General features: G+C 45.0%; 5 protein-coding genes and 1 long non-coding RNA gene across 7 annotated transcripts; 2 read left to right on the forward strand and 4 right to left on the reverse strand.

Moving 5' to 3' along the window:
- The first annotated feature begins 7091 nt into the window (after window positions 1-7091).
- Window positions 7092-19569, forward strand: LOC135521892 (atrophin-1-like). The gene is given in 9 exon segments (XM_064947683.1): window positions 7092-7191; window positions 7688-7807; window positions 7913-10078; window positions 10081-10718; window positions 14010-14226; window positions 14335-15808; window positions 15995-16138; window positions 18361-18541; window positions 18812-19569. Coding segments are annotated over 9 exon segments (5073 nt in total). The 5' UTR covers window position 7092; the 3' UTR covers window positions 18846-19569.
- Window positions 19570-23407: 3838 nt separating this feature from the next.
- LOC135521938 (uncharacterized) lies at window positions 23408-28187 on the reverse strand. Of its 2 annotated transcripts, none has more exons than XR_010452625.1 (6): window positions 27945-28187; window positions 26742-26970; window positions 25518-26505; window positions 24532-24698; window positions 24177-24284; window positions 23408-24086 (listed from the first exon to the last, which is right to left on the reverse strand). It is a non-coding gene; the product is annotated as an uncharacterized LOC135521938 (long non-coding RNA). The 2 variants fall into 2 exon arrangements; XR_010452626.1 differs by having other exon boundaries at window positions 26742-27004.
- Window positions 28188-30390: 2203 nt separating this feature from the next.
- On the reverse strand, window positions 30391-32897 carry LOC135521913 (zinc finger protein 135-like). Its single transcript, XM_064947722.1, has 2 exons — window positions 32242-32897; window positions 30391-32084 (listed from the first exon to the last, which is right to left on the reverse strand). The coding sequence occupies exons 1-2, from the start codon at window positions 32435-32437 to the stop codon at window positions 30937-30939; spliced, it is 1344 nt and encodes a 447-aa protein (XP_064803794.1). The 5' UTR covers window positions 32438-32897; the 3' UTR covers window positions 30391-30936.
- Window positions 32898-36523: 3626 nt separating this feature from the next.
- LOC135521918 (zinc finger protein ZFP2-like) lies at window positions 36524-40939 on the reverse strand. The gene is made up of 2 exons (XM_064947731.1): window positions 40572-40939; window positions 36524-38110 (listed from the first exon to the last, which is right to left on the reverse strand). Exons 1-2 carry the CDS (start codon window positions 40762-40764, stop codon window positions 37053-37055), a joined length of 1251 nt encoding a protein of 416 aa, XP_064803803.1. The 5' UTR covers window positions 40765-40939; the 3' UTR covers window positions 36524-37052.
- A 397-nt stretch (window positions 40940-41336) lies between these two features.
- LOC135521912 (zinc finger protein OZF-like) lies at window positions 41337-43651 on the reverse strand. The gene is made up of 2 exons (XM_064947721.1): window positions 43346-43651; window positions 41337-43141 (listed from the first exon to the last, which is right to left on the reverse strand). Exons 1-2 carry the CDS (start codon window positions 43515-43517, stop codon window positions 41946-41948), a joined length of 1368 nt encoding a protein of 455 aa, XP_064803793.1. The 5' UTR covers window positions 43518-43651; the 3' UTR covers window positions 41337-41945.
- A 4787-nt stretch (window positions 43652-48438) lies between these two features.
- Window positions 48439-61512, forward strand: LOC135521920 (DNA-binding death effector domain-containing protein 2-like). Its single transcript, XM_064947735.1, is given in 7 exon segments — window positions 48439-48520; window positions 49203-49726; window positions 49891-50019; window positions 50145-50291; window positions 58981-59178; window positions 59181-59367; window positions 59806-61512. Coding segments are annotated over 6 exon segments (1155 nt in total). The 5' UTR covers window positions 48439-48520; window positions 49203-49239; the 3' UTR covers window positions 59813-61512.
- Window positions 61513-71325: the final 9813 nt, after the last annotated feature.

Below are 71325 nucleotides of genomic sequence, written 5' to 3' on the forward strand. Positions count from 1 at the left end.
CCCGAGCTGCCAAGGTAAAAAATCTGTCATTCTTCCCCTGAACTAAGGCAGTTAACCCACTGTTCCTAGGCCGTCATTGAAAATAATAATTTGTTGTTAACTGACTAGTCTAGTTAAATAAAAAAAATGCATTGGGCTGCCACATTTACCCATTCTTAATTAAATAGATGATTTTGTTCGTATATCTTGCATCCTCCTAAATAAGCCCCTGGCGTGGCTGACACGTGTAATGCGCACTGTATGCAGTGACAAGCTGCATCATATTAACAATGTATCAGCTGTAGCTACACTGTTATATAAATTGTTGCAGGTATATCAATTGCATGTTCTAAATGTAGCAGCAGAGGGAGCGCGAGACGTGGCCTTTTTATGTGAAGGTAAAAGGCGCGCACGCGCAGCAGAGCGCTCCTAAACACGGTTACTATGGTTACTACACAATAGGAGACGGGACAGGGCGCTGTGCAAATGGGGAGAAGAAAAAACGAAAGGAGAGAGTAGGGAGGTGGTTTGCAGAACCGCTTGACTGGACACACTGTAGCTAGCTCCCCCGACACTGTGCAGAGTAAAAGAGAAAGGTAGACGGAGAGAGGGAGAGAGAGGTGGAAGGAGAAGAAACGGGGTAGGCCTCGGTCTAGGTTTTAGGGGAAAGGGTTATACACTCAAAGAAGAACTCCGTTCTAGGCATGAATAGAATGGATACAAAACTTTGAGACTGCACTATTATCTAGGCTATTATGGCATTATTCAGTTCGATGCTGTTTGACTACACGTTGGGCTGCATGCTGTAGCCATGTGCCCATCAATACAATGATGGGGAGAAGTTATAGAACAAAGGGAGAGAAGGTAAGATTCTGTAACTTGAGAGTTATTGTGTGTATAAAGGATCCATGCAAAGTAGCCTGTAGTGGGCTAATGCACAGTGATCCTACATTGGAGTGGGGGAAGATAAAACTGAAAAAGGGACTTCTCGCCTTCCCTCCCCTCTTCTGAGTGTTGGCCCTCTGCGCCTCTTCCTTCTCCCTGCCTCCCTTTCTTCTCGCTCCCCCATTCCTTAAGAATATGCAAATCACGCCCTCCTCGCCCTCTCTTTCTCTCTCCCTCGAAGTGCATCCCTTGCTCGCCCTCAGTAGATTTTGTGACTGTACCGACGGCAAAAAGTGCAAGTCGTCTTGACGGAGGAAGGGGGAGAAAGAGAAGGGGGAGAAGGGGTGGGGAAGAGGCAAACGTACGCATCAATTCATACAGTCTACAGCGGCACCCCGTTTTTTCCTGCAACGATTTGGGAAGGAGAGAGAACATTCTGCATTATTTGCGGAACCGTTGCAATATGATCCAGCAGCCTCTGTTTATAGGTGCGCGTGCTGCTCCTATGTGTGTATGTCAACGTACAGTATAAACCGAGAGAGACGGTTAAAGAAAGGGAGAGTGAAAGGGGACACGCATCGCTGGATATCATAGGTAAGGAGAAGGGAAAATGGATGCTTATATATTTTTGCTATTCTTGTTGGCCACGTTTGTGTCTCCCCCCCTTTCTTTGTGCGTTAAACAATCATGCGTTATGTGTAATTCATGCCCGGGTAAAATGTGTGTTAGGTTACAACGCACAACAGACGCACTCACATTCCAACGAGAAAAGGCGTCTCGGTGAGTCGGTAAAGAATGCCTTTCGCCATTCTATTCCGAATTATTTTTTCAAGACATGGAGAAAAAAAAATAGTACCCTATGGGAGAAACACAACAGGCATAGATAGACACAGGACCCATTCTATTCTGCATTATCAGTGTTAGCCAATATGTACTATTGCACATAGCGTCTACGTCGTTGGTGTAGTCTATTCCGATGTAGCTCGCTTGTTGTACAGGATAGCAGAGCCGGTCGCATCTGCATGTGTATCAATAACAGTAGCGGGAGAAGAAAGAAAGAGAACCGTTGCGGTGCCTGCTTCTCGGTGCCTGCGTGTCGGTGTCTGTCGGTGATGTGAGCTGTGTAACTGCTTACTTACACGGGCTAAAGACATGCTGCGATGCATCACATATTTAATTTGAATGATTTCATGTGTGTGAGAGCGATAAACAGTTCATGTGCACATATGTGTGTGTGTCTGTGTTTGACCATTGCTGTACATTGTGTGATTATTATAAGCTATGGTAAATGCTGTGTTTGCTTTTAGTGTTGATGGACCACAGCCAGGTTGATGGACCACAACCAGCAAATGAATCCATGAATAGTAGCAGCCAGCCACCTGTGACTAAGATATACAGTGACTGTAAACGGTATCTATGTGTCATTAGGATCCATATCTGCTTTACATTGGGCCCATAGGCCTACACTTCCCAAATATTGATTCCGTAGTACAAGTGATGGCTCAATGTTTATCATTGAGTGTGTGGAATTGTGAATTCTCTAACTACTGCAATATAGTAGACAACATGTCTATGGGAAAAGTCACTATAGCACTATGCACATTGCACGTGTAAAGGAGGGGGTTCTGTGAACCAAGATAGCTTGATGACTGATGAGTAGCCTAGTCTGAGACGTGGACTTGTGTTAGCTCTCCGGGCTAATGCGTAGGCTTTAGCTCAGCAGGATAACAGAGTCTTGTGGCACTTAGTCCAGGTTCAAAGCCAGTCGGTCCCACACGCTCACCTGATGTTGAATTCATGCCAACTGACTATACACTATGTGTGTCTGTGTGTGAATCTGTAACTAACAGCTGTAACTGTTTGTATACAGTGTGTGAGTGTATGAATAAGTCAACATATGCAGTATGCACTAATCATTCATATATGTAGTAATGGTGCCACCATCAGATTTACTGTACCTGTGATAATTCAAACACACACACTGAATCTGTGTATTTACTGCTCGATGGGTTGAACACAAGGACCTCCATTATCAGTGCTAACTACCTGGCTAAATATATCCCTTTATATCACCCAGTGTGCCACTGTTCTATTTATATCCTCATTCAGTACACATGAGCTTGACTGGGTGAATGGGTGAATGAGTTGGACATGTAAAACCTGTGTCATATTTCATAGTCTACTACCCTAATGAATGAAGGGGTGAATGAGTTGGACATGTAAAACCTGTGTCATATTTCATAGTCTACTATCCTAATGAATGAAGGGGTGAATGAGTTGGACATGTAAAACCTGTGTCATATTTCATAGTCTACTACCCTAATGAATGAAGGGGTGAATGAGTTGGACATGTAAAACCTGTGTCATATTTCATAGTCTACTATCCTAATGAATGAAGGGGTGAATGAGTTGGACATGTAAAACCTGTGTCATATTTCATAGTCTACTACCCTAATGAATGAAGGGGTGAATGAGTTGGACATGTACAACCCGTGTCATATTTCATAGTCTACTACCCTAATGAATGAAGGGGTGAATGAGTTGGACATGTAAAACCTGTGTCATATTTCATAGTCTACTACCCTAATGAATGAAGGGGTGAACGAGTTGGACATCTAAAACCTGTGTCATATTTCATAGTCTACTACCCTAATGAATGAAGGGGTGAATGAGTTGGACATGTAAAACCTGTATCATATTTCATAGTCTACTACCCTAATGAATGAAGGGGTGAATGAGTTGGACATGTACAACCCGTGTCATATTTCATAGTCTACTACCCTAATGAATGAAGGGGTGAACGAGTTGGACATGTAAAACCTGTGTCATATTTCATAGTCTACTACCCTAAAGAATGAAGGGGTGAATGAGTTGGACATATATGTTGCATGTCATGGTCAATTACCTGTATCTATTAGTGATGGGGGGAAGATCAGTTACATATTGGGATATTATTTTTGATGATATACCGTATCGCATCGTTTTGACAATATTGCAATATTATTTTCCCATGACTGATCAAAACTCGCTTTCTCATGATCTGTTCTCTGAGCAATATTTTTGGAACATCGAATCGCAATAAAACAACAGTGTCAATGCGCAAAACATAGAATCGTGAGAATCGCAATACACATCGTATCAGCACATAAGTATCATGGGAATATCGTATCGTGAGGTCCCTGGTAATTCCCAGCCCTAGAATCTATGAATGACTGAATTATCAGACTGTTAACCCCATGTAGGTTTGGGTCTGGGGCTGGGCTCCTGTAGGGTAGGAAAGGGGTGGCAGGTAGCCTAGTGGTTTGAGCATTGAACCTAGAAGGTTGCAAGATCAAGTCCCAGAGCTGACAAGGTAAAAATCTGTCATTCTGCCCCTGAACAAGGCAGTTAACCCACCGTTCCTAGGTTGTCATTGTAAATAAGAATTTGTTCTTAACTGACTTGCCTAGTTAAATAAAGGTGAAATAAATGAGCTAATGTGGTTCTAATAGCCCCGCTGGTTACCTGAGGCTCAGTATCAAATAGAGATGTGGCTATAACAGTTTAAACACTTTCTGACCCAGGCTGAACTCAAACACACATACCATTTCTTTGGGAAGGTTCTGTACAGTATCCAAGTATAAATGTTCATCAGCATTAGGGAATAATCTGTGCACACAATATTTTCTTCCAAATGTGTTTATTGTGATACACGACAGTATCCCTAAATCTGTGTACAGATGACATGTTCTTAAAGGAAAACCACACAAAACTATATTTTGGTATTTTTTTCATTAGTCCATTGTTGCAGTATGAATCAAAATGCACCATACTGGCTGTATTTCTGTTTTTTAAAGATATATATCTTGAAAACTTGATTTCTGACATGCAACATTTTTGGGACTATATCAACAATGGACTAATGAAACAAATACCAAAATATATTTTTGGGGTGGAGTTTTCCTTTAACCGTGATTCTTCTGAATGAACTGAACTGCGGTGTATTACTCATCTATGCATCCATTCAGTATTGAAGTGTGATATGAGTCAGATATCGGTTTTCCTGTAGCATCGCTGTGTTGAGGATCCTTGACTTGTACATGCACTCAAAGCCATGCCAGGTTAATCAGTCCACCATTGCAATGAATTGCCTATAACCGTAGTTGTAATGTTATTGTTATGGTTCAATATTGATTGTTCAATATTTATCCTTCAATATGTGTACAGCATTTGTTATTATGATTGATGGTGCACTGTAACGTGTCCTGTAAAATAACGTGTTGTTTTATTATTGTTGTATTATTGTATTTGATTTGTATGGGGTTTTCTGATGCTACCTACTTCAATGGGACTGGCCTGGTTAGGTAGACAATTCATCATTGTGGTGTTTTTTCCAGGTTGTAGAAGCTCAGATGGTGGTGAGGTGATTTTCAGTCCTCCAGAGAAAGACAAGGACACCACTTCATTCACTGCTATGGCCTGTGGGGAGGGATGGACATCATAAAGGAGTAACGATGAAAACTCGAACTCACAAAGAATCGGTATGAACTGTTTCAATGGCTTCCTTCATCTCTACCTTGTTCCCCTGTGTAGCTGAGTGTGCATGTGTGGGTCAGATTGCAGATGTGTTTATTGTTAATATGTTGTATTATATTGCACAGAGATGGATTGTGATGTTACATTTGACATCATTTAAGATGAATAAGACTTTTGAAGTTAAGATATTCCGTGTGTGTATTCTGTGTGTATATTCTGTGTGTATATTCTGTGTGTATTCTTTGTGTATATTCTGTGTGTGGACATTGATGTCATAATTATTCCTCTCTCTGTTCTCTTCTCTCCTCCTCGTTCATGCCACCTTCTACCCTCCCAATTCCTCTTCTCTTCTCTCCTTTCCCTCCTCATGCTCTTACCTCCCCCACCCATTACTGATCCTCTCTCCTTTCCCTCCTCATGCTCTTACCTCCCCCACCCATTACTGATCCTCTCTCCTTTCCCTCCTCATGCTCTTACCTCCCCCACCCATTACTGATCCTCTCTCCTTTCCCTCCTCATGCTCTTACCTCCCCCACCCATTACTGATCCTCTCTCCTTTCCCTCCTCATGCTCTTCCCTCCCCCACCCATTACTGATCCTCTCTCCATTCCCTCCTCATGCTCTTACCTCCCCCACCCATTACTGATCCTCTCTCCTTTCCCTCCTCATGCTCTTACCTCCCCCACCCATTACTGATCCTCTCTCCTTTCCCTCCTCATGCTCTTACCTCCCCCACCCATTACTGATCCTCTCTCCTTTCCCTCCTCATGCTCTTCCCTCCCCCACCCATTACTGATCCTCTCTCCTTTCCCTCCTCATTCTCTTCCCTCCCCCACCCATTACTGATCCTCTCTCCTTTCCCTCCTCATGCTCTTACCTCCCCCACCCATTACTGATCTTCTCTCCTTTCTCCTTCATTCCTACCCCCTCTATATTTCATTATCCTTCGTTCCACCTTACCCTTCCTGATCCCCTTTCCCCTCCTTTCTGCCCTCTCCATCCCTCACTTTTTATTTCCCCCTCTCCCCTCCTCCTCCTTGGTTTTGTCCTCTACTGTTCTCTTTATTTATTGTTTTGACCCCTTTACGTCCCTCTACCCCCCAACCCCCCTTTACCTCCCTCTACCCCCTTTACCTCCCTCTACCCCCTTTACCTCCCTCAACCCCCCTTTACCTCCCTCTACCCCCTTTACCTCCCTCAACCCGCCTTTACCTCCCTCGACCACCCTTTACCTCCCTCTACCCCCTTTACCTCCCTCAACCTCCCTCGATCCCCCTTTACCTCCCTCTACCCCCTTTACCTCCCTCGACCCCCTTTACCTCCCTCTACCCCCTTTACCTCCCTCGACCCCCCTTTACCTCCCTCAACCCCCTTTACCTCCCTCGACCCCCCTTTACCTCTCTCTACCCCCTTTAACTCCCTCTACCCCCTTTACCTCCCTCTACCCCCTTTACCTCCCTCAACCCCCTTTACCTCCCTCTACCCCCTTTACCTCCCTCAACCCCCTTTACCTCCCTCTACCCCTCTTTACCCACTTCTACCCACTCTACCCCCATTACCCACCTCTACCCCCCTTTAATCACCCTCTACCTCCCTCTACCCTCCTTTACCCCCCTCATACCCCATTTCCCCTTCTCTCTCTTCGTTTGTTCCTCCTCTCTCCTTTTCTCCTCCTCCTTCTTGCCCCTTCCACCCCTGGCGGTTCAGATGCCAATGCGCAGTGGGCGGAGGCGGGGGGGAAGCAACGAGGAGAGGAGGGGTAGACGCCCGCATCCCAGCCCTTCTCGTGCAGAACGAAACGACAGGCAGACGGTGAGAACCTATCATGTTTTATGTCTGGTCTTTTCCATGTTCTCTCTAAGAAACTCTTGTAATGTTGTCCCTCTGTGTCTCTAGTAATGGCAGTCTCTCTCCTTATGGCTTTGTTTGTCATGTAGTCTTTCCATCTAGATTTGTCTATAGTAAAGTGTGTGTGTGTGTGTGTGTGTGTGTGTGTGTGTGTGTGTGTGTGTGTGTGTGTGTGTGTGTGTGTGTGTGTGTGTGTGTGTGTGTGTGTGTGTGTGTGTGTGTGAGTGAGAGAAGAGGCTGTCAGTCATTAGATATTGATCTACATGTAAGCCTTAATGAAGCCGTGTGTCTGTATGCCTGTATGAGTGCCTGTATGAGTCATCACCACCATGGTTGCCTTATACATACAATTGTAGTGCCAAAGTGGTGTGTTTTATACTGCTTTACCTGCAGTGTCATATCTTTGAGTTTGTCTTTCTTACTTTAAAAAATGATATACATGGCATATTCTGTATCGTAGCAAAGAGCTGCTGGCGAGGAATTGGCTGTCAGCCGCTTCAATCACAGATCGCAAGGCCATGATTCGTCAGAGAGTGAAGGGGAGGAACTTGTGCCTCCACCAAAGAGGCAGAAAGTCCAGGTTAGTGTAACGTGATGTTGAACTGCACCACTAGGTTGAATTAGGATGTTTTAATGTCAACATTTAATTAATATATATATCCTCATATTCACCTTATGTCATCAGGATTCTTCCTCTGTCTCCAACCCACCGACTTCAACTCATTCAACTGACAGTACTCCCCCCACTATACCGCCCCCACCCTCGGCTCCCAGACAGTCACGTGACAGTGACAACGAAGATGGTCAATCCCAGGGCAGCAGGAGCTCAGTTGTAGGGAGCTTGGCCAATAGTCTGAGCAGTGGGCGGGACATCGACCAGGACAATCGATCTTCCTCTCCGAGTCTCTCTGCCTCGCCTCCAGCCAGTTTAGACTCTGACTCTGATGGTCCAGACTCACCAAAGCAAGGAGAGGGGGAACGGGAGAAAAGGAAAGAGGGAGGAGTGGGGAAGACAGGAGGAGAGGAAAGGAGAGCAGCCAGAGAGGGGAGAGGGGATGAGTCTTGCGGGGATGGAGAAAGGAAGGATGGAGGAATAGAGGACAGCCCTTCTCTGAAGCTGCCATCCTCCTCCATCTCTTCCTCTGCTCCTGTTCCCTCTCTCCGCGGAGCAGGGGATTCAGCCAATGACAGCAATAGTGGCAGGAAGTCCTATTTCTCACAGGACTCCAAGCTGGTAAGCAAGATGGAGTATGGACCGGCCAGCGCTGACACTGTGCACAGTGGCAATCGAATGAACTCCAAAGCTAAAGCTCAGTGCGTGACCAAGGCAACTGTCGCCGGGGGAGACTATCCCCACGGCAACCCCAACATTCCACACCCCCCTCCACCACCCCTTCCTCCTCCACCAGCGCTGAAACCCTTAGAACCAGGGGGGCAGAACCTGCCCTCAGAAGTCAAGGTAGAGAGAGAGAAAATGGAGAAAGGTGAGAAACTGATGGACAACAAGACGGCTCCTCCCTCTCTGTTACCCCAAACCAGCCCATTACCCCCCTCCCAGCCCCCGCCCCACCCCCACCACTACAGCCCCACCGGATGGCAGGGAGGCACCGCAACCGGTTGCCAGGGGAGCTGGGGCTACACCCGTTACTCTGGTAACCACCACACTCACCAGCCGCAGCACCAACCCCCAGTGCAGCAGCAGCAACTGCCATCCGTCTACAACCCTCCTTCCTCCCGTCATTCGTCCTCCTCCCACCCCCCTTACCTCCCCCACCCCCACAAGGAGTACCTCCCCAGGTACGCTTCCGGGGGAGGGGAAAGGGAGAGGGGGGCGGCCGGCGAGAGGGATAGGGGGGGAGTGAGGGTGGAGTATGGGGGGAGGGAGATAGGTAGGGATTTCTCGTCTGGTAGTGGTAGTAACAGCAGCACTTCTAGTGGGATGGGGGGTCCTAATGGGGTCCAAGGGAGGGAGTTTGGGGGTCAGAACCGGGAGTACCCAGGCCTGGGACCTCAGGGCTCTGGGAGAGACCCCCCAATGGGTCCTGGGGGAAGAGAATTTGGACCGGGGGGGTTCAGAGAAAGAGAGAGGGATAGAGAGAGGGAGAGGGAGGGAGAGAGGGATGTAGGAGGAAGGGAGTTTCCTTTACTGAATCGTAATGAGAATCAGAACAGAGAGTTTGGACCCACCGGTGCTGGGGGAGGAAGGGGGCACCCCAGAGACAAAGAGGGGGGGCGGTGGGGCGAGTTTGGGGGCCAGATGAGAGAGGTGGGCGGTAATGGTAACCCCAATAATAACCCCCTCCCACTAGGAAACCCCCCAAGCTCAACCAGTGGGTTACCTGCAGCCCCCATGCTAAACCGCGATCCCCCTTCCTCACCCCAAAACAACCCCAGCCACCCTACCCTACCCCCCCACCCACATCCTCAAAGCGCCTCCAAACGAGACTACCCCCCATCGATGGACCAGGGACAGACAAGGCACAGTTCCCCCTCTGGACCAGAACACTTCCACAGAGAGTACCCTCCTGGGGCCAAGGACTATCCCCCTGGTGGCCCACCCTCCACCGGCCCGGCCCGTGAGTACCCCAGCCCTCCCGGAATGACTCCAAACCTGGGCCGAGACTACCCAGGTGGACCTCAGATCCCCCACCTGCCCCACCCCCACTTTCCAGCCCAGCAGCCCAGAGACAGGGACCGAGAGAGGGACACCAACCAGCGAGAGTCGTCTCTGTACCAAAACCGTGGTGGTCCCCCCCAACCCCCGTCCCTTTCTCCCTCCTCTGCCTCCTCAACTCCTCATGGACACCCTCCGAATGCTCCTTACCCTCCTCCGCCACCTCCTCCCCCTCTCCCCACTCTCCAAACTTCCCTCGCTCAGCCCCAACCCCCTCCGGCCTGGGACCCAATCACGTTCGTCCGGCAAATTACACTTCCTCCAATCAGACTCCTGCAACACCCCTCTCTCCTTTACTAAACCCCTCGACCAATCAGATGGGAGGGTTTCCTTCCTACCCGCCAGGCTCCTCCTCCGGGGCCAACATGTCACTTCCTGGTTCAGGTGTGTCACCTGGCTGTCGGCCCTCACCCTTCCACAGCACTTTGAACAGCCACGCCCCCTTCAGCGGCCCCTACCACTCCAATGGGAACAGTGGGAACAACCTGGTCCCGACTAACAGCAATAGTAACAGTAGCAGTGGCAGCAGCCATACCAACTCTCTCTCTCAGTCCCTCTCACCTCAAAACGCCTCAAAAGGACCCCCACCTCTTAGTAACCCCGGCAACAACAATGGCACTTCAGCCCCTGGCTGTAGCTCCTCACTTCCTAGAGATGGGCATTCTGATTCGTCCACAGGTCCACCTCCCCCACCTGTCATCAAGGAGGAGCCAATAGAGGAGAAGGAGGAGAGTGAAAGCCCACCTCCTGTTTTGAGAAGCCCCTCCCCTGAGCCCAAGCCGGTGGACATTCCGATCCACGCCAGCCAATCAGCACGGTGAGATGGGATAGGCGTCATAGCAACAGAAGGGCTCCATCATATGTCACTCTAACAAGTTCTAACAACTGATTTATGTGGTTTTATCTCTGTTTTTGTCACTGGTACTTATCATAATATGTCAGCTATTATTTCTAGATAAAGGGGCTGAGAAATGTATTCCTGTCACAGAAGAGGTTTTGTAGACAGGCCTACAGTATATCAAAGACAACAACACCCATCACAGAAGAGGTTTTGTAGACAGGCCTACAGTATATCAAAGACAACAACACCCATCACAGAAGAGGTTTTGTAGACAGGCCTACAGTATATCAAAGACAACAACACCCATCACAGAAGAGGTTTTGTAGACAGGCCTACAGTATGTCAAAGACAACAACACCCATCACAGAAGAGGTTTTGTAGACAGGCCTACAGTATATCAAAGACAACAACACCCATCACAGAAGAGGTTTTGTAGACAGGCCTACAGTATGTCAAAGACAACAACACCCATCACAGAAGAGGTTTTGTAGACAGGCCTACAGTATATCAAAGACAACAACACCCATCACAGAAGAGGTTTTGTAGACAGGCCTACAGTATATCAAAGACAACAACACCCATCACAGAAGAGGTTTTGTAGACAGGCCTACAGTATGTCAAAGACAACAACACCCATCACAGAAGAGGTTTTGTAGACAGGCCTACAGTATATCAAAGACAACAACACCCATCACAGAAGAGGTTTTGTAGACAGGCCTACAGTATGTCAAAGACAACAACACCCATCACAGAAGAGGTTTTGTAGACAGGCCTACAGTATGTCAAAGACAACAACACCCATCACAGAAGAGGTTTTGTAGACAGGCCTACAGTATGTCAAAGACAACAACACCCATCACAGAAGAGGTTTTGTAGACAGGCCTACAGTATGTCAAAGACAACAACACCCATCACAGAAGAGGTTTTGTAGACAGGCCTACAGTATGTCAAAGACAACAACACCCATCACAGAAGAGGTTTTGTAGACAGGCCTACAGTATGTCAAAGACAACAACACCCATCACAGAAGAGGTTTTGTAGACAGGCCTACAGTATGTCAAAGACAACAACACCCATCACAGAAGAGGTTTTGTAGACAGGCCTACAGTATGTCAAAGACAACAACACCCATCACAGAAGAGGTTTTGTAGACAGGCCTACAGTATGTCAAAGACAACAACACCCATCACAGAAGAGGTTTTGTAGACAGGCCTACAGTATGTCAAAGACAACAACACCCATCACAGAAGAGGTTTTGTAGACAGGCCTACAGTATGTCAAAGACAACAACACCCATCACAGAAGAGGTTTTGTAGACAGGCCTACAGTATATCAAAGACAACAACACCCATCACAGAAGAGGTTTTGTAGACAGGCCTACAGTATATCAAAGACAACAACACCCATCACAGAAGAGGTTTTGTAGACAGGCCTACAGTATATCAAAGACAACAACACCCATCACAGAAGAGGTTTTGTAGACAGGCCTACAGTATGTCAAAGACAACAACACCCATCACAGAAGAGGTTTTGTAGACAGGCCTACAGTATATCAAAGACAACAACACCCATCACAGAAGAGGTTTTGTAGACAGGCCTACAGTATGTCAAAGACAACAACACCCATCACAGAAGAGGTTTTGTAGACAGGCCTACAGTATGTCAAAGACAACAACACCCATCACAGAAGAGGTTTTGTAGACAGGCCTACAGTATGTCAAAGACAACAACACCCATCACAGAAGAGGTTTTGTAGACAGGCCTACAGTATGTCAAAGACAACAACACCCATCACAGAAGAGGTTTTGTAGACAGGCCTACAGTATGTCAAAGACAACAACACCCATCACAGAAGAGGTTTTGTAGACAGGCCTACAGTATGTCAAAGACAACAACACCCATCACAGAAGAGGTTTTGTAGACAGGCCTACAGTATGTCAAAGACAACAACACCCATCACAGAAGAGGTTTTGTAGACAGGCCTACAGTATGTCAAAGACAACAACACCCATCACAGAAGAGGTTTTGTAGACAGGCCTACAGTATGTCAAAGACAACAACACCCATCACAGAAGAGGTTTTGTAGACAGGCCTACAGTATGTCAAAGACAACAACACCCATCACAGAAGAGGTTTTGTAGACAGGCCTACAGTATGTCAAAGACAACAACACCCATCACAGAAGAGGTTTTGTAGACAGGCCTACAGTATGTCAAAGACAACAACACCCATCACAGAAGAGGTTTTGTAGACAGGCCTACAGTATGTCAAAGACAACAACACCCATCACAGAAGAGGTTTTGTAGATAGGCCTACAGTATATCAAAGACAACAACACCCATCACAGAAGAGGTTTTGTAGATAGGCCTACAGTATATCAAAGACAACAACACCCATCACAGAAGAGGTTTTGTAGACAGGCCTACAGTATATCAAAGACAACAACACCCATCACAGAAGAGGTTTTGTCGATCAGTAAAGGGGGATTCCTAGTACAACTGAATGCCTTCAACTGAAATGTGTCTTCTGCATTTAACCCAACACCTCTGAATCAGAGAGGTGCAGGGGGCTGCCTTAATCAACATCTACGTCTTGAGCGTCCGGGGAACAGTGGGTTAACTGCGTTGCTCAGGGGCAGAACAACAGATTATTACCTTGTCAGCTCAGGGATTCGAGACAGCAACCTTTTAGTTACTAGCCCAACACTCTAACCACTAGGCTAGCTGCCACCAGTATATCAAAGACAACAACACCCATCACAGAAGAGGTTTTAGTTACTAGCCCAACACTTTAACCACTAGGCTAGCTGCCACCAGTATATCAAAGACAACAACACCCATCACAGAAGAGGTTTTAGTTACTAGCCCAACACTTTAACCACTAGGCTAGCTGCCACCAGTATATCAAAGACAACAACACCCATCACAGAAGAGGTTTTAGTTACTAGCCCAACACTCTAACCACTAGGCTACCTGCCACCAGTATATCAAAGACAACAACACCCATCACAGAAGAGGTTTTAGTTACTAGCCCAACACTCTAACCACTAGGCTACCTGCCACCAGTATATCAACGATAACAACACCCATCACAGAAGAGGTTTTAGTTACTAGCCCAACACTCTTAACCACTAGGCTACCTGCCACCAGTATATCAAAGACAACAACACCCATCACAGAAGACATTGCCAGATAATAAAGATTGTATCATCATATGGGAACAGAATCTGGTGCACAAATTGGTTATATTTTGCTGATGTGGTTCTAGGTTCCACAGGGTTCTAGATCGGGGCAGTGGAAACTCCTGCGCCCGCAGCGACGTTCTCTTTGTCCCTCTGGACGGCTCCAAACTGTGGAAGAAGAGGAACGAGGTGATCGAGAGAGCCCGGAGAGAGGTGGAGCAGAGGGCCAGAGACCTGAGGGAGAAAGAGCGGGAACGAGAGAGGGAGAGAGAGAGGGAGCGGGACCTGGAGAGGCATCTACAAGTGAGTATATTGAGGCAGGGAGGGGGAGGCGATGAGCGAGGGAGAGGGATACAATGCTCAATTTCCTTCTCCTTTTTGTCTCTTTAAATGCTCCCTCTTTCCCTGCAGCAACAGAAGGACAATAACAATGCAAATATACAACGCCAGGGATCCTCTCTCTTCTTCCCCTCCTCTTCCTCCATCCTCCTCGACCCTAACTCCTCTTCTTCAAACCCTGGGTCTCACCCTCAACCTCACCCCCAGCAGCACCACTCCCACCCTCACCCCCACGCTCACCTCCACCCCTCCCACCTCCACCCCTCCCTCTCTCAACACATCCCACACTCCCTCCTCATGCAGTCAATGGGGGGTTCAACGGTGGTTGGCCCACAGGGTGCTCTGGGGATTGGGTTAGGAGGGCCGTACCTGGGCCCTGACACCCCGGCACTGCGGACCCTGAGCGAGTACGCCCGGCCCCACGCCATGTCCCCCCTCGGGGCAAGTCGCCAACACCAACACCCGCATGTCCACCATCATGGCCACCCTCATGGGCACCCCCATGTCCACCCCTCCTTCTTCCTCCCCCAGTTCCAGAACCATGCTCTGGCCCACCCACATCACATGCCTGCTGATGCAGCCACAGCGGCAGCTATCTTGGGTTTCCTCTATGGGGGCAGTATGGAGGGAGGGCCAGGGGGGCATGGAGGAGGACATGGGGGGATGGGGGGTGCAGGGTTAGGGGGGATGGGGTTTCCCCATGCAGTGGCAGCCCACCGTGAGCGCATGAAGCCGGGGTTTGAGTTTAAGAGTGAGGACAGGGTGTACCAGCCGGGCTCCTTGGGAGATCCTACGGCTCTCGCCCTCGCCCACTCCCACTCGCATGCCCACGCACACGCTCATGCACATGCTCACTCCCTACTGCTGGGGGGAGGGGGTGGAGGTGAGGTGTCCATTTACGGCACCCCCCCTCCCCAGGCTCCTCCACCCCCACCACCGCCCCTCCAGAACCCAGCGTTAGCCCCAGTGAGTCGCCTCCCTAACCCTCCTCCCGCCCCTCAGTCCCTCTCCAACCCTCCCCCCTTCTCCCTGCTTCCTCCCTCGCTCCCCTCTCACCCTGCACCTGCACCAGCCCCTCCACCCCCGGCCCCTGCAGCTGCACCTCTGCCTGCTCCTCCTCCACCCTCCTCCAACCCTGTTTCATCCCTCCATCACCCCGCACCGCACTCCTTTCCCAGCTCCCTCCCCCCATCTCACCCCCCACCTGCCCCTGCCCCGGTGACCGCCCCTCCTGAGACCTACCCCGCTCCAACTCGCTCCCCCACCACCTCTGAGAGAGAGAGGAGTGGAGAGAGGGAGAGAGAAAGAGAGCGAGACAGAGCGGGGCTGCCAGCCGGTGGAGAGAGGGGACGAGAGAGGGAGAGGGAGCGAGAAAGAGAAAGAGAAAGAGGGGGAAGCAATGGAAGTGGAGGAAGTGGTGGAAGTGGAGGAGGAGGAACAGGAGGAGGAGAGATTCCGGGGCGTCTTCAGATGTTGAACGTCACGCCTCATCATCACCAGCACTCACACATCCACTCCCACCTGCACCTGCACCAGCAAGACACAGGTACCCACTGCTGCTCACAGTTGTGATCTTGTACTATGATCTACACACTACTATTTAGTGCTCTTTTGAGCTGGACCTGAGAAAGCGCTTCCTGTCTGATACAGATGTTGATGTTAACATGGTTGTTGATGCTGTGACTCTTATTAAATATCTCCTTGTGTTTCCTGTTACATCATTGGCCCCTAGCGGCGGGCGGGGTGCACCCCCTGATGGACCCGTTGGCGTCGGGGTCTCCCCTGGCCCGCCTGCCCTACCCAGGGGCAGCGCTGGGCACCCCCATCCTGGCACACCCCCTCACTGAAAGCGAGGTGCTACGACAACAGCTCTTTGGTGAGGAAAGGCTGTTTTTTTCAGTCTGTTTGTTTATTTCTCTGTCTACCTGCCTGTCTATGTTGTATCATGAATATGATACCTACTGTACCTATCTTTCTGTCACTATCTACCTTACCTGTCTCTCCTCTTCTCCACTCCTCCTCTCACCTGTCTCTCCTCTTCTCCACTCCTCCTCTCACCTGTCTCTCATCTTCTCCACTCCTCCTCTCACCTGTCTTTCCTCTTCTCCACTCCTCCTCTCACCTGTCTCTCCACTTCTCCACTCCTCCTCACCTGTCTCTCATCTTCTCCACTCCTCCTCTCACCTGTCTTTCCTCTTCTCCACTCCTCCTCTCACCTGTCTCTCCTCTTCTCCACTCCTCCTCTCACCTGTCTCTCATCTTCTACACTCCTCTCACCTGTCTCTCCTCTTCTCCACTCCTCCTCTCACCTGTCTCTCCTCTTCTCCACTCCTCCTCTCACCTGTCTCCCCCTTCTCCACTCCTCCTCTCACCTGTCTCTCCTCTTCTCCACCCCTCCTCTCACCTGGCTCTTCTCCACTCCTGCTCTCACCTGTCTCTTCTCCACTCCTCCTCTCACCTGTCTCTTCTCCACTCCTCCTCTCACCTGTCTCTTCTCCACTCCTCTCACCTGTCTCTCCCTTCTCCACTCCTCCTCTCACCTGTCTCTCCTCTTCTCCACTCCTCCTCTCACCTGTCTCTCCCTTCTCCACTCCTCCTCTCACCTGTCTCTCCTCTTCTCCACTCCTCGTCTCACCTGTCTCTCCTCTCACCTGTATCTCCCTTCTCCACTCCTCCTCTCACCTGTCTCTCCTCTTCTCCACTCCTCTCATCTGTCTCTCCCTTCTCCACTCCTCCTCTCACCTGTCTCTCCTCTTCTCCACTCCTCTCACCTCTCTCCCTTCTCCACTCCTCCTCTCACCTGTCTCTTCTCCACTCCTCTCACCTGTCTCTCCCTTCTCCACTCCTCCTCTCACATGTCTCTCCTCTTCTCCACTCCTCCTCTCACCTGTCTCTCCCTTCTCCACTCCTCCTCTCACCTGTCTCTCCTCCTCTCCACTCCTCCTCTCACCTGTCTCTCCCTTCTCCACTCCTCCTCTCACCTGTCTCTCCTCTTCTCCACTCCTTCTTTCACCTGTCTCTCCTCTTCTCCACTCCTCCTCTCACCTGTCTCTACTCTTCTTCACTCCTCCTCTCACCTGTCTCTCCCTTCTCCACTCCTCCTCTCACCTGTCTCTCCTCTTCTCCACTCCTCTCACCTGTCTCTCCTCTTCTCCACTCCTCCTCTCACCTGTCTCTCCCTTCTCCACTCCTCCTCTCACCTGTCTCTCCTCTTCTCCACTCCTCCTCTCACCTGTCTCTCCTCTTCTACACTCCTCCTCTCACCTGTCTCTCCTCTTCTCCACTCTTCCTCTCACCTGTCTCTCCTCTTCTCCACTCCTCCTCTCACCTGTTTCTCCTCTTCTCCACTACGCCTCCTCTCACCTGTCTCTCCTCTTCTCCACTCCTCCTCTCACCTGTCTCTCCCTTCTCCACTCCTCCTCTCACCTGTTTCTCCTTTCTCCACTCCTCCTCTCACCTGCCTCTTCTCCACTCCTCCTCTCATCTGTCTCTTCTCCACTCCTCCTCTCACCTGTCTCTCCTCTTCTCCACTCCTCTCACCTGTCTCTCCCTTCTCCACTCCTCCTCTCACCTGTCTCTCCTCTTCTCCACTCCTCCTCTCACCTGTCTCTCCTCTTCTCCACTCCTCCTCTCACCTGTCTCTCATCTTCTACACTCCTCTCACCTGTCTCTCCTCTTCTCCACTCCTCCTCTCACCTTTCTCTCCTCTTCTCCACTCCTCCTCTCACCTGTCTCTCCTCTTCTCCACTCCTTCTCTCACCTGTCTCTCCTCTTCTGCACTCCTCCTCTCACCTGTCTCTACTCTTCTCCACTCCTCCTCTCACCTGTCTCTCCCTTCTCCACTCCTCCTCTCACCTGTCTCTCCTCTTCTCTTCTCCACTCCTCCTCTCACCTGTCTCTCTTCTTCTCCACTCCTCCTCTCACCTGTCTCTCCTCTTCTCCACTCCTCTTCTCACCTGTCTCTCCCTTCTCCACTCCTCTTCTCACCTGTCTCTCCCTTCTCCACTCCTCCTCTCACCTGTCTCTCCCTTCTCCACTCCTCCTCTCACCTGTCTCTCCTCTTCTCCCTTTCCTCTTCCCTTTTCCTTCCCCCTCCAGGAGCTCCGTTCCGTGAGCTGCCCCAGCCCTCCTCTCTGACAGGTTCCATGTCAGCGGCCCACCAGCTCCAGGCCATGCAGCAGGCCCAGAGCGCAGAGCTGCAGATCCAGAGACTGGCCCTGGAACAGCAGTGGATCCACCACCACCACCATCACTCCCTCACCCAGGACGAGTACTACAGGTAGCCTACTAATGGGACCAGGGGAGCTGGGTGGGGTGTGGGGAGACTGTGTCTGGTGTGTGTGTGTGTGTGTGTGTGTGTGTGTGTGTGTGTGTGTGTGTGTGTGTGTGTGTGTGTGTGTGTGTGTGTGTGTGTGTGTGTGTTTGTTTGTTTGTTTGTTTGTTTGTGTGTGAGTGTGAGAGAGAGTACACGTGTGTGTGCGCGTGTGTGTGTGTGTGTGTGTGCATCATCCCTGACCCTGTCTCATACAGTCTCTTCTCTCTTCCTCAGCCACTTAAAGAAGGAAAGCGACAAGACCCTGTAAGGGAGGAAAAAGAGAGGGGGAACAAGCCCACGGAAGACAAACCCAAAGGAGGAAGAAAGGAGAGAAATATCTGCAAAGGAAGAAGAAAACAACAAAACAGAAGCACTAAGAACAATGAAGGAAGCATCAAACCGTAGGAACCTGAGGAGAAATGAAGTGATTGTCGAAACCAGATGAAAAAGGGAGAGAGGGATGAGAGGAGTGAAAACGTTGCTCACAGTCTGTGTTGTCTGTACTATACCATCGCCCCAGACTCTGGGCGCATCACAGCGTATGTTGTTCAACTCCAGTTTTGTATTGTGCCCTGTACAGTATACTAGGTGGGAGCAGCAATATAATGCAGTACAGTCTGGTGTAAATGACCTTATGCCAGGAAGAATGTGTACATGAGGCTCTCTGTTATGTCATTGCATGTAGCTAGGCGCTTATTCTGAACTGGTTGAACTCCTGGTTCTGTTTTTAGTAATTCCTCTCCTTCCTAACGGACGGGTGGTGTATGAGTGTGCATGAGACCAGCGATTAACAAGTGTCATATTATGTTAACGATTAGTTATATTGTTATTATTATTGTCTGTTTGTTGATAATTCTATAATTCTATATACATATTATTTGTATTGTTATTTTATTACATTTTCATGGTATGGCGGTTTCTTTAGTTTTTTATTGTGAAACGAGATGCAAATGAAGGAAAAAGATAAACTACATCATTTTTTTTGGAAAATATATGGGTCTCTGATGTGATTGTATACAGTATGTTCTATCTCTCTCTCTCTCTCTCTCTCTCTCTACACACAGACACTATCATTTCTGTCTTGGTTTTTATATAAAACACACTTAAAGCCTACAGTAACAGTCAAAGGTTTGGACACAGCTAGTCATTCAAGGGTTTTTCTTTATTTGTACTAGTTTCTACATTGTAGAAATAATAGTGAAAACATCAAAACTATGAAATAACACATGAAATCATGTAGTAATGAAAAAAGTGTTCAACAAATCAAATTTATATTTTATATTTGAGATTCTTCAAAGTAGCTACTCTTTGCCTTGATGACAGCTTTGCACACTCATGGCATTCTCTCAACCAGCTTCATGAGGTAGTCAACTGGAATGCATTTCAATTAACAGGTGTGCCTTGTTAAAAGTTAATTTGTGGAATTTCTTTCCTTAATGCGTTTGAGCCAATCAGTTGTGTTGTGACAAGGTACGGGTGATATACAGCAGATAGCCCTATTTGGTAAAAGACCAAGTCCATATTATGGCCAAAACAGCTCAAATACGCAAAGAGAAACAGTCTATCATTACTTTAAGACATGAATGTCAGTCAATCCGAAAAATGTCAAGACCTTTGAAAGTTTCTTCAAATTCAGTCGTAAAAACCATGAAGTGCTATGATGAAACTGGCTCTCCTGGGGACCGTCACAGGAAAGGAAGATCCAGGGATATCTGTGCTGCAGAGGATAAGTTCATTAGAGTTATCTGCATCTCAGATTGCAGCCCAAATAAATGCTTCACAGAGTTCAAGTAAAAGACACATCTCAACATCAACTGTTCAGAGGAGACTGCATGAATCAGGCCTTCATGGTTGAAATGCTGCAAAGAAACCACTACTACAGGACACCAATAAGAAGAAAATACTTGCTTGGGCCAAGAAACACGAGCAATTGACACTAGACCAATGGAAATCTCTCCTTTGGTCTGATGAGTCCATATTTGAGATTTTTGGTTCTAACCGATGTGTCTTGTGAGACGCAGAGTAGGTGAATGGATGATCTCCAAATGTGTGGTTTCCACCGTGAAGCATGGAGGAGGAGGTGTGATGGTGCTTTTCTGGTGACACTGTGTTTTATTTAGAATTCAAGGCACACTTAACCAGCATGGCTACCACAGCATTCTGCAGCGATACACCATCCCATCTGGTTTTCGCTTAGTGGGACTATCATTAGTTTTTCAACAGGACAATGACCCAAAACACACCTCCAGGCTGTGTAAGAGCTATTTGACCAAGAAGGAGAGTGACGGAGTGCTGCATCAGATGCCCTGGCCTCCACAATCACCCAACCTCAACCCAATTGAGATGGTTAGGGATGAGTTGGACCGCAGAGTGAAGGAAAAGCAGCCAACAATTGCTCAGCATATGTGGTTAACTCCTTCAAGACTGTTGGCAAAGCATTCCAGATGAAGCTGGTTGAGAGAATGCCAAGAGTGTGCAAAGCTATCATGAAGGCAAAGGGTGGCTGCTTTGTAGAAATCTAAAATATATTTAGATTTTTTAAACATTTTTTTTGTTACTACGTGATTCCATTTCACAGTTTTGATGTCTTCACTATTATTCTACAATGTAGAAAATATTAAAAAATAAAGAAAAACCCTTGAATGAGTAGGTTTCCAAACTTTTGACTGGTACTGTATATCAAATTCCTTTCTTCTCCCTCACCCAACTGTCTCACTCCCTTTCTCTCCCTTCTCCTCTCTCCTTCCCTTTCCCTCCCTCCTTCTCAACCTCTCCTTGCCTTCTCCTCTCTCCTTCCCCCTTCCCCTCTCATCTTCCCTCGCCCCCTCTCTCTCCCCTCTCCTCTCTCCTTCCCCTCTCCCTCTCTTCTTCCCCTCTCCCTCCCCTCCTTCCCTTTCCTCCCTCTCTCTGGGCGAGTGTAGCTAATAGGAGACATATGTATGGGATGAGTGTGAGACATGAAAGTTGTGTAGCACCAGTGAGCACCATCCCTGTACAGCCAACATTCCAGACCACACTGTAAAAGAAAGAAGGAAACTGATAGGAGGAGCTGGAATCTTATGATTTACCGATGCCGTTAGAAGCTCAAGGCTGAATGTGTTCTAGGCTAAATGTGACAAATGCCTCTGTGCTGTTTAGAATAAATGCTCCTATAGTTTGTATTAATAATATTTCAACCACAAAGAGGCAACTTCATCCTCTTCATACTGTACATGTGATGGTGTGACCTACAATTCCCTCTTTATACCAAGTGAAGTTAAAACCATCCAGTATCTACATGGTAATTGCATATGCAGCTGGACAGTGTGTTAACATGCTACGGTCTGACTATTCACATAAAACTATTTTACATTGATCTCTATTTACAGATAGGAACTGACAGGGTGGGTCTTTGCCTTATAGTCTGTTTATAGTGCTGTATAGTCAACCATGTTACCATTCAGAACATCTACTGTACTCTGCATTAACCATAGGAATAACATGCATTCAACAAGAGTTCATTAGTAGTAAAGAAGTAAACAGAGGTATATTAGTGTCACAAGTGCTATGAGCCTTCTCCTGCCCTCATGTTGAGCTGAGATATTCCATGGTAAGTTGGTTGTGTGGCGTTTAAAGTCACCTTAGATAAGTATGTCGGCAGCATTCTGTATTGTAGCATCTACAGGACGATCCTGACATTCCATTCTGATGACATCACATCAGGGAGATATTCTTAGAGCCATCCTTCACCAGGGTGAGTGAGAAGGACAATGTCAAAGATGTAGAAATAGGTTGCATAGAATAAATAGATGTAATTTACATGGCCTGTCCATCATTGCAGCTTGGCTAACACAGAGAAGTTTCACCAATCAAATTATTACAGTGTAATTACCATTTTATCATGTAATTTCTAAGTAAATGGACATTTCTGTACCAGGCTTCCTTCGGCGTTCAATCAGGCAAGACTTTCTGTCAATGGTGCTGTTTGTTCTACCGGTAAGTGAACTACTTCTGTGATCACAGAGCCATGGACTGACTGACAGGCTGCCTTGATTATATACTAATTGGAGTCACAGGCATTTCAATGTTTCTTGTTTTTGCCAATCTGGTGAAGTATTCTGTGTCAGTCAAAGGGGGAGGGCTCAGGCTGCATGACAATGAAATCTAATAACTACTCCCATAGTCATAGGAAAACACACATATAAACCCTCCCTCATTAACTCATTCATCTACTCACTCATCCATTCACAAGCTGAGAAATATGCTGACATGGTGCTCCATGTAATTAAGAACAGACTCACTTGCACGTGCGCACACACAAAAACACACACACACAGAGACCTTTGTGTCTGAGAGAACCGTGAAGGCGACCAACACTACCTCCCAGACTAGCAACAGACACACATACCAGCGACAGGCAGACCAATGAGACAGACAGACAAACCAGTGAGCTGTGTTGACAGAGAAACCGTCTCACAGATACCAGTGTTTGCATCAAGTTGACATGGAGCTGTGCCGGCAATGTGGAGAAACCTCAGCTGGACAGGAGTCAGACATCATCTCTGAACAGTCCACTACCTAAAGGACATCGCGCCAACTTGACACAACTGTGGGACACATTGGAGTCAACATCGGCCATCATACCTGTGAAACGCTTTGACATCTTGTAGAGTCCATGCCTGACGAATTGAGGCTGTTCTGAGTGCAAAAGGGGGTGCAACACGATAATGTACACTCAGCATATATTCAGTGTGTTACAACAGTTAAGACATAGCCTTGTGTCTTGGTGAACATTTAGAATTCAGATAGAAGGCCAGGATCACGCAACACTGCCAGAGAAGATAGACAATAGCAGGTAAAGACACTTTAATAAACATTTTATCAACATGTATTTTGTGCCAGTCGGAATGTCTGCAAAGGTGAAATCTTCTAGAAAACATTTGGGGGTTTTCTGCAGCTGTATAACAAAGGTAGAGAACTGGGTCGCAGATTGACCATGTATGTGGCAAGTTAATGTGTTGACTGACCTGTGTCTTCTTTTCACATAAAAGGGTTATAAGTGAATTGAAATACAATATCAAATCCCATTACCTGCACAAAAAAAACATACAAAAATATAAAAGCAAACCAAACAAAAATAACCATTGTTTTCAAACCACTCGCTCGGCATATAGGTCACTCAAAGTAAAATTCCATCTCATCACTACAGAATTATGCCAACAGTTCATATTTCAGCGCTAGCCGCTTGGGCTTTAGTTTTCCATCGTCGAGGTTCAGGAAGACTTTCTGCATGAACTCACGACTGCCCAGGGCTTTGGGGTAGATCAGATGGAGGGAGTAGAGTAGCCCAAAAACAACCACGAGAGCGTCTGGCCAGGAGCGGGAGTTAGTCATGACGATCTTATCCTCAAGGACAATGGATAGATGGGCCAGTCTGATGGGTATACCACCCACCACCTCATTGTGCTATAGCCCACCACTGAGAGAATGGAAACTCCCTCCAGAATACCAGGGCTGCTGAGTTCTCCCACTTTAATGACAGAGGAAAAAACTAAATTTAAAAAACACAACACAAAAGAATGCGTTGATAATGGTACAGGCTGTAAAACCAGGTGGCTACCTCGACGATTTTGAAGACGTCAGAACTATCCTCTCGTAACAACAAAGGGAGACCAGCCAGGACTGCAGAATGGGCCACGGTGATGTTATTTTCTCCCTGTGAAGTGAACTAAAGAGAGCACATTTCACAATGTCATTTAGCATTTAAATAATCCAGCAAGTTGCGCTCGTCAACCCCAATATAGGAGTAATCGAATCTGGTTCCAGTCACAGCCAATAGCTGAAGCACATGCCCATGTAGTACATGGGTGGATTAGATTAGTTGATCAAGTGAACCAGGTGTCACTGCTTGGTTGAAACAAGAGTCTGCAGCCACACCAAGATTGTCCATCCCTGATCAAGTGAATCCCACTCACCTGCTCATTGTATACTCTCAGGATGCTTGAGAATTTCCTCCATGGGTGGTAGACTTCCCCTCCTTCTCCCTGAACAGGGTCAGCAGGAGGGGCGTGTGGTGGTCCAAGGCAGAGTAGAACATCTGCTGCAGGCTCTGGTTGGTGATTCTCTGAAACTCAGCATGTACCTAAAGGAAAAGACAAAGCACACAGAACACACCAATTTATGTCAGTCAGGCAAGTTGAGCCTGCCCTGAGAATGTTGTTACTGATAACCATGACTTGTGAGTACAACCAGAAGCCCATGTGACATGCATCAAAAAGGTCTGAACTGCAAACAATCTCCAGCCTATGAGGCTCTGTCACTTGGGGACGCTATTAAATTGAAGATTGTCCAAGTCATCCTATGAAGAATGTTGTGTTTTTGATCCCTTGTTATTTTCAGCACGGTTTCATGTCTCAGATATGCACAATTGCCCTCTCTCAGAGCAAACTCAACCTCCATCTAGAAAGTGGGTATGACAAATACTGCTGGGCGTCCTGTAACTCGGTGGCTGAGAGTCCGGTTAAATCGAGGTCTGTATCACGTGGTGTTCGCAAAACTTTCCCCGTAGCCCTAGAAGGCAAGCCTTCAATGGTCTCTAAGTTGAAGAGCTCATTGTTGAAATCAGCTTGAGTATGATGCTTGTAGCATCATACTTAAGGCTGTATTCACTGACAAAGGTGCTTCAACAAAGTACTGAGTAAAGGGTCCGAATATTTATGTAAATAAGTTATACAATATAAAAATGAATTGCAAACATTTCTAAAAATAACTGTTTTTGCTTTGTCATTATGGGGTATTGTGTGTAGACTGAGGGGAGAAACTATTTAATAAATTTTAGAATAAGGCTGTAATTTAACAATTACAATGTGGAGGGGTCTGAATACTTTCCAAATGCACTGCATAACCACTGACCAATGCTATGGCTTGGTGCTATGTGTTGAGAGCATGTCAGTGAACCCACCTTCAGAAGGGGATACTTGGTCAGGGTCTTTGGGATCAGACTTCAGCCTTTCAATGTATTCTTCAACCTCACTGATCCAGTGTGTATCCTCTTCCTGTTTACAATGTGCCACTGTGGGACCCAGCAAGTCTCAGTTTTCTTTTGTCATCTCGTGGACCATCTCCAGTCTCTGTTTCTCCAGGCTGGCCTCGTCTTCTCCTTGAGGGAAGTTGGGCAGGAAGTTCACCTCTGCCCGGCGCGCTTGTTTAATGTTGCTCCGAGCTGCTCATTGTCAGGACGATGCTTGCTCCTCCTCCCCCCGTTCACAGCAACCTCTGGGAACCCAACACGGCATAACTTCTGCCTGTAGTTTCCCATTTTGAATTTCAGGATGTTCTTCCAGCCATCACAGCCTGTTTTTGAGCCAGGCTCTTTCAAACACGGGTGCTTGGTTACAAGGGTCTCAGCTGCCTTGGCAAACTGCCTGTCACTTGGGTACGCTTTGGAATTGAAGATTGTCCAAGCCATCCTATGAAGAATGTTGTGTTTTTGATCCCTTGTTATTTTCAGCACCGTTTCATGTCTCAGATATACACAATTGCCCTCTCTCAGAGCAAACTCAACCTCCATCTAGAAAGTGGGTATGACAAATACCTCAGGCCATCTTCCTAACCGCTCTGGTGGGGCATCCCGCAACTCGGTGGCTGAGAATCCGGTTAAACCGAGGTCTGTATCACGTCGTATTCGCAAAACTTTCCCTGTAGCCCTAGGAGAAGGCAAGTCTTCAATGGTCTCTAAGTTGAAGAGCTCATTGTTGAAATCAGGGTCTTCATAAAGAAGACTGAAATCAAACTGCAGATGCAGTTTCTCCTTGAGCGTTGATATCAGCTCATTCAGTGAGTCAGGTTGAGAGGGCAGAATCACTTTCTCTATTCTGTTGTCGTTGAGAATGACTTTCAGTTTGATGGCTTCATTTACTGACCCTTCTGTCTCCATTTGGAATGTGAATCTGCTGAACAGAAAGGACACAGCGTCAACAGAACTTAAAGCCACAGACTGTACGATTTCCCTATAATTTCCACGAATAAAATGCCCCTTGATTTCAAAGAGTATTACCTAAAATACAACTAACAACAACCGCACAACTGTGTTACAATAAATTGTTTGCTGAAAGGGATAGCTATATGCTCACTGACCAATGTTATGGCTTGGTGATATGTGTTGAGAGCTTGTCAGTGAACCCACCTTCAGAAGTGGATACTTGGTCTGGATATTCTTTGGAATCAGACTCCAGCTTTTGAATGTGTTCTTCAACCTCACTGATCCAGTGGGTATCCTCTTCCTCTTTACACTGTGGGCTCTGGGTCCTCCTGTCTTAGACAGAGGCCCCACTCTTGAGTATATGACTGCTGCTGCTCAGGGGCAACCTGCACCAAAGTGATAGTAGCTTCAGCCTGCTGCTGGCAGTCGGACTCTGGAGGGAAGGAGAAACAGTTGCACATGTAGATCTGTTAAAGTTGGAATATGTTTTGGTAAAACTGCCACATCTGTTTGGAATATTACAACAAAGATGTCACTTCAAACAATGCTTTCTTCCCTCATTGCATACGTGATAGAACAACTAACTACTACTATTTTTGTTGTATTACTTTGCTCAGCCTGGTCTCAGACTAGACGTAACATAGTAAAAGTACGTCCTGGATGTTCAAATAAGTATGATATGTTACGTTTGGTATGGTTACATAAGACAGAAGGTTACTTTAAGGCCAAAATGAAAGGAGGGTGGTTGGTCAGGGTGGATGGATGGGTGTATAATGGAAACGTCTATTAACCCAAAGGTAGCGTGTAGCAACTTGTCAACTACTTACTACATTGCAACTACTTAGCTAACCCCTCCCCTAACCTTAACTCTTAATCCTAACACCTATCCTAGCTAACGTTAGCCACCTAGCTAACTTTAGCCAAAACAAATTGGAATTCGTAACGTTTTGGAAATTCATAACATATTGTACATTTAGCAAATGTATAACATCAAACCAATTGTAATTAGTAACATACACAAAATGGATGATGGACATCCACAAATTAATACATACGTAACAAATACTAAATGGAAAGCTTCGGAATTAAGTACAGAATAATATGGAACGTTGATACCAGGTTGCGTTGCTGGATGCTCGTCTCCTCCTTTTCAAAAACAAAACTGGGAACAAATGCAGTGGCGCTGTTTCACACGTTGAAGATCTCAGCTCTAAGGCCAGTTCCCCGGACTTCACTGTACATTTAGGTATTGTAACCAGCACTTTCAATGAAGACTCACCATTGACAAACATTTTTGATCTGGGTAGAAAGCTTGCTAACGTTACTAGATAGACACCCGTGTAGCTACCCTTCCCATTTTGTATGTGGTTAGACGCTACAAACAATTGACTGAATGAAGCTACATACCTGCTTTGTGCAACATCAACAGCCCACAAAGACGTTCGTTCTTCACTTTTGTATGGAAAATGTCTAGCTGGTACTCTGTTATCGTTTTTTCAAAGACCCCAAATATCTCTTCAGCAGCCGCTGTTAATTTCTGGTTGAGAAATTCTCTCTTCAACTCTCTTTTTGACAGTTTTTATTGTTTATTTTCTTCCATGCAAAATTAGCATACACTTCTGCAGAATATAAACCCCATAAGCGCATGCCCATCTGTGTAGGGCATCACAAATGATTGACTATTGCCCTCTGCTGGAGTGGAATGAGACAGTTTTCTTCTATGATATCATGACGGTCCGCGAAAACAACCGTTTAAAGTGCATGTCGCCACCTACTGTGCTGGAGAATGCGATCAATCATGGTCTGCCTAATTCTGTACTACCAAGCAAATTCAATTCAATAAAACAATAAATCCCTACTAACTTCTACCCCCTCATAAAACTGCTACGCCACCACAACCCATTAAACTTGATCTATATCATGCTGATGTAACAGTATAGACTTTACGTCTGTCCCCTCACCCCGACCTGGGCGCGAACCAGGGACGCTCTGCACACGTCAACACTCGAAGCATCGTTACCCATCGCTCCACAAAAGCTGCTGCCCTTGCAGAGCAAGGGGAACCACTACTTCAAGGTCTCAAAGCAAGTGACGTCACCGATTGAAACGCCACTAGCGCGCACCACCACTAACTAGCTAGCCATTTCACATCGGCTACACTGAAACAATCCACCCCTAAGATTATTCAGCTATGTCTATGTCTACAACCATTTCAACAGTAACATCTGTTACTCCCAATAACAACTTTTGCCACATCCACAATAACCTTCAACTTGGCATTTCTGCTTTCCACAACCTGAGTCGTGTTGATAACCTTACCAATGAAAGCTACAAAGTTAACTTCATTCACTATCAAAGTGTCCTTTGACCCAGCACATTCATAAGCACAAGATTTCTGAACAGGTCTCGAAACCATGCCAGGTCCAGTAGAAGCACCAGGACATTAGGGCCACTTAGTGCAGTAAGCTCCGACACGGAAGCTCCACCACGGAAGCTCCATCATTCCACACTGTAGTTCCACTAATCTGTCTTACAGCCTCTGCATATGATACATCATGACTGATTCTATACCTCTGAGCCTCTCTCTGCACCTGGGATCTACCATATGCTGCACTATGCCCCCCCCCCCCCCCCAATTACCTTCACATTGCTCTCACAATCACTGTAACCATGTTCCCCACATATTTTCTGTCCTTTACCCTGAGCACCTACATGCCCCATTCTTCTGCATTTAAAACACAGCAATTTATATGGGACAAATTCTCTGACATTGAAACTGATGAGTCCTTTCTGTACTTGTCTAGGTAAAAACTTCTCAAAAGTCAGCAGCACTGATAAGCTTTCACTTCTTTGACCCTCTTTCCTACCGATCAACCTTTTTGCCCTCAATCACTCTGCATCCTGTCACATTTCTGTAATATCATCTATGGACATAGAAATTGGGACCGCAGTGATGACTCCCCTCAACCTTGGCACCAGGGACATTACTTTTAATATTCTTCCCATTAAGCTTTCCATCAGGCTACAACAAAATATGAACAATCTACCATTTCCAATGAACTGGGCTAATCTGACTTCACCCATCTCTTTCTGTACTGCATTGGTTAGTTGGATAGGGTGTAAATGAGGCCCTGTGGTATCATCAAACACAATCACCACTTTCCACTCCCACTCTTGTTTCTTACCTTGGCCCTCTTTATGCTTTCTTTACTCGACCAACCACTGCTTTCAGTGTCAGCTCTATTCTCCCTGTCTTTCCACTACTGACTATTCCTTGACCCGCATCCTCCCACTCTAGACCATCAGAACTGACACCCATTCTGTTCGCATTCCAGCACAGCTGTTCCTTCTCCAAACTTTTCTCCATTTCGTCCTCACTACTTGCCTCCTTTTCGGCTGTCAGACTTCCAAACTTCTCACGCATCAGCAACTCATTCACCCAGTTCTGACTCCACACAGTTCTCCAGGCACGAAGTCATTCAAACAAACCTCAAATCTTGTGCATCACAACACAACCTCCAAGCGAGCGCTTCCTCCTCCAGCTGACCGAACTCCTCTTGGGACGTCCCTACCCCATGGAGCTTCTCTTCGTGCAACAGGGTCTGTGTCCACACCAGTATAACTCACTAAATTATTAGTGTGTAGATGCTGCCATTTGATAGACAGCTCAGAGATATTTCCACTGCCTTTACAGAGAATTAAAAGGGCTTTTATTTAAAGATTGGAGCCTGTGTCCTTTTCCTAACACTTGTATTGATTTCATCAGATAATGGTTGCATGGTTGGTTCCCAACATGATCCCACAATGCATCCAGAGAAGAGAGAAGCTAAAAAAAAAAGACACTTTCAATGAACACATTATCAGCCATTTATTCTGTAATACTTTATGGATGTCTGGGAATGTACAATATCTGGGTTGGTTGAAAGAAGAAGCTCTCATTTCAGGTGGTATATTTAGTTCCCATTGAACATAGCGTAACTGTATCATACCAATTCTCAATACATGTAAATACACATGAAATGAAATATATATTTTTCCCTTGGTGCATTTTGGCATTAGGCTCAGAGGTAAGTATGTAATTTGGTGTATGGAAGATCTTGCCACACTAAACACAAGGGAACAAACATTCTGAATACTAGGCTGTTTGCAACATCAGGGCAGATGTATTGTGACATATTACCATATATGAACAAGACATATTACTCTAAAGACCAATGCAAGGTTTATATACAGACAGAGAACAGTGGATCACACCATGTCCTCTGTGTCATCCTATAACTAATGAGCAGGGACTCCTGTTGCCCAGAAATCCACTAACTGCTCTCTGTTAGAACATGATAATAATCAGAGAGCAGTGTCCCGAGGAGGGCTATGTCCTGATTCTCCTCTCACATGTCTCTCAGTCTGCTGTCTGATTCTCTACCCCCACACAGGGAACAGTCATGTGTTCTCCTCTTTGTAAACCCTCTTCATGTGGCTCCGTATGGCCTGTATCCATTGTGGCATTGGCCATGTTCAAGACACCTATATGTTTGTGAGCTGTGTGATGCTTCTTTAACATACTTGATGTGGTAAAGCATTTTCTACATACAGGACACATGAATGGCTTCTCCCCTGTGTGAGTCCTCATGTGCACTATCAGAGATGTATTCTGGCTGAAACATTTGCCACAATCCTGGCATTGATGTGGTTTCTCCCCTGTGTGGCTCCTCATATGTAAGTTTAGGTGTCCACGCTGAGTAAATCCTTTGCCACAATCATGACAGTGAAACGGCTTCTCCCCTGTATGACTCCTCAAATGCCTTTTCAGGAAAGTATCCCAAGCAAAATATTTACCACAAATATGACAACACTTTGCTCCGATGTGAGTTTGTAGGTGATCTATCATACTTTCTGTGGACTGACAGAATTTTCCACACACACCACAAAGATGTTCTTTATCCTGTGTGTGCGTTTGCACATGATTTAATAAAGACGCCATGGAGTCAAATTGCTTTCCACATACCTTACAACTAGGAGCAGCATCCCAGCTTACACTGGGTCTCGAGTGTGATTTTAGATGGTTCAATTTCCTGTCCTTAACACTATGAGAACTTTGTCCTTTTACTGTCTTTGTTCTCTTTGATTTGAGTGGCTTTAACATTAGACCTGACAGAGGTCCTCCACACTCCATCCTGTCAATGTGTCCTCTGTTTTCACTCTGAGCTGCAGAACACTCTCTATCTACAGCAGAGAAGGGCTGAGACTCTCTGGTTGGTTCTGATACACCATAGTCTTCTACATAAGGTTCTGTTTTGATCTGTTCAGTTGAGGTGCTAGGTAGAGAGTATCTCTCTTCAAGTGAGGACTGAGTTGGGTCCTGATAATAGTCACTTGATACACAGCCGTAAGAATTTATAAACTCATTGAAATGATTCTCCTCCTCCTGACTGGTCCTTGGTTCATTCTGTTCATCTTTCATCCGTGTGGGTTCTGGGTCCTTGTGCCCCAGACTGGGGTTCCACTCCTGCTGCTCATCAGACACGGTGACAGTGAGCTGTTGGGGGTCTGGAGATAATGGGGGGGAAAACTCAAAAGCTGACTTGAGACGTAGCTTACAATCATTATATTTTGACAGAACTTGGTTTTGTATGTACTCTACAACATTAATTAAATTGAAAGCTAATCGTAATTCATATGAAATTAACGTTATTAAAACAAACACCTGCTCGTCTGTGTAACTTGATCTGTGGCTTAAAACGAATATCCAGCATGCTCCGTAGACGCCTGTTCTCCTCCTTTGTGTGAGAAACCTCTTCCTGGTACTCTGCTATCGTTTCTTCAACAACACCAAATATCTCTTCAGCTGCCGCTATTAATTTCTGGTTGAGAAACACTCTCAAGTACTCCATTTTAGACATTTTTTGAGAAGAAAAGCTGTCTCGCTAGCCAAGTTAGCCAGCGAGCTACCAACGTAAACAAAGTCAACAAGACAAAGAGCGCTGTGAGTCTTTGTGCGTGCACGGTATAATACATTTTGCATTGTCGCCCCCTACTGGAGCGGCAGGCACAGGTCGTCGCAATCCTGCAGGTGACGCCGGCTGTGCTGCTTTTGAGAAGAGGGCTGATTATTAATAGGCAAAATGAATGAATCTCTAATCCCTTTTCATACTAATCATTGATCAGATTGAATAAGTATTTCCCAAATCTATTCTTGGAGGTCCTCCAGTGTGTGCATTTCTATTAAAGCCCAGCACATAGACCTACATGTAATAGACTGCAGAGCTTGTGGTGCTACAGCACTACTGGTGCAAATCTGAAGTTTAGATCAATCATTGCCTCCCTACATCACAAAAGTACACAAAAAATTAAATACACCGTAATGTTATCACTAATTCAACATTCTCATATCTGCAATTAATTCAAGGAAGAGAAGAGGAGTGATGTACAGTGCCTTCAGAAAGTATTCATAACCCTTGACTTATTCCACATTGTGTTGTTAGTCTGAATTCAAAATGTATCTAAAAAAAAAAATCTCACCCATCTACACACAGTACCTCATAATGACAAAGTGAAAATATGTTTTTAGAAATACATAAATATCTAATTTAAATAAGTATTCACACCACTGAGTCAATACTTTGTAGAAGCACCTTTGGAGGTGATTACAACTTTGAGTTGTCTTGGGTATGTCTGTATCAGCTTTGCACATCTGAGAGAGCGCATCTGAGACATCTAAGGGAGCGGCGATGAACAGCAATCTTCAAGTCTTTCCACAGATTTTCAATGGGAATCAAGTTTGGGCTTTGGCTGGGTGACTCAATAACTTTTATTGTTCTGAAGCCATTCCAATGTTGCTTTTGCTGTATGCTTAGGTTCACTGTCCTGTTGGAATGCAAATCTTCACCCCAGTCCAAAGTCATTTGCACTCTGATCAGGTTCTCATTAAGTATTTGCCTGTATTTGGCTCCATTCATTGTTTCATCTATCCTTGCCAGTCTTCCAGTCCCTGCTGCTGAAAAGCATCCCCATAGCATGATGCTGCCACCACCATGCTTCACAGTAGGGATGGTGTTAGACGGGTGATGAGCTGTGTCTGGTTTTCTCCAGACATAGAGCTTTGCATTCAGGCCAAAGTGTTCAATTTGTCTCACCAGACCACAGAACCTTTTGCCTTATGATCCGTCTTTCACATTCCTTTTTTTGCAAACTCCAGGCAGGCCGTCATGTGCCTTTTAGGAAACTCCAGGCAGGCCGTCATGTGCCTTTTAGGAAACTCCAGGCATGCCGTCATGTGCCTTTTAGGAAACTCCAGGCAGGCCGTCATGTGCCTTTTAGGAAACTCCAGGCAGGCCGTCATGTGCCTTTTAGGAAACTCCAGGCAGGCCGTCATGTGCCTTTTAGGAAACTCCAGGCAGGCCGTCATGTGCCTTTTAGGAAACTCCAGGCAGGCCGTCATGTGCCTTTTAGGAAACTCCAGGCAGGCCGTCATGTGCCTTTTAGGAACTCCAGGCAGGCCGTCATGTGCCTTTTAGGAAACTCCAGGCAGGCCGTCATGTGCCTTTTAGGAAACTCCAGGCAGGCCGTCATGTGCCTTTTAGGAAACTCCAGGCAGGCCGTCATGTGCCTTTTAGGAAACTCCAGGCAGGCCGTCATGTGCCTTTAGGAAACTCCAGGCAGGCCGTCATGTGCCTTTTAGGAAACTCCAGGCAGGCCGTCATGTGCCTTTTAGGAAACTCCAGGCAGGCCGTCATGTGCCTTTTAGGAAACTCCAGGCAGGCCGTCATGTGCCTTTTCCCAGGAGTGGCTTCCATCTGGCCACTCTCCCATAAAGCCCAGATTGGCGATGTGCTGTAGAGACTGTTGTCCTTCTGGCAGGTTCTCCCATCACAGCCAAGGCACTCTGAGTGGTCATTGCGTTCTTGGTCACCTCCCTGACCAAGGTCCTACTTGCCTGGTTACTCTGTTTGGTCGGAAGGCCAGCTCTAGGCAGACTCTGGGTAGTTCCACATTCTTTTCAATTTCCCAACGATGGAGACCACTGAGCTCTCAGAAACTTTCAACACTCTAGACATTGTATTATACCCTTCCCCAGCTATATGCCTCAATGCAATTGTATCTCAGAGAACTAGAGAGTTCCTTGGACTTCATGGTATAGATTCTGCTTTTACATGCACTTCTTCTTTAAGTTTTTATTGGCGAATCGCAACCAACTGGCAGGTGCAATACACCACCACCTACTGTTCTGGAGTGTGAGGCCGGTCACAACCTATATATACCACTATATTCTCTCAACGAACCCTGAACTTCTAATAAAATAAAATAATTCCCTACAAACCTCACTACTCCCGTCATCCCCACATAAAATACCACCTTCTCCCTATTCCCGTCCAACCTCTCTGACCCTGTCAAACAACCTCTCCCTTTCTACATCACACATTTCACAAAATAATATGTTCCATTTCCTCTACCATACAGCCATTACACATTCCAGTACCATGCTTCCCTATCAATTTCCAAGAGGAATTCAATTCCATATGCCCTAATCTGATCCTACACAACATACCTTCCTCCCTTCTGTTCCCATTATATGACACTATCTCCCGTACAGATTTCCTTGTACGATAAAATGTCTGCCCTTACTACTTTCATCCCATTGTCTCTGCCAGCAATCTAACCCATTTTTCAGAATCAATGTTTTAATTTCCTCTCTACCCAACTGCACCTGTATATCCACAATATTATTTTCACTGCTTTTTTGGCTATTATATCTACTATATATTTTCCATTAACTCCTTTATGAGCTGGAATCCAACAGAACTGAATGTCAATACCATTTCTTTGTAAGCCCAACAACAGCAGCATTATTTCTACCCATAAATCTTCATGTTCTGACTTTCAAATCAAAATCTAATTTTATTTGTCACAAACACACATTTAGCACGTTATTGTGGATGTAGCGAAATGCTTTCCAGATCTTAAACTACACAAAACAGACGTAGAGTCCGAACATATTGCTATTCTTCCTGGTTGGACCTCTATCCATTGCAATCCAACAATTATCACAACTATTTCTGTTGAATCTACAGATAAATCATTTGTTAGCCTCTTGCAGAGATTAACATCGAACTCAATAATAAATGCACCTGCTCCTGTCTTCCCATTCATGGGATCCTTTGAACCATCTGTATACACTGCAAGACAAGAATTAAACAGTAATATATTGATCCACTATTGTTGCTACATGATCTTCTTCACACCACCGTTTCTTTTCTTCGATCAGGCTAAAATCGACATGTGGTCTTGTATAAAACCACAGTAACACATTTCCTATTGCCACAGATGGCTCTATAACAAGCTCCCTGGTGTCCATCTTTATAAACCCCTTTTCCAAATCTCTGGGTCAAAACCCCTCTTTTGATATCTTTCATATTACCAGCAGTTTTCCAATACTGTCAGTGTAGGATGATCTCCCATACTACCCTTCAGTCCTGCCCAGTACCCCAGGGTCCACTTAACTCTAAGGGTTAGTGGCATTTCCCCATTATCTACTTGTAAAGCCTCAACCAGTGTAGTTTTAAATGCACCATCGCACAGCCTGAGTGCCCTAGATTGCCTATCTGCCCTCTCTGACATGCACTGTCAACTGTGTTACCTTATAGAGACAGGTGTGTTTCTTTCTAAATCATGTCTGAACAATTGAATTGGCCACAGCTGGACTCCAATCAAGTTGTAGCAACAGTTGAAGGATGATCAAAGGAAATTGGATGCACCTGAGCTAAGGGGTGTGCATACGTCAATGAGATATTTCTGTAATTCATTTTCAATACATTTCTTAAAATGTTTTCACTTCGTTATTATGGGGTATTGTGTGTAGATGGGTGAGGAAAAATAGGAATCAACTTTGAATACAGGCTGTAACAGAACAAAATGTGGAATAAGTCAAGGGGTGTGAATACTTTCTGAATGCACTGTATTTCATAGAAATAAAGCCAGTCGATTCAGAGAACTACATGTTTTAATGCACTTCCTGTACGGTCTGAAACACTCTCCCTACACAGGAAACTACTGCCGTGTTGTCAGGTTTTCCAGAGGTTGTTATTATGGTTTCTCCCTCTTGTGAATGTTCTGACCTTCTAGGGGACTTCATCCATTTGAAGCATTTAGCAGCAATCAAATCAAATCAATCTTTTTGCGACACGCTTTGTAAGAAACAGGTGTAGACTAACAGTGAAACATAATTGCACTGTCTTACCCAGAGAAACTTACAGTCAGTGATTTCAAAACAGGTAAAACAACCACATATTAACAGTCACTGCGAGTAACATATTTCCTCAATAAAGCAGCTGGGTGAAACATGTATCACAAACAAGGTCTACAGTCAGTATTTTCTACACTAAAGTATTCTGTGCATTGTCATTACGCCTTGCCAAACATCCAGTCTATGCAAAGCCTCTGCCAGTTACTGCAGTGAAGTCTTCTCTTCCATGTGAAATCTCAAGCCCGGTTGACTGGGTGCTGGTGCTGAAATACATGTCACAAAGATGGCAATGATGTGGGTTTTCCCATGTGGATCTTCATGTGGTTTCCGGTGATAATTCTGCTTGAATCCTTGGCCACAATACTGCCCTTATATGGTTTCACCCCTGTATGAGTCCTCATGTGGACTGTCAGATCAGGGTTTCTTATGAAACATTTCCCACAAACAGGGCAGCGATGTGGTTTCTCCCCAGAGTGGCTCTTCATATGCACAGCCAGGTTTCCACTCTGACTGAATCCTTTGCCACAATCATGACAGTGAAACGGCTTCTCCCCTGTATGACTCCTCAAATGCCTTTTCAGGAAAGTATCCCAAGCAAAATATTTACCACAAATATGACAACACTTTGCTCCGATGTGAGTTTGTAGGTGATCTATCATACTTTCTGTGGACTGACAGAATTTTCCACACACACCACAAAGATGTTCTTTATCCTGTGTGTGCGTTTGCACATGATTTAATAAAGACGCCATGGAGTCAAATTGCTTTCCACATACCTTACAACTAGGAGCAGCATCCCAGCTTACACTGGGTCTCGAGTGTGATTTTAGATGGTTCAATTTCCTGTCCTTAACACTATGAGAACTTTGTCCTTTTACTGTCTTTGTTCTCTTTGATTTGAGTGGCTTTAACATTAGACCTGACAGAGGTCCTCCACACTCCATCCTGTCAATGTGTCCTCTGTTTTCACTCTGAGCTGCAGAACACTCTCTATCTACTACAGAGAAGGGCTGAGGCTCTCTGGTTGGTTCTGATACACCATAGTCTTCTACATAAGGTTCTGTTTTGATCTGTTCAGTTGAGGTGCTAGGTAGAGAGTATCTCTCTTCAAGTGAGGACTGAGTTGGGTCCTGATAATAGTCACTTGATACACAGCCGTAAGAATTTATAAACTCGTTGAAATGATTCTCCTCCTCCTGACTGGTCCTTGGTTCATTCTGTTCATCTTTCATCCGTGTGGGTTCTGGGTCCTTCTGCCCCAGACTGGGGTTCCACTCCTGCTGCTCAGGGGAAACCACCTCATCAGACACGGTGACAGTTAGCTGCTGGAGATCTGGAGAGGAGAGAGAGATGAAATAGAAAATTCAAGAGCTGAATTGACGTACCCAGCTAACAACAAAATGTTCCCACAACTTTATTTGAATATTTCCTTAAGCGTCTCATTCGGTCATTAACTAACGTTTTCTTAGGAATGTTCCCGGGATGTGCAAGGCATGTTTCCAAGAGAACATTCCCTTAATGTCAAATAGAACATACCCAGAACATGGTTACCATGTTCTCAGAACATGAGATATTAATGTTCGAGACACGTTTAATAGGAACCTTGCAAAAACATTTGTGTCCACAATATAAAATATTTTACACATCACGTCTTGTTACTGTTGCCAAGCCAATTAATGCCCTGATTGGTGAACAACTGATTCATTCAAATCTTTGTCTGTTGGCAAGGTTAGGGAAACTCATACACAGAGTACTTTTAAAACACTGTGTTTTAAAGTTCCATATTTGACATACATAATTACATTGTGCATGTTCAATTAATCAGTAAGTATTATTCAACATGACCACACCTGGGATCTGAACTCTCAACCCCTTAATTCACAGTACTCCAATCTTCCTGCTACGCCATCATGTCTGTGTAAAGTAGGCTGTCAGTTAATCTGATTGATCTCTTATTTATTTTCTTATTCCAGCAATTTAAGGGCTTTCTCTATAGTTGCCTAATATTGATGGGTCATATTAACCTGTTTTAATGATACTTCTGAATCACTATGATCAATAAAATATTTTCTTGGGTGTACTTTTAACAGAGATTTATTTCAAACATGGGTGTGTTGTAACTGTTGCTAAATAAAGACTAACATATTGCTAAGAATGTGAGAGTAGGTCGACTCTCCTGCGGGTCTCAAACCAGGGCCACTAGCACCAATGACGAACAACCTAACGACTGTCCCAATGAGGGTTATTTCTAGGGCAGGGCTCTCCAACCCTGTTCCTGGAGAGCTACCCTCCTCTAGGTTTTCACTCCAACCCCAGTTGTAACTAACCTGATTCAGTGTACCCACCAGCTAATTAGGATAATCAGGTGTGCTATATTATTGTTGGAGTAAAAACCTACAGGATGGTAGCTCTCTAGGAACAGCGCTGGATAGCCATGCTCTAGGGCATGAGCTCATTGGGAAAGGGGGATTCCTAGTCTGTTGTACAATTGAATGCCTTCAACTGAAATCTGTCTTCCGCATTTAACCCAACACCTCTGAATCAGAGAGGTGCGGGGGATACCTTAATCGACATCCAGGTCTTTGGTACCCAGGGAACAGTGGGTTATCTGCCTTGCTCAGGGGTAGAAAGACAGATTTTTACCTTGTCAGCTCGGGGATTCGATCCTGCAACCTTTTAGTTACTGACTCAACACTCATCAATAGTTAGGCCCTGTCAAGAAGAAACCCTAACCCTCCTCCCTAGACACTTGAGTAGACCTGAAACAACTTGATATGTGTAAGCAATAGGGTGAATTAACTTTGAAGTACACTCAATAAACATATTGATCCTAGTGATTGAGGAGTATCATTAAAACAGGTTAATATGTTGCACAAACATTAGATAATATAGAAAGCCCTTCAATTGTTGAAATAAGTCAATCAAATCAATGAGAGAATAGTCCAATTAACTGATAACTGACACAGACATGGTGGCGTAGCAGGAAGATCTGATTGCCATGAAAAAATCGGTTGCGAGTTCAATCCCACATGTTGCATAATAATTACTACAAATCAACATGCAAAATGTAATCATGCATGTCAAATGTGGTAGTTGAAAACAGTGTGATAAAAAGCCCTGTGGGTGTGTGAGTAACCTTCACTTTGCCAACAGACAAAGAGCTGTGAATGGATTACCAATCAGGGTCTTAATGGGCTTGGCAACAGTAACAAGGTGTGATGTGTAATGGTTTTTTGGGGGGGAGAACGTTTCTTTCGGGACAAATCAAGCGACAGACTGACAACCGATACACAGAAATGTTATTGCAACGTGTCTAAAACATGAACATCGTACATTCTGAGAACTTGGCACCATGTCCTGTGTAGAATTTGTGGGACGTTGCTGCAATAGTTTCCTAACCATCCGAAAACTGGACAGAAATATTTTTGCAACGTACCATAAAGCGCGTCTAGAACATATTCTGATAACATTGTAACGACGTTCTTGATAAGATCTGTGTGACATTAAAAAGAGAATGTTCTAACTTTAACACATAAACATGCTAACGGGTTCTCAGAATGTCTTTGCTAACAAAGATAGAATGTTTCCATAACTAAAGGAAAACTAGACAAACTTGGGACCATTACGGGTAACAAAAAAAAAAGAATCTCCCTATAATTGTTAGCCGGGTAGTGAGATGGGTTTAAGATTGAGTATTCTTCTTACAGATGTTGGAACCATCTACACTCAACATTTTATTATATTGATTGCTTATCGTGTCTCATATTAAATGAATGTTGAAAATACAAACACACCTTGTCTATGTAACTTGATATCTGGCTTAGTACGGATATCGAGCGTGAGCCGTAGACGACTGTTCTCCTCCCTTGTGTGAGAAACCTCCTCCTGGTACCTTGCTAGGGTTTCTTCAACGACACCAAATATCTCCTCAGCTGCCGCTATCAATCTCTGGTTTAGAAACATTCTCAAGAACTCTATTTTAGACATTTGTAGAGAAGGAAAGTTGGCTAGATAGCTACCAAGTCGAAAATATAAAGAGCGCTGATGCGAAGCGAGAGGTTTCACTCTCCCCTAACTCTGTCCAAAACAAGCCCAATGCGTTTACATGGGCTTATTTTTTTTTTACCCAAGGTCGTCGCCTACCTTCCCATTGTTAGGGCGGAGACATGAGCATCTCGTCATTATATAGTCTTTGTGCGTGCACGACATAATACATTTTGCACTGTCGTCCCCTGCTGGAGCGGAAGGCGCAGGTCGTGAAGCTCCTGCAGTTTGCACTAGTATATTCTGCCTTTGAGAAGAGGACACTGATTACTGAGCAAAATTAATTAATCTCTCGTCATTAATCAGATTGAATAAGTATATCCCAATCTATTGTTGGATTTCCTCCAGTGTCTGTACATTTCTATTCTAATCCTGCAAATAGACCTAAACGTGAAAGACTGCAGAGCTGGTGGCACTGCTCCAGCACTACTGGTGCAAATCTGAAGTTTGCCTCCCTTGATCACAAAAGTACACAAAAAATAGAATACACCATAATGCTATCACTAATCCAACATTCTCATGTCTGCAATTAATTAATGAAAGAAGAGGGATATATTTCATAGAAATAAAGAATGACAGCAGATTTAGGGAACAAGATGTTTTGACGCACTTCCTTGTGTTGTCTGAAAGACTCTCCCTACACGGGACGACTGTCACGTTGTCATGATGTCTTCTCCCTCTTGTGAATGTTCTTCTCGTATCTTCTATGGGAGTTCATCCATTTTAAGCATTTAGCAGCAATCATTGCATTATGTATGTTTTTCCTAAAACAATTATATGGATTCTCTCCTGTGTCAATTGGACTTCTTGCATTTACATTTTGGTCATTTAGTTGACACTCTTACCCAGAGCAACTTACAATTAGTGATTTCAAAACAGGTAAAACAACCACATTAACAGTCACTGCGAGTAACATATTTCCTCAATAAAGCAGCTGGGTGAAACATGTATCACAAACAAGGTCTACAGTCAGTATTTTCTACACTAAAGTATTCTGTGCATTGTCATTACACCTTGCCAAACATCCAGTCTATGCAAAGCCTCTGCCAGTTACTGCAGTGAAGTCTTCTCTTCCATGTGAAATCTCAAGCCCGGTTGACTGGGTGCTAGTGCTGAAATACATGTCACAAAGATGGCAATGATGTGGGTTTTCCCATGTGGATCTTCATGTGTAGTTTCCGGTGATAATTCTGCTTGAATCCTTGGCCACAATATTGGCACTTATATGGTTTCACCCCTGTATGAGTCCTCATGTGGACTGTCAGATCAGGGTTTCTTATGAAACATTTTCCGCATAAACGACAGCAAAATGGCCTCTCCCCTGTGTGAATCTTCATGTGTGTGTTCATATAAGATTTACTGCTGAAACATTTCCCACAAACAGGGCAGCAATGCGGTTTCTCCCCAGAGTGGCTCTTCATATGCACAGCCAGGTTTCCACTCTGACTGAATCCTTTGCCACAAAACTGGCAGCGGTACGGTCTCTCCCCTGTATGAATCCTCTTGTGCGCTGTGAGATCTGGATTTTTTCTGAAACACTTGCCACAATCAGGACAGCGAAACGATTTCTCCCCTGGGTGAACCTTCATATGATCATTCAGCTCAGCACTCCCAGGGAAAAATGTACCACAAACATGACAAACTCTAGCTCCAACGTGGGTTTCTAGATGATCTAACATACTTTCTGTGGACTCTAAGTGTATTCCACACACACCACATAGACATTCTTTGTCCTGTGCATGCTTTCTTGCATGATTCACTAAAGAAGCTAAGTAGGAGAAATACATTCCACAAAATTTACAGTGGATATAGGCACTTTGTTTTCTTACTGTCTGTAATCTCTTTGATGGTGATCTCTTGGATTTAAGTGGCTTTGAACCTGACAGAGGTCTACTCTCTACCCCTTTGACACATTTCATGTTTTTAATCTGAGCTGCAGAAGACTCTAGATTTTCTGCAAATAGGGGCTGAGGCTCACGGGATGGTTCTGATACTCCATTGTCTTCTGCATCAAGTTCTGATTTGATCTGTATCATGTTCTGTTCAGTTAAGGTGCTGGGTAGAGAGTAGTTCCTCTGTGCAGTTGAGGTGCTGGGAAGACAGTCTTCACTTTGGGTTTCATAAAGAAGTGAGGACTGAGTCAGGTCCTGGTGGTTGTAGTTATTTTTCAAAGATGACTCTAGTTCCTCCGGTTCCTCTTTAATCTGTATGTAATGTGGGTCTTCCTGCCCCAGCCTGGGGCTCCACTCCTGCTCACAGTGTTGCTGCTCAGGGAGAACCTCCTTTTCAGATACAGGGTGGTGGGTGGACTGTTGGATGTCTGGAGGGAAGGATAGAGAATTAAATAAAACATCTAAAACGTTGACATGAATAGTATTCTAGTTAGACAGCTAGCTAGGTATTTAGATAGATACTAACATAGCTCGCTAGCTACATTGTCATTTGTCGATAAATAATGACATTTATCACTTGACATATGCAAAGAACGTTTAAAATATAACAGCAAGCAGCCTCAGTCACACACCTATTCTGTGTAATAGTATATCTGGTTTAATAACTACATCGAGCATGCTACGCAGACGGCTGTTCTCTTCCTGGTACTCTGCTATCGTTTCTTCAATGACACCGAATATCTCCTCAGCTGCCATTGTCAATCTCTGGCTGAGAAACACTCTCAATAACTGTATATTAGACATTTTTTTTAAGAAAAAAGTTGTGTCAGCTTGCTAACGTCTAATGACAGGAACATTTACAACAACATAGCGTAGACACTGTATGCGGTTAACAAAGGAGGGCGTTCCTTTGAGCACGGCGGCAAACACATTTTGCACTATCGCCACCTGCTGGAACGGAATGCGACTCCGGTGCTTCAAATTGTTGTCCTTTTGGAACAGGAAACATAGTAAGTCAGTTGTATGGGGTCAAATTCACGCCATATGTATGGAATTAAAAATAAAATAAATCGTGAACATTAAACATAATGTTGAGAATGTAAACATATTTTCGAGGACGGGTGAAATAATGGATGTTGAAATCAAAAACCAACAATTGAAAGCAAAATGTATAGCATTGTAAACAAAAATCAGACATCAAAAGCAAAACCCCAAAACGTGTAAGCAAATAATTTTAAAGCGAGAGCAAAACTCTATTGAATATATTGAATACATTTGGCCTACGCTCTTGCCTGCATGGACTACGTTTTGGTTACGCTACTCGTATCTTTGCTTTCGATGTCTGTTTCTTTGCTTTCACTGTCAGTCTTTTGGCATTATTTTTCCGTGAAGGGCGTGTTTTAGAGGAAGGCTTAAACAGGTAGGCAAGTTGAGAACAAGTTCTCATTTACAACTGCGACCTGGCCAAGATAAAGCAAAGTAGTTCGACACATACAACAACACAGAATTACACATGGAGTAAAACAAACATACAGTCAATAATACAGTAGAAAAATAAGTCTATATATGATGTGAGCAAATGAGGTGAGATAAGGGAGGTAAAGGCAAAAAAAAGGCCATGGTGGTGAAGTAAATACAATATAGCAAGTAAAACACTGGAATATTAGAGAAATAAAAATAATGGGGTGCGAAGGAGCAAAATAAATTAATAAATACAGTAGGGGAAGAGGTAGTTGTTTGGGCTAAATTATAGATGGGCTATGTACAGGTGCAGTAATCTGTGAGCTGCTCTGACAGCTGGTGCTTAAAGCTAGTGAGTGAGATAAGTGTTTCCAGTTTCAGAGATTTTTGTAGTTCGTTCCAGTCATTGGCAGCAGAGAACTGGAAGGAGAGGCGGCCAAAGGAAGAATTGGTTTTGGGAATGACCAGAGAGATATAATGTACCTGCTGGAATGCGTGCTACAGGTGGGTGCTGCTATGGTGACCAGCGAGCTGAGATAAGGGGGGACTTTACCTAGCAGGGACTTGTAGATGACCTGGAGCCAGTGGGTTTGGCTACGAGTATGAAGCAAGGGCCAGCCAACGAGAGCGTACAGGTTGCAGTGGTGGGTAGTATATGGGGCTTTGGTGACAATATGGTTGGCACTGTGATAGACTGCATCCAATTTATTGAGTAGGGTATTGGAGGCTATTTTGTAAATGACATCGCCGAAGTCGAGGACCGGTAGGATGGTCAGTTTTACAAGGGTATGTTTGGCAGCATGAGTGAAGGATGCTTTGTTGCAAAATAGGAAGCCAATTCTATATTTAACTTTGGATTGGAGATGTTTGATGTGAGTCTGGAAGGAGAGTTTACAGTCTAACCAGACACCTAGGTATTTGTAGTTGTCCACAAATTCTAAGTCAGAACCGTCCAGAGTAGTGATGGCGGGCAGGTGCAGGCAGCGATGGTTGGAGAGCATGCATTTAGTTTACTTGTATTTAAGAGCAGTTGGAGGCCATGGAAGGAGAGTTGTATGGCATTGAAGCTCACCTGGAGGGTTGTTAACACAGTGTCCAAAGAAGGGCCAGAAGTATACAGAATGGTGTCGTCTGCGTAGAGGTGGATCAAAGACTCACCAGCAGCAAGAGCGACATCATTGATGTATACAGAGAAGAGAGTCGGCCCAAGAATTGAACCCTGTGGCACCCCCATAGAGACTGCCAGAGGCCCGGACAACAGGCCCTCTGACACACTGAACTCTATCAGAGAAGTAGTTGGTGAACCAGGTGAGGCAATCATTTGAGAAACCAAGGCTATCGAGTCCTCCGATGAGGATGTGGTGATTGACAGAGTCGAAAGCCTTGGCCAGGTCAATGAAAACGGCTGCACAGTATTGTTTCTTATCAATGGCGGTTAAGATATCATTTAGGACCTTGAGCGTGGCTGAGGTGCACCCATGACCAGCTCTGAAACCAGATTGCATAGCGGAGAAGGTGTGGTGGGATTCGAAATGGTCGGTAATCTGTTTGTTGACTTCCCAACAGGCCCGGGAGAAGCGAAGGTCGAGTCATACATCCTCTGAAACATGACCCGCCAAACTGCGCTTTTTAACACCTGCCCGCTTAACCCGGAAGCCACCCGCAGCCATGTGTCGGAGGAAACACTGTTCAACTGACGACCGAAGTCAGCCTACAGGCGCCCAGCCCACCACAAGGAGTCTCTAGAGCGTGATGAGCCAAGTAAAGCCCCCCCTACCAAACCCTCTCCCAACCCGGATGACACTGGGGCAATTGTGCGCCACCTTATGGGATTCCCGATCGAACCCGGGTCTGTAGTGACGCCTCAAACCCCTGGACACTGCTTTTATCAATCCTAACCATCTCAGGTCTATGATTACAAGAGTACACAATAGGCATATTCTTCATCACATCCTTATGGACCTTGGCCACTCCAGAGCCATGTATTTAGAAAATCTAAATACAGGGCTCTGTGCCACACTATAACCTTAAAGGCAGCATATACTAAGACGGTATACTATACTCTAATTGTTAACACTCATACTTTCGTCCATCTCACCAGATTACACAGCTTCTCTCAGTTGCACCTGACTGAAGGCATAATTTCAGGTTCTGAGGGACAACTACGACACCGTCCTCACATCCAAGAACCAGGTCTGGATCCAAAATGATGCTTTGACTTCAACTCAAGCTGAGCTACAGAAAATGAACAGCTATGTGGCTGTGGTTAAGGACCAACTGGAGAGAGACTACATGTAACTTGTCGCAACCAAGGACCAGTCAGAGAGGCAACACAGAGACCTTGCTGCTTCTCATAACCAATTAGAAAGAGAGTATGAAGGCCTACTGACATCCAACAACCAATTGTAAAAAAAAAAAAAAAAAACTACATAGACCTGACAGCATCTAAAAACCAACGGTATCTAAAAACCAACTACAGAGAGATAAAAGATCTCACATGAACCAGGGAACGGTCACAGTGACAACACCTGAACATCAGTGCAGCTTAACGCCTCCATCACACAGCGTCATTGCATTTTGGTACACCAGAAGTGCATTCATTTCCAATGGAATGCTACTTTTGCCTTCCAGGATTGCAGAGGCAGTTGCAGTGTGTTATGTGTGGTGCATACGTTGAAATGATCAAACTGTATGCCTCGACGGCTCGGCAGAAATGGTAGCAGAAGGTAAATGTTGAACTTTTGTTGCAAACATATCCACATGATGCTGCATAACATTTTGCACAAAGACACTGTTGGTGTGATCAAATCGTTATGACCAGTTGAGGTGAGAGCATGTGAGGGTCACAGAGACTAAAAAACAACTTCAGTTAGATCTCATAAGTCTCTTTGAAACTGAGGCGATTTTGAACAGAGTCTTTGTTGTCACGGTGAGGGAAAGGAATTCCCTTCAGAAGATGCCTACAGAGCTGGTCAACTTCCTGCCTGTGGACCGACACTGTCCACTCAGAGACCAGATCACCCAAGGTCAGCAGTGTCTTGATTTATCTGTCCTTCTACATCTATATGCACTATATACTCCGTGTTTGTGTGTGTGTGCAATGTGCATGAATATGTTATTGTGTGTGTTTGTGAAATGTGCATGTATATGTTATTGTCTGTGTATGCTTGTTTCTGTATGTTTGTGCATGTGTGTGTGCAACGTGCGTGAATGTGTTCTTATGTGTGTGCGTGTTTGTGTACATTCGCCTCACACACCTTGTCTTAAGGGCTGGAAGATTTTCTCCTCCAGGTGTTACTTCTTCTCCACTGAGGAGGAGCTGGAGCAGCGGTCGAGTTGACTGTGTTCAACAGAGCAGAGATCTGGTGGTCATTGACAGTCCAGAGGAACAGGTGAGAGACATTGTATTGGAGATGCGCGGAGGTGGGTTAGATCTATGGTGCAAGGTGGTTGGGCCCCAAGACAATCTTTACTCTTGTAATAATACAGGATATAATACGCGTAGATTATGGCCATTGGATGTATAGAAAATCAATGTATCTCTGTGGACTCTCCCAGGTAGAAAGAGCCCAGTGCTGTGAATGTGAGGGGAGACAGTGTGTGCCTCCATCATCAGAGAGACCAACCCTTCTCGGAGCTGGAGAAGAGACCTGCAGCATCATGTCCGAATGGATCTGTGGGAGCTCAGCGCTCATATAGTCAGCATTGCCATATAGACACACGCATGCACAGAGCACATTTTTATGTAGCCTTAAAATCCTCCATTAAAATAGCATTAATACACGATAGGGCGTGATTGATTTCTTGTGGCAATAGCATAGCGGTGCTGGCCATAGTAAATGGTGAAAACGACATGTACATGAGAGGATATTTATTAGATATTCTGGGGGAAATTATCTGATAGGTCACTATACTGTTTTGAATCTGCAATACTGCCTCATTCGCGTTCTTCATGTATAAAATGAGTAGGCCTCTGACTACAGCATCATCTTCGTCTCCTCGCCAACACGTTCTAAAAAAAAGTGCAGTGATTGGTTACTGCTTGTTGTTGTTCTACTGCCAGCTCTGCGTGCGAGACGAGGCGTATTCATTAGTTGATTCAGTTGCAAAACGTTTTGTCTGTTGATAAACGTTTTGCAACGAAAACTCGAGTTTATATTGGACACATTTAGGCAGGTCCCTCCCCGCTTCGTTCCGTTTCTGTTCCATTTTTTCTGTTTGCTTCCGTTTGGTTCCGAGAGTAAACAGTTTCCGTTTTGCAACAGACAAAACGTTTTAGAACCGAACCTGACTAATGAATACACCCCAGCTGTGTTGACAACACTGACCATCGTCGAACAACGAAGGCGAGTTTCACAAAATAACATATTATTTAGCTTGTTGCAACGATTAACAATATTATATTGACAATGAATAACAGCATTTGTAGTCTTTACATGTATTTGAACGTCTTGATGGTATAGTCAGCTGTTGCTAGCTTGCGATAATTTCGTAGCTAACGTTAGCTAGCTAGCTACCCAAATGGTTCATCCAGCTGCAACTAATTATTTTGATGTTTCAATCTAGCTTACTATCAAATCGAGACAAATGTAGCAATATATGAGGGACCATCTCTATTTTTGACCGTTTTCAAAGGCTGTCAATCTAAATGTAAAGTGCAGTTTTTTTTCTTCCAGCAGTGGAACGTCTGTTACGTAACGTAATTTGTTGCACTGTCAACACAGTTTGTACTTGCAAGGTATGGTGGCTCGGCGAGATCTCGAGCTCTCCAACATAGCCACAACGAAAACGAAGTAGCTTTGTGTTCTCCGCCAAATCGTTTATTATTAGACATTTGGTTGCATTTTAAAGCCTGTAACAGTGCATGTCAATATCTCGTGGTCCATTCGCGTTGTGGCTGCTGGCTGGCTTGTTCTTTGATAACCTGATAAACCTAGCCAGTCCTGTTGTTTAGTTTGACATTTTGAGTCGTTACTTCATTGCTACCCACATTGTCTAATTAACTTTATTCTTATCACAATGGCCTAGGTGCATTGGGAAAGGATAGCCAGCTAGCTTGTTAACAATGGCAACCATGCGTCGTCCAAGGTACTCTCTCCGAGACTCTCTGTACTGGGACGAGACTGAGTGCCTGACGTACTATGGGATGCTCTCTCTACACGAGATGTTTGAAGTTGTCGGTTCTCAACTGACAGAGACAGACGTTGAGGTGCTGTCGTTCCTCTTGGATGAGACCTATCCGGCTGGAGGGCACCCCTTGGACCCAGCTGGCTGGACCAGCGAGCCCGGTGAGGAAGACCCTGAGGCCAGTAAAGGAGTCTCCCCCAGCCCAGTGCTCCTGGAGGCCTGGCGGCGTTTACAGCCCAAGGTTCCTGTTTTGGCCTGCCCTACCGCTGCCCGCCACAAGCCCAAGAGTGGGCTAGAACTGCTGCTGGAGCTGGAGAGACGTGGGTACCTCAGTGAGGGTAACCTGGAGCCCCTGTTGCAGCTGCTACGAGTCCTGACGCGACACGACCTCCTGCCTTTGGTGTCCCGCAAGAAAAGGAGGACAGGTAAGGGACTGTAACAGAGTGCTGTTCATAACTGGAAGCCAACATGCAGTAATAGAGATAATGTTGTCATAATCACCTGTAGGCCTACTCCTCCCAGCTGTGTGTTATCTGCCTGTCTGTCTACACTCTGCTGTGTCAGTGTCTGACCTTAATCTACCTCTCAGTATCACCAGAACGTTTCAGAGTGGACTATGGGACAGATGACAAAAGACAGGTGTGCACATCTGGACTGACTGACCCCTGTGCACAGACAGAATCACATGACGAACACGCCACACAGCAATGGAGGGGGGGTAAGCTACACTCCGGTACAATCTGTGCATGCCTGAACTTGTCTCTAAGAAATGTCAGTGACTGTTTCTGAAATTGTCTGGATTTGCACCAGTTAAGCATTGCTGGATTTGTGTCTGTCCAATAGGTGTTGACTCTGCCAGGCCAACGCCCGCCCCCCTACGGAAGAAGAGGGGTAAAGGCCGCCGCTGGACCAGCAAGCCCACTGCCCACAGGAGAAGAACGGGCATCCCTGAAACTCCTCCCCCACCTATATCTGAGAAAGTGACCTGCGGTAAGACCTGCCTCCATGCCATTCTCTTTCTCTCTAGTTTCCCTTCCATCTCTCTTTCTCTATTTTCTTTCCATCTCTCTCTTTAACCCACTTGCTCATTCACCACACTCTCTCTGAGTTCTGGGTTCCTCTCTTGCCATTATACATGTGTCTGAGTCTCTCTCTCTCTGGCTTACATCCATTTTCTATCTCACTTCTAATGAGAAGCTGTAAGCACCGTCACCCCAACAGCCCTTAACAGTGATGATACTACAAATCTCTGCCATATCAGAATGTCCCAGTCACCACCTTGTCTCACCAGTAAGTTTAAACTTAAAATACCCATATCAGAATGTCCCAGTCACCACCTTGTCTCCCCAGTAAGTTTAAACTTAAAATGCCCATATCAAGCAACCGTAAATCCAGCCAGTGCCTTGTTCATGTCCTCACATAAGATAAGGACTTCAGTTTGCTCCCTCTGCTCAGCTTATACCCTGACCATAAGTTGATCGTCCCACCGTTGCTGGTTTGAGAATGGTTTGCATGGGCCTCCTGGGAGATCAATACTACCCTGCAGGCATGTTGGACTGAGTGGGCTGTGCTGTAGCAATACTGTCAGAGGATGTGTGAATGAGTGGCCGCTCATCAGTAAATACAACCCATACTGACTGGCTGTGTTTGACCTGACTTAACCCCTCAACCTGGTCATCATATGCTCTCTGTGGTGGTCAAACTGTCTCACACTCAAACATTATCACCAGGGTTTCAGACAGTGTTTTACACACTCCCGGGGTCTTTGATTGTGTGCTTCCTGCCACACCAACATCCTCACAATGGAGGGATTCTGGAGACGTCCACACAAGGATAGTCTGCTTGCACGGCCAGGCAAAAAACAACAACCTGAAACGGAATGAAATGAAATCTATCTGTTCTGTTCTGGTTCATGATGACCTTAGCACAGAGGGGAATTGGGTTGGCTCGCCTACAACTTCCATCTATCAAATATACTATGCCTATGTCAGCCATTGTCTTCAACATTACCCACTAGTGTCGCAAACTAAATAAGCATCCAGCTTTATTACTTTCCTTTTACCTATCCTGGTCATTCTGATAAAGGGGAGGAAACAATGGAAGGAATCCTCTTTAGGCTATTGAGATGTACCCTGAGAGGAATTCACACACCCAATGCACAGCAGTGTGAGTCAGCGTTTCTGTCTGAGCTCCACACAGCACAGCAGGCTTCGTGTAGTAGTAGGACATGGCATTTCAATGTGGCATTCAACCTTAAACTCACAAGCGTGTTATGTTTCAATGGGACGTTTCTGCGTCAACCCACAAGCTCATTAAACAGAGTAATTTAGTCTGTTCTGTGCAGACAAAAATAATGTTACGCTGCCTTGCTCTTTTGTGACAATACTTGTGGGGAAAATGTATGCTTTAGACCTACATACTATAGCTGCCACATGGTTGGAATGCTGCCTCGTAATAACTAGCCTGTGGTCCAGACTGAGGCCCAGGGGAAGGACAGTTAGAGTGTAGAAGACAGTAAACCACCTGTCTTTCACTTATACGTCTGCTATACGCTTATCAGCCGAGCTTGTCTTCTTCATATAGCATAACTACTAGCCTGGTCCCAGATCTGCTTGTGTGATCATGCCACTGCTTGTCACTCATTTGGCATGACAAGGAGTGGAATGATACCTCAAACAGGCTGGTATCCAGGCTACATAACTACTGCTGGTGTTCCAAAAAGAGAGATTCCTATCCCTTTCTCCATTTTTTTCTTTTCCTTCTCTCACTTTTCATCTCCCCCCACGTATCTCCCTCTCTCTCTCTTACCCAGTTTTTTTCAGCTCCTGTTCTTAAGAATCCTGCCTGGTAGGTCTCCTGTCTCTTATGTTGGTAGTACTGTCTGTCTTCTCCGATCCCTAACATAAAGTTTAGAGAAAGTCCCGCTGAATTTCTGAATGTGTACTGAACATATAAGTTGAATTGATAGCCTCACACTTGCTGACATCTTCCCAGACCAGGGTCCGGTTTCCCAAAAGCATCTTAAAGCTAAGTTTGTTAGAACCTTCGTCAGGGCATTATTAAATCTGTGCTGTTTCCCAAAACCTTGGTTAACGTTACACTTGTAATCTAACGCCTGTCTCAGACCCCTCGTAGAGCAGCTAAGTGGGTCTTTAGATGCTTTTTCTTTTGCCCTCCCGCGTCACTTTACACACACAAGAGCTCCGCTAAACATAGAATCACATGGCTTCTCCGCCTCTGTGACCACTGATCACTTCAGACAACAAATACAAGTTGGCAATGTCTTTGCAATTGATACAAACAAGCAGCGTATAAAAAAGATACTTGAAATTAAAACAGATGTGTACATTAAAATATATATACAGTAGGCTAAATGGCTATTTGAATTTTGCTACTGTACTTGTAGGCTACAGTCTGTAATTTGTCTGTATTTATTTCATGCTGTGCAGCCTAATGTGTGCAATAATGTGCCATATTGTGATTTAGTGCATTATTACAGGGTAAGGATTAGAATCAGCCTCCTAAATATTGGAAGCCATAGGTGATAAGCTTCTAGGAGCTGATCCGTCTTCAGTATTGTGGAATAATTTGTATGTTAAGGTAAGATTTGAATGGAGAAAGAGCTGATCCGAGAGCAGCGTTGCTTTTCTTTCAATCCTGTCAGTATCGACACAAGCCACAACAACGCGCTTAGCGACCGTTTTCTCTACATGGTGTTTTGGCAAACACATGTTACATCTTTGGCCGTTATAGGAAAGATGCATCGTTAAAACACTCGTAAGCCTAAGTTCAATCGCTATCAGGAAACCGGGCCCAGGTTAATAGGCCCTTAGCCCTTCCAGTTCTGTTGCTGTACCTAGCCTACCTGCCAGCCAACTAACCCCTCGTACTGTGGCTATCCCAGACACAGCCACTCCCACAGCCTGACACATACTGATGAGTGATACTGCTTATTTATCAACATGATCTGATTTCAACAACTTTTCACAATCCATGAAGTCTCTTCTTCAGGGAGACAAATATGTTTATGATTTTACACTGACTTCGTAGCGCTCCAACATAACACTGCAACCCTTTCAAATGTGCCATTTTGTCCCCGTCGATCAGAACAGCCTTCTCTAAATCAACTGCACTAAGTGCCGCCCAGTGATCAAACCCTAAACAATCTACCGAGGGATACCTGCCCCTTGCCCTCTGCAGTAGCCTTGCCCTCACATACCCAGCCATGTACCATACACAGTGTTGTTGCTTTGCCTCTGAACATGTTGCTGTCTTGACTCCGCATTTGATCCCCACCAGGTTGACTCAGGATTGTGACTCAGATCGAGTAACCTAGAGAGCGGACCTAGAGAGCGGAGAGAAAGGCTGGACAAAAAAAAAAGTCTGGTCTGGCCTTTCACTCTGTCCGTACGATCTGCAGTGTGTGCTCCCCTCAGTCGCTCTCTCTCTCGTCAGTCTGGCCCGATGCCCAAGGTAAAGAGGCCCTCCCCCTCAGAACGAGGGGGGGCTGCCACTATGCTCTGTGTTCAATGCCTGTGTATTATTCTAGCTATCCTGTTCCTCCTTACCCCATTCAGAAAAAAAGTGTGCTCTCCACAAAGTGTTCTGGAATGTTCCATGATTTTTTTTTTTGTGTCTATTACTCCAAAGAGGGGTGTTGGCCTCAGTGTTTCACAGAACTGACCAAAGTGTCCTCGGAAATATGCATAGAATATTCCAGAAGTTTCTTAATCACAGTAATGCAACCTTGAACCTGACCCCTCTTCTGAATACCATGCTCGGACTCTCCAAATGACTCAAAGCTCAAACTGACCTGAACATTTTTTCTTAAAGGGGTAGTTCACTTCAAAGCCAAAGTTTGACAGATGTTTTCCTCAAAAGTGATAACTGAGTGCATATTCCACACTGTCTAGTCTGGTGTATATCCCACTACATGCATACTGAAAACATCTGATTAACTTTAGTTTTGGGGTAAACTACTCTTCTAAAGCAGCCATCAAAATGGAGCCTTTTAACTGAGTCCCAATGGTTCTTGTGGCATCAACTTCAGTAGATACCTCTGGTCAGTGATCACAAATACCTTTCTCAGAATTCAAACAACCCAACTGATTCTGGTTTACTAAAACAAAAAGAGACCAAAACCATTCTGGAATCTCAATTTAAAAATGTCAAACTGGTCTCAGAGATCCATTGATCTCAGTCCTCTTGTCAGTCTGAACTCGAATTCTATCCTTTATATGAACATAACATGGCCGCCGACAGCTTCTCTGGAACCTTTGCTCGAGCAGTTCTGAGGAAAATGACCCAACAATGTTGTTAAGGGCTGTGTAACCGCATGCTGTATCTCATCTCTGACCCCTGAATGAGCTCCCAGTGTGGGGAGCAGAGATAGATGGGGCAGTCCAGTCCAATGCTGCCTCACAGCATTCAGACCAAACCCATTACTACCTCTACTATCTTACCAGTCAGTTTGTTTTCACATCAGTTCCTTTTCTCAGTTCAAGCGTTTCAGTTACAGTATTTCAGTTATTTGTGGTTACAATTTCTTATGCCAAACTGTAACTTACGACTTAGAAGCGACGTAAAACAGTCCACGTAAGCCGTAATGTTAAACAGTGGACTTGGAGGCATCAAAAACAATTCAAACCCCAAGTGATTGCCTTTGAACCAGTGTTAAGCTTGCCTGCTTGATCTTGAGAAACAACCAAATTGACAGATATCCAATACAACTGTGCTTGTCTCTTTCTCTCTCTTTCTCTCCTTTCTCTATGTTCGCAGTTCAAAACAGACCGACTCGTGTGTCAGGAAAAAACATCCTCTCACACAAACTGAGAGGGAGAGAACGAACACTAAACGCTCAAACCACACAAACCAAAAAAAGAAAGAGCTTTGGTCAAAGGGGAATAGAGAGAGGTCTCTCTACCTGTCTCTCTCTACCCCTCCCTCTCTCCCTCCCTCCCTCTCTTGGTCTGTCGTTCAGCAGAAAAACGGATCGATAAAGAGTTGAAGCTCTTCGCACCAAGTGACTCCTCGTAAATGGGTACTTTTCTGTGGGGTGAATGGAGAATCTAACCAACTCCTTGTTTTAAAGGGAGAAAATGAAAGTTGTGCCTCCTAATGTTCTGTCTAAATGGATCTGTCTCTGATGAAGTGTAAAGGACTCTGTAACCTTAACAAAATCACTATGTTCCCATTGTTTTTAAGGGCCTTCCTTTCCTGGTGCTCTCAGCAAGTCCATTTTTCACAAGTAGGTAGGAAGGAGCAGTCATTTAGAAGTATGGGGACATTGTGTAGTAGGTGTTGATGTCACAGTCCCCACACAGTATATGACACATGTCACTAGACTTGTACATTGCAAAAGTGCACAATTGTTACAGTTTTACTCAGTTTATTTATCTGACATGTTTTACCATATCGACAATTGACAGGGGTATTATGCAGTCCTGGTAACTTTCAGATGTTATTAGCTTGAAGCTGACCTTCAGTTTCCTCTCAGAGCAGTACTGTGCCTTGTCAGCTGCACATCCTGTTTTAGCTGATGTGACACCCTGCTGGCAGGGAGAGATAAATGTATCCCCTAGAGCAGGGTTTCCCAAACTGGGTCCTGCCCTAGCACTACACAGCTGATTCAAATAATCAACTATTCATCAAGCTTTGATTATTTGTATCAGCTGTATAGTGCTTGGCCAAAAACCAAAACGTGCACCCCTTAGGGTCCCCTGGATCGAGTTTGGAAACACTGCCTTAGGGACAAACCATGTATTTTATGATACAAAATGCCCCCAAATTGACAATTTAGACGAGAGGTATCTGTATTTCCTGAAATGGTCCATGATTTTACATGCAGAAATATCTCCCCAGAGTAACAATGTGGAGATGTTGGTGAGACATTGGAGTAGTGATGAGGGAAGGCAACCCTTCAACTATTTTTCACAACATGTCAGATTATGGGGCTGTGTGGATTTAGTCTTATTTTCGGGACTGTATGCGTCTTACTGTTCTCTATCAACCTCATTGACAAATGTCCTAAGAGCTGCTGTATCAATAGACAGAAATGTTCCTTGTACCATAACTTTGCCTTCTGGAAGAAGAAAAAAAAAATCCAAACACCTTCTGTATCCAATTTCTTTGTGTGCAAACTAACAGTTGACCTTCATGAAATATGATCATGATTATCATATTTGGCCTGATGTGATATAACACATATTTTAGCTATCTACAAATCTACTTGCAGTTGATCTTAAGATACATGTTTGGTACACTGTGTTGTACATCAGAGCATGTTTTCAATGTTGGCAGTAAATGTAGGAGATCTGTCTAACCTGAGGATGTCTTTTTATTTAACTAGGCAAGTCAGTTAAGAACAGATTCTTATTTTCAATGACGGCCTGTTGTTCAGGGACAGAACGACAGATTTTTACCTTGTCAGCTCGGGGATTCAATCTTGCAACCTTTGGGTTACTAGTCCAATGCTCTAACCACGAGGCTACCTGCCATCTAACCTCCCCGATGGTCCAAGTGGTGTGTGTTTGTATAGCCTCCTCATTACAACCTTATGAAGCAAAGAAAGAAGGATCCAGTGTTTGGTTTTCTCTCTTACAAATGTTAAGAAATTCATAATCAATTCAACATTTGCATTTCTAATGTTGGCATTTTCCAAAGCTGCCCCCTCCAGAGGCTGTCCCCCATGGGCCTGAACAATAATGTGGATGGAGACAAAGAACTCAAATGAATCACATATTCTAAGGCACAGTCATGTCCCTGGTTCATTTGGTACAACATTCCAGTTTAACTTGTCTGGTTCTATTTCTTGTGTCCTCGTTAGAGGAAGCAACTATTTGTCAGTTTCTCCTTTACCCAAAGCTGTCTCTGTGTCTTCAGAGACCAAGGTATGTGTAGGTACCCGGTTCCCTGTGTATGGGACAACACATAGCTTTCCCTCTTATTCACATCCACAGGTGTTTTGAGAGAGAAGACTGTGGTCTAATTTTCAATGTGAGTTTTGGGACCTCTGGTCCCCCCTTTCTGCCCTTTCCGTTCCATATTCCTTCTCTCTCTCTTTTTAAATCCAGTTCTACTCTTTATCGTTCCTCCATTTTCTGTTACATGAAGTTGAGGAGGGCAAGGTGGGTGGGGTAAATCCAGATATACAGTTTGACAAACTATCCTCCATGTTGGCGACAAACATTCTTTGACAAGAATGTTCTAATTTGAATATATATTTTTTAGTTTGGTGCTAACATGTTGCCGTGAAACTAATGTATCTCAAACAAAGTTTGCCAATCTATTTCCATCTCTGGTGGGCTAGTGTGGGACTGGGAAGGTTTTAAGATTTTTTGTTGCAGCAAAGTCGGAAGGACGCTGGTTCTGCTGGGCGCTTGGTGAATAATGGCAGTAGAGGAGGATGAGACAGAGGTCTACTTGCCTTTGCTCAGTACAGTATGTATCTCCTGACCCTTCTCACTGTGCTGTTGCTGCATGACCGCTAATTATCCTGTTGCTGAAACAGAACAAAAACATGTCACTGAAAGGTTGCTATCCATCCCAAGGGCTGTTTAGTGTTAAAGAGTGACCTAACAAAACCCTACAACCCTCACAACAAGTAGCATTTTATTTATGCCTGTTTTGTGCCACCTATAACTCATTATTACTGTAAGTACAGTGTAACAAGCTTTGTAATTACTCAGAAATGGATTACATAGTTATAGCTCTAGCTTTCAGTGTGTAGAGGTTTTGTGTAGATTACAGTGTCTGGCTGAAATCTCCTGGGTGAATAATGATGGGGAGTGGACTATTAGAACTGTACAGAGTGGTGTGGTTTGTGTTCTTCCCTGATGAATATGCTTGTTATCCATCCTCTGATTTCACTCTAGTACTACAACAACAGCTTTTTTTAGTGGGTGTTGTGAAAAATAGATCTGTTTAGTCATACAGTAAATCCTCAGTGATGCTCTTCTGGACCCAAACAGGTCATATTTGTTCCCACTGTCAGGTTAGTGATGGTAGACGGCCTGGTTGGTATTACATTCACCTCTGTGCTCCACAGCTGTCTTCACTTCTGCCTCACCTGTATCACTCTTAAAGACAGACTTTTGTTATCAACTGTAGTTAATGATACAGCAGTGTCCTACACCAGTAAGTATTTCTATGTGGTATCCTACTCTAATCACTAGTTTAATGTCAGATACAGTCCTGTTGAATGTAGTATGCTCCCCTTTAATATTCTTTACTTTGGCACTTGTCTATCAACCCTCCCATAGCCTGTTCTTAACTATTTTTTGGGGATAATATTCTGTGATTACGGCTTTATTTGAAAAGTTTTCTTAACATTTTCTTTTGTGTTTTTGTCCCTCCACCTCTCTTCCCTTTGTTCTGACTAAATGATCCCACCCTCCTCCTATTTGATTTTCACTCTCATGTGTACATGATATCTCACCCCACTCAATCTCCTGCTTCTACCATTTTCCTCTGTCCCTTTTTGATTGTTTCACCTCTTTGCCACCTCCGTTTCCTACTCTACATCTACCACTCTTCTCTCCTCCCCTACATCTTCCCCTCCACCACCCCCCCTCTTCTACCCATTCCTCTGCGCTCTCTCTTTCTCTCTGTCCCCTTTCCTCCCTTCACTCTTCCCCTACCTCCCTCCATGTCCTCTCCTCACCCTCCCCCCTCCCTGCAGACATTCGTCTACGTGTGCGAGCAGAATACTGGGAGCATGAGTCGGCTCTGCGCGGCAGCGTCTCCTCGGACAAGCAGCAGCCCCTGGAGCGGCAGTTTGAGCTGTTCAGTCGTGCCACCTCCGTGCTGCGCGCCCGCGACCTGGGCTCCATCATCTGCGACATCAAGTTCTCTGAGCTGGACAACCTGGAGGCCTTCTGGGGGACTATCTGAGTGGAGCGCTGCTAGAGGCCCTGAAGGGGGTGTTCATCACAGACTCTCTGCGGAGGGCGGCGGGGAGTGAGGGGGTCCGGCTGCTGATCAGTGTGGACCAGGATGACTACGAGGAGGGTCGCAGATTGCTGCTGGACGCACAGGAACAACAGGCCGGCTGCTGGGGACGAGACAGGTGAGCCTCACTGCTCTCTCCATTCTGGTTCTGTTATACTGTGTTAGTAAGCTGGTTGATTAAAGTACTTATCTACTCTGTGGTATGTATTGGGGCCATGCTGACCACTACTGGGGGTGGTGGTCATAGATGTGGACTTGACTGGTGGTCATGAATTGGAATGGCTATGTAATGCCACCAATAACCACTAGATGGCAAACTTTGCCCACAGGCATCAGAGCCATATACACTCCCTGGTCTCACTTTGTCATACTCCCTAGACCCAACCTGAGAAAGCTGGTTATGGACATGGGCACTGACAGACAGACAGGCAGCTGTGCGAGGTTGTGTTAATCATTTCCGGCTCACGTCAGTTCACACAACAGTTCTAGAATCCTCAGAGACAGTGAATAATAGTTGTAATTCTAACCACCATCCTCCACTATGTTCCCTCTGCAGGTCATGAGCCCAAGGATAGAGGAATGAAAAGGAGAATAAAATATGAAGAGGAACATTTTTCTTTTTTCTCTCCTTTTTAAGTCTCTCATGCTGAGAATAGAGGATACAGCCACTCCTAGGTCAGGGGAATGAATAGTCCCCAGGGAAAACAGCCAAACTTGAAGTGAAGGCAAACTGGACTAAAAGACTTGACACACTGTTCTGTTTGGAATTGATAACACAAGTTGTACTGAGCCTAGATGCCCTCACGGCACTGAGGAAGAGACTGCCTTTGTTACACACACACACAGACACAGAGACAAACTAAACTTCCACTGTAACACACACACACACACACACACACACACACACAAACTACCACTGTATCTAACATAAACACTCTTAAAATCATCCACACGATGAACCATCAGCGCTGCCTGTAAGACTCATTGAAGCCAAGAGACATTTCTTGCTAACAAAGACAGCCCAGATACCAACTAGACTGTGCGCTAATGCTGAGCATCTCTGGTTATGTTTGAGGAGCGTGTGAGATGCCCTGCAAGGCGAACTTCACCCATCTTAATATTAGTTTGTGTTTCCATTGAAATGTATGATTTTGAAAAGATGAGCGAGACTGCAGCTCTCAGACACTGAGGAAGAGATGATGGGGAAATTATTAAAGATTATGTTTTGACCTTTTGGGAGAGATTTAGAAATAGATAGCGAAGGGAAGACTACCTGAGGACCGTGTAGTGGACAAATAGCTGGTCCTTCGAGAACTCCAGTCCACACACACACCATGATCACAAGCCACTGGTAGTCCCATCATGCTAACCCAGGGCCTGATAGCTGTGGTCAGTGGCCATCTCATCTCAGATGCCAGTAGATGATAGGAGTGATTACCTCTCAACCTCAGCCAACCATGGAGAACTCATCACCACAAGCTGTTGAACAGCAACTGGGATCACACACTAGGCTGTGCTCACCCCGGTTTCCAGCAAGGCAAGGCCACTGCCTTTCCCATTGGAACTGAAGCACAGGACAGTGCTTCAGTCAATAAAACTGATGTAGAGGAGATCAATATCAGAAGGATACATCCAAGTTCCACTCAGCCCTGACTTGTAGGCCCCACTGGTGGCTCACAGAGCGCTGTCTGTCTCTAGTCTAGTCACCCTGGTGGAACTAATGCCTGAACTCCTCTGAGTGGGATCAATAACCCCCTCTGTCTCTCCACCACCACCATGGGAGGAGAAAGAGTAAGGGGGAGAGGTAGGACAGAGGGAAAGAGAGGAGAGGTAGAAGGAAAGAGAGGAAGAGGGAGAAGGATTCCCACCTCCATCCCGCCTTTCAGCTCCTGGACAGCCGCCTCATCCTCTGGAGGATAAGTCCCCTGATACAACCAGGCTGCCTGGTCTGCTACAGCACTGTGTCTGGTTCACACAGCTCTATGGGACCAGGGATGGAGGACTAGGGAGGCACTCAGGAAAACCTTAGTAGTGTTTGCTTTTTCTGTGTTTTGATATATGGATTTGTTAGTGTAGCTTTCTATTATCCATAAGAGAAAATAACAAAAATAGTGTGTGTTCTAGTTCATTAACTTAGGGTGAACTTTTGTTTAAGTAGCTGGATATTTTTATTTAGGCACTGCAAAAGTGCTGTATATTAGTTTAATATATCAGTGGAAGGTTGGAATTATTTCAAATAAAAATAAATGATTTATCAAAGGTTTATTGCGTCTATGATGTACCCATGCCTTCAGAACATATTCACACCCCTTGACTTTTTCCATATTTTGTTGTTACAGCCTGAATTTTAAATGTATTAAATTGAGACATGTCACTGGCCTACACACAATACCCCATAATGTCAAAGTGGGATAATGGTTTTTACAAATGTATTAAAAATGAAAAGCTGAAATGTCTTGTCCACAAGTATTTAACCCCTTTATTATGGCAGACCTAAATAAGTTAAGGAGTAAAACAATAAAAAAGAATAATGCAATAATAGTGTTTAACATGACTTTTGAATGACTACCTCATCTCTACATCACACACATTTATCTGTAAGTCCCGCAGTCGAGCAGAGATTCAACCACAAAGACCAGGGAGGTTTTCCAATGGGTAGATAAATAAAAAATAAAAATAAATGCAGACATTGAATATCCCTTTGAGCATGATTAAGTTATTAATTACACTTTGGACGGTGTATCAATACACCCAGTCACTACAAAGATGCTTCCTAACTCAGGTGCCAGAGAGGAAGGAAACTACTCAGGGATTTTACCATGAGGCCAATGGTGACTTTAAAACAGTTACTGAGTTTAATGGCTGGGATAGGAGAACTGAGGATGTACATTGTAGTTACTCCACAATACTAACATTAATTACAGAATACAAATATTCCAAAACATGCATCCTGTTTGAAATAAGGCACTAAAGTAAAAGTGGCAACGAAATTAATTTTGTCCTGAATACAAAGTGTTATGTTTGGGGAAAATCCAACACATCACGGAGTACAACACATTTCATCATTATATGGTATTGTGTGTAGATGGGTGAGAAAATGATTGAATCCATTTTGAATTCAGGCTGTAACAACAAAATGTGGAATAAGTCGAGGGGTATGAATACTTTCTGAAGGCCCTGTGCATGGTTGTTTTTTGGGTTCCCTTGTCTTTGTAAGTAGCATTGAAAGATACTGTTTGGACCACGGTTAGCTGTAAGAACAAGAACTGTAAAGTAATGTACAAAGTGCACACATTTGAAAGAGGCATATTTGTTTTTTAACAAAGTATTTAATATGTCAACTTAAACAACATGAGGAAGAGTGCTTTTAAGAAAATGTAGCAAACTTTTCAAACTTCCTTTTTTTGCAAAAACACCCACAACGGAAATATTTCTTATTTAATGTATGTATGCCTGAATTCTACTAACACAATATGAACCAGGAACTGAAAGTGGGCCTTTTTGACGACAAACCACTAACATCTCATTCTGAGGCTCCAGACCCACATATTTGACATTTAAGAAAACAGACTGAAGATGACTTCCTCGTTCCACTTGTGAGTCTTGTGCCAGGCCCTGAAGCAGTTTCTGCCCAGTATGAGACAGAGGGCCACCGGACAGGCCTCACACTGCCAGATGGTGTGCATCCACTCTTTCTCCTGTTTACACCACACACAGGGCTTCCTGCCCTGGGTGGCCCTCTGCAGCCGACAGACAGACAAGGGGTTGTTCAATGGGACAGGGCAGCACCTTGCCCTCTTCTTAATCTTCCTCTCAGGGGGGCCGCAACACTGCACTGTCGTGTCTTTACTATCAATAACTGTAATTAGTTATTATGCGATTAGACTGATTAATCATGTAACCGTAATTACTAGGATGTCGGGCACTAAGGGAAAATATTCAGATTACAAAGTTATCATTTCCTAAAATAACTTTGCAGATATTTTATCTGATCAATTATTCTTCTAATTAATTAATTATTTACTTTACCTCACGGTTAATCTCATTCCAAACGTCGTAACCCAGTCTTCACTATGAGTCATCCATACATCAATTGTCTTAAATCATTTATTTATTACTAACTAAGTAATTCACAGAAATGCATAAACAAACAAAGGTAAATGTGGTTACATGAAATGGTAGGAGAATGTGCCCTAGTGGGCTAAACCGGCATGGCGGCTTGTTAGACAAAAGGGGAAGTGGGGTCGACGACAGAGTAATAATTATAACAATTGAAATGCTAATCCTTTGCGCATGAACGCTCACTCATTCGGGAACAATTCCAATCAATATATATATTTACGCTCAGTGTGTCATCTTGATCGCTGATGAAAAGTTCATTTCTTTTGTAGAATTGTCCGTTTCTCTCCCTCGCTCTCTCGGTTGTGGTTAGAGGGAATTGTTCAGAGTGACATTCGGTATAGAATGGGTGTTTTGGCGGTTGTCATTCTTCGCGTTCAATGATACCGAATTCCTAGCTGCAGACTAGTAATTAATATCAAAGACTTGTTCTTATTCTGTTGGTATCGATAGTCTTAGAGTTTAACCATGTGGTATGGTTAAAAGATTCAGCAATGTTCTACAATCTTTGTCCTCCTAATGGAGAAAAACATGGTCTGCAACCTTTAGCCATCTCGTAATTGAGGTAAGCTCGGTCTGCTGATAATTTCTCAAAGTTGGGTTTTATTCAGAATGGCAGAAAAGGGGCTGTCCCAGGAGGCCTGACCCTAACTGGGCTCAGGGGCGGTCCTCTGATTTAGTTCAAATCAAAAGGGAATTGTATTTTTCTTCATTAAACAGTCCAAAATCATATTACACAATTATACAAACAGTATCATACTCACTCATTCATCTTTTACAACAATTAGATGTAAACCTCATATCTGAGGCTATTATATAAACAGCGTTATGGTAATGTGGACACACCATCTCCCATGAGCTACCCCAAGTTGTGACAAACGGACCAGTTCGTAGCTGGATTCTTCACCGATCTTTTATACTTTCTCCGGAACATGAAATTTGTTTGTACCTCAAGTTTTGTGAGGTGGAATGATTTCCTTTGTTCTCCATGAAAATCTACTCTCTCTATACTGTGTGTCCATGAGGAGATTCTCAGGAATTTACGATGTCTCTCTGACCACAGCAACCTAGTTGAAGGAGGAAAGGGGGAGGCAGGGAGAGGGTGATGGGCTTGCTATACCCAAAGAGGCCAACGTCATGACAGCACCTAGCCCTCTTCCTGTTCTTCTTCCTCATCTTCTTCCTCTCAGGGGAAAAGGCTTCACCGCTCGATGGGGATGTGACTACACCTGACTTCAAGGTAGGGCTTGTTGCTACCTTCGATCTCAAAGTAGATGTAGTTACACCTGACTTCAAGGTAGGGCTTGTTGCTACCTTCGATCTCAAGGTAGATGTAGTTACACCTGACTTCAAGGTAGGGCTTGTTGCTACCTTCGATCTCAAGGTAGATGTAGTTACACCTGACTTCAAGGTAGGGCTTGTCCTACCTTCGATCTCAAGGTAGATGTAGTTACACCTGACTTCAAGGTAGGGCTTGTTGCTACCTTCGATCTCAAGGTAGATGTAGTTACACCTGACTTCAAGGTAGGGCTTGTTGCTACCTTCGATCTCAAGGTAGATGTAGTTACACCTGACTTCAAGGTAGGGCTTGTTGCTACCTTCGATCTCAAGGTAGATGTAGTTACACCTATCTCACAGGTAGGGGGTGTGGCTGAAGGTGGCCAACGTCTAGTCTTCACTGGGTTAGTGGTCCAGGGGCTGGGAGGAAATCTGGATCTCTTCACCTGCTGAGTGGCAGGTGGGCCGAGGATTATTTTCTTCTTCTTTGACTTCCTGGTGTCTGGAAGTTCAGAGAGAGGGGCTGGTTCCAACTACATAATAACATAATAACACTACATAATAGTGTGACTATAATATGAGAACTGGAGAGTGACCTGGTCCTCTTAAGTCTCTTTGGGCAGGTGGTCCTGGGATCTCCATTTCCTTTGACTTCATGCTCTCTGGTGGCTCAGAGAGAAGGCCTGGGGCTGGCTCCAACTTTCTGGGGTAGAATTGACACAAAATAAAATCTTAGAATAGAAAACAATATTGACAATGTGGATTTAGAAATTGGGATACAACTAACTAATGGTGTGAATATAGTATGAAATAACTATGACTAAAGTGTAACCTGACCTGGTCCTCTTCAGTTGCTTTGTGGCAAGTGGGTTGAAGATTCCTGCTTTCTGCTGGGGCTTGCTGGTCTCTGCTGGATCAGAGATAGATACTGGGTCTGGCTCAGAGAAAGGGACTGTGTCTGGATCTGAGAGGGACTGGATCTGGCTCAGAGAGGGACTAGGTCTGGCTCAGAGAAAGGGAATGGGTCTGGCTCTGAAAGGGACTGGGTCTGGCTCAGAGAGAGGGACTGGGTCTGGTTCAGAGAGAGGGACTTGGTCTGGCTCAGAGAGAGGGACTGGGTCTGGCTCAGAGAGAGGGACTGGGTCTGGCTCAGAGAGAAGAACTTGGTCTGGCTCAGAGAGAGGGACTGGATCTGGCTCAGAGAGAGGGACTGGATCTGGCTCAGAGAGAAGTACTGGGTCTGGCTCAGAGACAGGGACTGGGGCTGGCTCAGAGAAAGGGACTGGGTCTGGCTCATAGAGAGGGACTGGGTCTGGCTCAGAGAAAGGGACTGGGTCTGGCTCAGAGAAAGGGACTGGGTCTGGCTCAGAGAGAGAGACTGGGTCTGGCTCAGAGAGAGGGACTGGGTCTGGCTCAGAGAGAGGGACTGGGTCTGGCTAAGAAAGAGGGACTGGGTCTGGCTCAGAGAGAGGGACTGGGTCTGGCTCAGAGAGAGGGACTGGGTCTGGCTCAGAGAGAGGGACTGGGTCTGGCTCAGAGAGAGGGACTGGTTCTGGCTCAGAGAGAGAGACTGGGTCTGGCTCAGAGAGAGGGACTGGGTCTGGCTCAGAGAGAGGGACTGGGTCTGGCTAAGAAAGAGGGACTGGGTCTGGCTCAGAGAAAGGGACTGGGACTGGCTCAGAGAGAGGGACTGGTTCTGGCTCAGAGAGAGGGACTGGGTCTGGCTCAGAGAGAGGGACTGGGTCTGGCTCAGAGAGAGGCACTGGGTCTGGCTCAGAGAGAGGCACTGGGTCTGGCTCAGAGAGAGGGACTGGGTCTGGCTCAGAGAGAGGGACTGGGTCTGGCTCAGAGAGAGGGACTGGGTCTGGCTCAGAGAGAGGCACTGGGTCTGGCTCAGAGAGAGGCACTGGGTCTGGCTCAGAGAGAGGCACTGGGTCTGGCTCAGAGAGAGGCACTGGGTCTGGCTCAGAGAGAGGGACTGGGTCTGGCTCAGAGAGAGGCACTGGGTCTGGCTCAGAGAGAGGGACTGGGTCTGGCTCAGAGAGAGGCACTGGGTCTGGCTCAGAGAGAGGCACTGGGTCTGGCTCAGAGAGAGGCACTGGGTCTGGCTCAGAGAGAGGGACTGGGTCTGGCTCAGAGAGAGGCACTGGGTCTGGCTCAGAGAGAGGCACTGGATCTGGCTCAGAGAGAGGGACTGGGTCTGGCTCAGAGAGAGGCACTGGGTCTGGCTCAGAGAGAGGGACTGGGTCTGGCTCAGAGAGAGGCACTGGGTCTGGCTCAGAGAGAGGGACTGGGTCTGGCTCAGAGAGAGGCACTGGGTCTGGCTCAGAGAGAGGCACTGGGTCTGGCTCAGAGAGAGGCACTGGGTCTGGCTCAGAGAGAGGGACTGGGTCTGGCTCAGACATCCTAAAGGAGGTGGTCAAATGCGCAGTCACACTCACAAATCATGAATTGTTCATTTAATTGAATCGTGTAACTCTGTTACTCACAGGGTTGGGAAAAGGAACATTCTCTTTGAGATGGTATTGGGGCTAAAACAATGGAAATGGGTTTAGATGCATGTCAGGTGTGTTAATTTGATTTTTTACAACAAAAACGAGTACTGAGCATTTAGAATGTTTGAGACTTGCCTACTGGTGTCAGTTGGGCCATCATGAAACTTCTCTGCATCCTGTGTGACAGGTGGTCTGGGGAAGGTCTTCTTCTTCTTTGACATCCTGGTCTCTGGTGGTTCTCTGGTGGAGTCAGACACAGGGACCGGAGCTGCATCCTCCTCCCTGAGAGAGGAAATGTATAACAAAAACTGAGTTAAAGGTAGACTCAGTGATATGACGTAGATGCAGAAAGTAAACAGCATAGTAGGTCAATTTCCACAACAACTAATCGTTGAAGTGCAAGGCTCAACTTCTTCTGCTGTTTTGGTCCCCTGGCTACCACGCTGTAACAGTGTGAAGCAAACCTGTGCAGATACTGTGTGTGACTGTTTGAGAGCGTGAAGCCAAGTGCTCTGCTGGTCAGCTACTGCATAGCAACCTCGCGGTGCCAAAACCCCTGGTCTGCCTTAGAAAGGCTATATAAAGTATGATAACTAGAATGGCCCAAAAAATTTAAACAGCTGGTTTGGCCCCTAAAATTGGTTTATTATGATCAAGTTCGATCCCACAGTGAATTATTTTAAAGTTCGCTACAAATCAATATATTAAATTAAATACTGATCCATTTTGACTACTAGTCCTCACAGGACAACATAAAAAAAAATGTTTTACCCTTAATTTAACTATGCAAGTCAGGTAAGAACAAATTCTTATTTACAATGACGGCCTTCACTGGCCAACTGTGCGCCACCCTATGGGACTCCCCCAAGCACAGCTGGTTGTGATACAGCATCGATTCGAACCAGGGTGTCTGTAGCGACACCCCTAGCACTGACATGCAGTGCCTTGACTACTGCACCACTCGGGAACCCAACACAGACCAGACCAATGTACTGACACAGACCAATCACAGGCCGGCAGGCTACGACGAGGTGTGCGCCCTCATGCAAGCTCTTTTTCTAAGACAGGATGAAAACGACTACATCGAACATTATCCTTTGCTACTTTTGGCCACTTTCTCGATTATCCTTAGAAATGTTGGTGCCATTCAGCCCCATTAGGCAGGTCATGACTAGAAGGGATCCAGCTTTTGACAAATTAACATCAGATTTGACTTCATAGCAAGTTAGGAGAACTTACACAGCAGGTTAGGATAATTAACAGCAGGTTAGGATAATTAGGTTAAGGTAAGGTTAGGAAACAGGTTAGTTATCTAAAATCCAAAAAGATTCAACTTGTGATGATAATTTGACAAAAGTCAGATACCATCTGGCCATGACCCATTCAGCAATATGGAGCGTTTCAAATTCAAATATTTCCAGCTTCATGAGCCATTGGGATTTTTCCATAGGGATACGAGGATGACATCGGTGCTATCACTCTCTAATGGTTTTAATGTCTATGGGGAAAGACATTAGTCTTGCATCTGGCACATCTCAATATCTGTGGTGCTGCTTGTGACAAGGTCATTTGGCCGAGTCTACCTTTTATATAGAAAACAGTACAGTACAGGCACGTGTAGCCTATTCACACTTACTCACAGGTCAAGAGACATCTTTTCAGTCGTCTGGTGACTTTTGGACTAAAACAAAGTAAATAGATTTAGATGCATGTGTAGAGTATACAGTTGAAGTCAGAAGTTGACATACACCTTAGCCAAATACATTTAAACTTGGTTTTTCACAATTCCTGGCATTTAATCCTAGTAAAGATTCCCTGTCTTAGGTCAGATAGGATCACCACTTAATTTTAAGAATGTGAAATGTCAGAATGATAGTAGAGAGAAAGATTTATTTAAGCTTTTATTTCTTTCATCACATTCCCAGTGGGTCACAAGTTTACATACACTCAATTAGTATTTGGTAGCATTGCCTTTAAATTGTTTAACTGAGGTCAAACGTTTTGGGTAGACTTCCACAAGCGTCCCACAATATGTTGGGTGAATTTTGGCCCATTCCGCCTGACAGAGCTGGTGTAACTGAGTCAAGTTTGTAGGCCTCCTTGCTCACACACACTTTTTGCAGTTCTGTCCACAAATTTCCTATAGGTTTGAGGTCAGGGCTTTGTGATGGCCACTCTAAAACCTTTGTTGTCCTTAAGCCATTTTGCCTCAACTTTGGAAGTATGCTTGGGGTCATTGTCCATTTGGAAGACCCTTTTGTGACCAAGCTTTAATTTCCTGACTGATGTCTTGAGATGTTGCTTCAATATATCCACATAATTTTCCTCCTTCATGATGCCATCTATTTTGTGAAGTGCACCAGTCCCTCCTGCAGCAAAGCACCCCCACACATGATGCTGCCACCCCCGTGTTTCACAGTTGGGATGGTGTTCTTCAGCTTGCAAGCCTCCCCATTTATCCTCCAAACATAACGATGGTCATTATGGCTAAACAGTTCTATTTTTGCTTCATCAGACCAGAGCACATTTCTCCAAAAAGTACGATATTTGTCCCCATGTGCAGTTGCAAACCGTTGTCTATCTTTTTTATGGAGCAGTGACTTCTTCCTTGCTGAGAGGCCTTTTAGGTTATGTCGATATAGGACTCGTTTTACAGTGGATATAGATATAGATATTTTGTAGCTGTTTCCTCCAGCATCTTCACAAGGTCCTTTGCTGTTGCTCTGGGATTGATTTGCACCTTTTGCACCAAAGTACGTACATCTCTAGGAGACAGAATGTGTCTCCTTCCTGAGTGGTATGACGGCTGCATGGTCCCATGGTGTTTATACTTACGTACTATTGTTTGTACAGATTAATGTTGTACTTCTAGGCGTTTGGAAATTGCTCCCAAGGATGAACCAGACTTGTGGAGGACTACAATTTTTTTATGAGGTCTTGACTGATTTCTTTTGAATTTCCCATGATGTCAAGCAAAGAGGCACTGAGTTCGAAGGTAGGCCTTGAAATACATCCACAGGTACACCTCCAATTGACTCAAATTATGTAAATTAGCTCATCAGAAGCTTCTAAAGCCATGACATTATTTTCTGTATTTTTCCAAGCTGTTTAAAGGCACAGTCAATTTAGTGTATATAAACTTCTGACCCACTGGAATTGAAATACAGTGAATTATAAGTGAAATAATCTGTCCGTAAAGAATTGTCGGAAAAATTACTTGCACAAAGTAGATGTCCTAACCGACTTGCCAAAACTATAGTTTGTTAACAAGAAATTTGTGGAGTGGTTGAACAACGAGTTTTAATGACTCCAACCTAAGTGTATGCAAACTTCCGACTTCAACTGTACCTAAAGGTAATGGTCTTCAATCATAACTCATTTAATTAAAACAGAAACTCTTTAGTGCCAAGGCATCCACTGTTTGATGAGATATCTTCGGCATCGTCAAAGGATCCAGAGCGCCTGTGTTCAAACGTCTTCTTAAAAAGCAGATGTGCTTAAAACATGAATGTTGGCTGCACTTTACTACAAACTTGCCATTTTATAAATTCTAATTTCATACCCAAACTTGAACTGAAATGGAAGCGTTGCTCTTTTGTTTAATCAGTTCTGGACATGTTTGGTCCGAGCCGAGGCGCATGCAGATTGGAGCTAACAGGTTTTCAATGTATAAAAAGGGGTAAGCTAAACATACATCTATATGTATATTTCATAACTCACCTCTTGGTCTTATTCTGGATATTAAGCTTGGTCTGTCCACTCTGGTCCTCGCTTTTCATCTCCAGAAAGGACGTGGGCTTTTTCAGCCCGCGCTCACAATGGTTGGGGTCTAGGTTTTCGAATGGTGCCAGCAGGAATAATATCAGGTGTCCAACAACGATACAATTAATCCGCGCGGACTCACTGATGTTGGTCAATTAGTTCCACGGTGGTTCTAGGCTACTATCTAAAGTTAGAAAGACTAAAATACTATTGCAACATTCTCAACTCAAGGTACTGAAATCTATATTATGCACTGTTCAAATATAAACAACCAAGGTTCAAATATAATCTACCCATCTCTTCCATGTGGGCCTGTGGTCATTGTGCGAGTGACTAGTGAATTTGAAAAGGTAGGAAGATCCATCCATTTTGTGTGTAAATTTACTGTACAGAAAATATGTGGTGTAAATTTGGTTACATAT

Source organism: Oncorhynchus masou, chromosome 30 (assembly GCF_036934945.1).
Source record: "Oncorhynchus masou masou isolate Uvic2021 chromosome 30, UVic_Omas_1.1, whole genome shotgun sequence".
Classification (NCBI taxonomy): domain Eukaryota; kingdom Metazoa; phylum Chordata; class Actinopteri; order Salmoniformes; family Salmonidae; genus Oncorhynchus; species Oncorhynchus masou.

What these genes read in the sequence shown, in the direction of transcription:
- LOC135521913 (XM_064947722.1), bottom strand. Translation starts at nt 32,437, where the DNA reads ATGTCTAAAATGGAGTACTTGAGAGTGTTTCTCAACCAGAAATTAATA. An exon ending in CAAGTTACACAGACGAGCAG is followed by an intron (nt 32,085 to 32,241) that starts GTGTTTGTTTTA and finishes CATTATCTCCAG; the next exon opens with ACCCCCAACAGCTCACTGTC.
- LOC135521918 (XM_064947731.1), bottom strand. Translation starts at nt 40,764, where the DNA reads ATGTCTAAAATAGAGTTCTTGAGAATGTTTCTAAACCAGAGATTGATA. An exon ending in TATCAAGTTACATAGACAAG is followed by an intron (nt 38,111 to 40,571) that starts GTGTGTTTGTAT and finishes TCTCCTCTCCAG; the next exon opens with ATCTCCAGCAGCTAACTGTC.
- LOC135521912 (XM_064947721.1), bottom strand. Translation starts at nt 43,517, where the DNA reads ATGTCTAATATACAGTTATTGAGAGTGTTTCTCAGCCAGAGATTGACA. An exon ending in TATACTATTACACAGAATAG is followed by an intron (nt 43,142 to 43,345) that starts GTGTGTGACTGA and finishes CCTTCCCTCCAG; the next exon opens with ACATCCAACAGTCCACCCAC.